The sequence below is a fragment of the Simochromis diagramma genome, unplaced genomic scaffold (assembly GCF_900408965.1).
Source record: "Simochromis diagramma unplaced genomic scaffold, fSimDia1.1 OVJJ01000343.1, whole genome shotgun sequence".
In the NCBI taxonomy this organism is placed as follows: domain Eukaryota; kingdom Metazoa; phylum Chordata; class Actinopteri; order Cichliformes; family Cichlidae; genus Simochromis; species Simochromis diagramma.
The window spans coordinates 9,614,297-9,684,520 of record NW_024386831.1 but is presented as its reverse complement, the minus strand read 5'-3'; the positions used below and the strand labels follow the sequence as shown (position 1 = coordinate 9,684,520).

Here is a 70,224-nt window from a genome sequence, read left to right as displayed (position 1 = left end):
AGACAAGGGGATGAGAGGCCCAGTGTTTGCCTTTAATGTACGTAATGGAATTGCCTCTGGAAAACGAGTGGCAGCGCACATTACCATTAACATGTACTGGTGGCCTGATTGTGTTTTTGGCAACGGGCCCACACAGTCCAACAGAACTCTCTCAAACGGCTCACCCAGGGCTGGAATCGGGTGAAGAGGCGCTGGCGCAATTGGTTTATTTGGCTTTGCCACTATGTATGTATGACATGAGCGACAATATTTCACCACATCTGATTTTAGTCCAGGCCAAAAGAAGTTACGTAGTATACGGTGATACGTCTTTTTGACCCCAAGATGTCCAGCTAAGCTGGCATCATGCACGAGACTGAGAATCTGGAGTCTATATTCCTTTGGCACCAGAACCTGATTTACCCTATGTAAATCAGTTGAGTCAGGAGACCAAGATCGCAACAGCACACCGTTCTCAAGGAAATATTTCACTGGAGCCTTAGATCCCTCTCTGTCCACAACGGAGGTAAAACAAGGCACCAGTGAATGATCACCCTGCTGTGCTTTGATCAACATTTCTCTGGTCATATTCAAGCTCTGATTAATGTCCTTAGGAATCATTTCAGGAACGTCACATGTGGAGACTTTTACAGAATCAATGGGTGACACGAAAGAGTCGTCTTCATCAAGCGTAACCATAAACGCCCCCGACAAATCCACAATTTCACCCATTTTACGAGCCTGAGCACGAGTAATTGCGCACGCAGGAAACACCTCTGAAGCAGTGGAGTCTGAGTCAGCAGCAAGGGCGGGAACATCAACAACTTCTGGCGGGGGAAAAACATGCCCACCAGCTAGATCATTACCAAGAATGAAGGAAACTCCTTCGATTGGTAATCGCTGGCACACGGCGACTTTAACGTAGCCCGACACTAACGGCGAATGCAGGTGTACCATATGCAGAGGGGCTTTGGTGACACTCATTTTTATTCCCCATACTAGTATGTCGGAACCACAGGATGTTGTTTCAGACAAAGGCAGCACAGACTCTAGTAAGAATGAGTGGTACGCACCTGTATCGCTAAGAATCGTGACTGCCACTTTATCATTTTCTTCACCGGTCCCGGGTTCAAATCCTGGACGAGCCCCCAATTATGTTATGGCCCGTCTAGGCGCGGCCAGACCACAACATAAAGGTGATCCATCCCCGTCCAACCCCAAGCAGCACGTCACACACTTAATATTTTGTGACAGTGATTTATTTACAATAAGTGCAGTTAAACAAAGGAAGGGAGCATATCATAACTTCAGGGTGAACCCAAGCCAAAACAACAAACAAAAGGTAACCTATCTCAGGAATAAACACAACTTACCTACTCAAAAGAACTAAACCAAACGACAATCACTTTCCTCCCTGCCTAACAAAAAACAGGAGAAGACTGATCAAACAAAAAGGCGGTCCACCCCTACATGCTCTTACATTAACATAATGACACAGTGACGGTCTGCCGGTTGGGTTGGGCCGAGGATGAATGAAGTGGCAGTCCCCGGCGGTCTCTTCTTATCCGCTGCCTCCCGGTTCTCAGCCAATCGGTGCGAGCCATCCACCCTGGATGCACCAATCCCGGAGGAGCACCTGGACACTCAAATTCACATATGATTACGATCACAGTCGTAACAGCCACTAAAGCAGAAGGATGGCATCTCCATAAAACCTCTCTTGACATGTGTAGATAACATTAAAGCTTGGTTGGCTTTAACCCTTTAAGACCTACCATAGAACCAAGTCCGCCAGAGCTTATATTATATTTTTACATGTTGTAGAGCCATTTTTGGGAGCATTTAAAGTTGCTATACATCAATACAACCATTATAACCCAGATTTTAATAATATGTATGCATTAAGTGCATAGTAATTACATAAATTGCAAAAAAGTGCAATAAACTACAAAAAAATTTAAAATCGTTTTTGTTTTTTTAACATATATTTCTAGTTAGAGAAATTTAAGAGGCTTATCCCTCAAAACTGTAAATACAAAATAGTTTCCCCCACACAGGAAATTTATTTTGAGTGTCTTCATAGTTTTATTTTTAAAATACACCAATTTTTATATACTGCAGGAAAATGAAAATAAATAGTATAGTGCAAATTTGCAAAAAAGCAGCATATGCATCAAAATAAACTATTTCCAGCAGTGCAATATGAGTCCTAAGCATCCCAGAAACGACACAGAAAGTCATAAAGTCAAAGATAACTTTTAAAAACACAAGTATAGGCTCATGAGGCCCTGATGGTAAAAAAAAAAAACAAAAAACATTTTCTGCGAAAACGACGTCACTTTCCGGTTTTGGGCAGGTAATGGCGGACATGCGAAAGTTCGCGCTGACGTCTATTCCAACATAGGAAGTGTTATGAACAGCTGATCGGATCGGCAAAGCGTGTTTCTGGAATATTATGTTTGTGTTGCTGCAAGCGCTTTTTATGCAGTTTTTGCAAAGCTATATGTGGAAGGAAACCGTGACCTAGGACAAGCTGATGGCATAAGATGTAAGTACAGCTCCTCCGGTTTCATATGCAAAAAAATTTTGCGCTAGCTTATGTGGTTGCAGTGCTACCAGGATTTAAAAATAGTTACGCAAAACAGAGCGTGCCCGCTCCGATCGGTTTTAAAGGGTTAAACTTCTTAAATTCTAATGATAAGAAAACAGAGATGTTGGCGTTTTGAACTAGTGGTCCTTGTGAGTCCTCCTCTGTTGGTTTGGGACCCCTGGAAGTTTATCTTAAACCTTTTATTACTGACCTTGGTTTTAAGTTGGACAGTGATTTTAAATTGGACAGCCAAGTTAGAGCAGTGGTGAAGTCCAGTTTTTATCATTTAAGGTGACTGACAAGAGTGAAATCTTTTCTTTCTCTGCGGCACTTTGAAGGGTTTTACTTTTATTTCCTCAGTTAGTTATTATTACTCTCTTGCTCTCTAAACTAAACTGAAATATAAAACTCACAATAGAACGTAAGTGAAACTAAACTAAATTAAAAACAAACGAAGAAAATGAAAATGCAAAACTAGAGTAACTCTGCAGTTACCCCCACCCACTGTCGTAGAAGCTGACTAGTGTGAGTGGCAGAGGTGTGGACTCGAGTCACATGACTTGGACTCGAGTCAGACTCGAGTCATTAATTTTATGACTTTAGACTTGACTTGAAAAATGTTCTAAGACTTGTGACTTGACTTGGACTTTTACACCAATGACCTGGGACTTGAATTGGACTTGAACCAGTTTACTTGAAAAGACTTGATATTTTACCCCAAATATAAAATTTAACATGCATATTATATAGAGATTGAAAATGTGACGTCATTCACGGGTAGAACCGCAAAGGATTCTGGGAACTCGTGGCAAGAGGTACTAGCGCACGCAGGCTTTCAATTGAAATCAGTTATAGCGATAAAAAGAAACACAAAAATGCCAAGAAGCTGTTGTATTATTAACTGCAATAGCCGGTCGCATGACAGCCACGGGAAGCCGACGGGTAAAGAGATCGGTTGTTATCGGATTACGTCGTTGAAGAGAAATTGTTCGAGCCAAGTTTCCGAAGTAACAAAGAGGCGACGGGTGGCCTGGATTGCAGCCATTCAAAGATCAAATATAACGTCCCAGAACACTCCAGCTCACAGGTTAGTCTGCTCCAAGCATTTCCACAAAGGTCAGTCTGCTGTTGTAGTTAATGCGTCATTTTCATAACATAATTGGTGATATAGGTTACAAGCAAGTCTGGCGCTGAACAGAAATTGTCGCGCTATGCTCCTTTGTTTATTGTGCATAAATAGTGAATTGTCCTGACACAATATTGCGTTTCGCTTCTGTTATTACCATGGTACATTGACAAAAACATATACTTTTATTCACAGGGTAAAACAGTTGTTTTGTATCACTAATTGCCCAGTACGATTACAGCATACAATATTATTGTCCCTGCTACATTTCTGTGATGCTACCAGAAATTATTTCCACTGCTAATTAATTACCGTTGAGCTCAAAGGTCCTATTAATAAACGGTTAACGAATGTGTATTTATGAAGACGATTTGTGAGACTGGTAAACTTATGATACGTACGATGGTCTTTACTTTCTACACGGTGCATTTCAAGGTCCTGTACCCATCCGGCGGTAAACTGTACCTGGGCTTGTTGCAGTGACCGGAAGTTACTAAACTTCACGAGTGTATGCACTCACTCCAAGAACCGTATAATTATAAATATGCATATAAATATGCTAGGATGAGATAGCTGACTTCATCTAACTAGCAAATGTTTTCCAGGCTACGTTGGTGATGCAGTTTTTTTCTAATGTGTATGATATTTTTGTCATGCGATTTTAAAGCCAGTCCTACAAGCGCATCCAAGAATAACATGCGGCTTATCTCAGAACTGTTGGTGAAAATTATTCTTGGAGCTAGGTTTAATTGAGCTGCATTTTAAAGAGGTGCAATTTCACAATTTGTGTATATTTTCTAAGTTCACTATTTTGTCATGTGTTGAGAAAAACACAGATTTAAAAATTACATGGTCTAATATTTACATTTAGCATATAACTGCAACATGCTTTTTTTCGTTTTTTTTTAAAGACTCGAAAGGACTTGAAATTCAAAATTTCAGACTTGTGACTTTACTTGGACTTTTACACCAGTGACTTGAGACTCGACTCTGACTTGCCTGACATTACTTGAGACTTGCAAAACAATGACTTGGTCCCACCTCTGGTGAGTGGGCATCAAGGGGCAATGGAGGCTGACTGTAGGTGAGCAGCCTGAAGTTTAGAGTGTCGTGGAGAGTTACCAAAACAAAAACACCGTCCCACTTTTAACCCCTGACTTTGACAGACGTCGTCTCTTTTTATGCAACAACCTCTGGTGATTAATGTAAGAAACAAGATTACCTTTCATGTGTTTCTGTTTAAGCTCAAATTGGTTTGATGGTTGGAGGTTTTCTCAGTGTTCATCAGTCACCTCTTGACCCAGGTGTTATCATATGGTTTATCTGTTTTTAATTGGAAATTGGGGATTCAGTGTTCTCTCATCACAAACCTGTTTCTCTTGCGCATGAGTTTAAAGCTCGCGCTCCACCCCACCGCTGCTCTCTTCTGCTCCACTTTTATAAAGAAAATCTTTTACCGACCCTGGAGATTACTTATTGGGCCCACCCCAAATGAGCTGCTTTTGCACTTCCAGGAAACCTGTACTCAGACCCTAAACACTGTGAACCCATTAAAAACCAGTCGCCCAAAACGTGTTCCACAGCCCTGGTTAAATGAATCCACCCCGAGCAGTCAGACGTCCAGTGTGGGGAGAGCAGAGTGAAAGTGGAAGAAAGACAAATTGCAGGTTTCTTTTGACATGTTAAAAAGAATGTTGGAAATTTGATCAGAATACAGTGAAAATGAGAGAAAACAGAAGATTATTTTTCTCAGATCATTGTGTTAAATTGTCATAATTCCCCGTGTTCTCTTTAAGACTATCAGCTCTACTCTAAACAACCCTGAAAGCCTCTGCTGACACATGTAATCAGTTACTTTCTTTCTTTGTAAACAAGGTCGAGGTCTGTCAGGTCAGCAATAGTACTTCCTACAGATGACCCATTAGTGTTTATTCCATGACTGTAAACATGTTTCCATTTGTCACTTCAGTCTTTACTATGAAATACAGGAAATGACATCATGGCTCAAAATCTTTGTTGTTAAACCAATTCTTTATTTAAACTTTTTTTTTTTTTTGCTTTATTTAACAAAATACATTCAATAAAAACTTGAACAACAGGAAACTGATTTTTCATCCAACTACTCCAGAGAATTCCCAGAAGTTAGGAACAGAGCAGCTGTGACATCTGTCTATGTTGTTATGCTCAGCGTCTTTTAGTTTACATTTTGACTGCACAATTGTGAGCTCTTTGTTATGCACAATCACGTAGCACAACATTATATACCACATTATATACATTATATACCAGGTAGTCCAACTTCAGTAACCCCTCAAACGAGACTGCTGTTTAGTTTTCTGTCTTCATTTATGTTGGTAGTGGTAGCAGAGCTGTACGTTTTAATTAGTTTCAAAAATCTCTCAGTCAGAACATGGTATGAAATGTTTAGGTGGAAACTAGCGAGCTAACGTCCTGTTAACTTGTAACTCCGTTAAATTGAACAACTTCTGTTTTCATGGATGCTTGGATGTTAAACTTAATTGTTACACCTGGTAAAGCAGCAACGCTGATGATTTTATTAAAGATGAAAGAATTAGACCGTTTTTAACTCTCAGTGTTCGTTTGACTTTGGACCTGAAGGGAACAGAGTTTTGGACCCAGATTACTCCGCGAAGCTTCTCACCACAGCAGCCGTAATGCTCTGACAATCCATCAAAACATTTTCTAACAGATTTCTGACACACCAAACTCGGTTCGAGGTCAGTAAGCACAACCAGAATTCATACATAAAGCACACTCTTGATTTTTGAGAAAATTAAAGGATTTAAAGTGTGCCTTATAGTGTAGAAAATACGTTATACAGAAGAAAAGAATATATCGCGATTGTTATGGCCCGTCTAGGCGGGCCAGACCACAACATAAAGGGTGATCCATCCCCGTCCAACCCCAAGCAGCACGTCACACACTTAATATTTTGTGACAGTGATTTATTTACAATAAGTGCAGTTAAACAAAGGAAGGGAGCATATCATAACTTCAGGGTGAACCCAAGACCAAAACAACAAACAAAAGGTAACCTATCTCAGGAATAAACACAACTTACCTACTCAAAAGAACTAAACCAAACGACAATCACTTTCCTCCCTGCCTAACAAAAAACAGGAGAAGACTGATCAAACAAAAAGGCGGTCCACCCCTACATGCTCTTACATTAACATAATGACACAGTGACGGTCTGCCGGTTGGGTTGGGCGAGGATGAATGAAGTGGCAGTCCCCGGCGGTCTCTTCTTATCCGCTGCCTCCCGTTTCTCAGCCAATCGGTGCGAGCATCCACCCTGGATGCACCAATCCCGGAGGAGCACCTGGACACTCAAATTCACACATGATTACGATCACAGTCGTAACACCCCCTTTTCCCAAGAATTAACATTACCCCCAAAATGTTTAATTCAAGGAGAAAGTGCTCTAGAAGAGTATCAGCCAACACATTCTCTTTCCCTTTCTTGTAACTGATCTCCAAGTTAAATCTTGCAATAACAAGGACCAGCGCATAAGTCTTTGATTGGAGTTGCGCGTTTGGGAAAGAAACACCAGTGGGTTGTGATCGGTAAACACCTGCACAGGCAGCACACTTGACCCGACATAGACCCCAAAATGCTGTAACGCAAGGAGTAAGGCAAGAGCCTCTTTTTCAATGGTGCTATAATGGGTCTGGTGTCTGTTAAACTTTTTCGAAAAGTAGCAGACGGGATGATCTACGCCATGACCATCTTCCTGTAACAGAACAGCACCTGCGCCACACGAGCTGGCATCAACTTCTAGTTTAAAGGGCGCTCAAAATTCGGCGCAGCTAGCACTGGTGCACTGCACAAACAATGCTTTGGCAGATTCGAATGCCACCTGACATGCTGGAGACCAAATAAAGGCTTTAAGGGGCTAACAAGATCAGTTAGGGGACTAACCACATCAGAAAAGTTTCTGCAAAACCCTCGATAAAAACCGGCCATTTCTAAAAAACGACGCAGAGCTCTTTTTGTCTGCGGGACAGGAAAATCAACAATAGCCTGTACTTTTGCAGCAACAGGCGCACTTGCCCCTGTCCGACCTGTTTCCCCAAATAAGTAATGGTGGCTTTACCAAACTCACACTTAGAGAGGTTTAATGCGAGAGAAGATTCACAAAAACGTCTGAACACCTCAGAGAGCGTTTCCAGATGTTCTGACCATGTTGGAGAGTATGCCTCACAGTTTCTCACTCCAAACAATACCTTCTGCATCAGACGTTGAAATGTTGCAGGTGCGTTTCGCAACCCGAAGGGCATTACAGTGTATTGGAAGAAATGATCTGGAGTTACAAACGCGGAGACTTCAGAAGCTCTGGGGGTTAACGGGACTTGCCAATACCCTTTTAACAGGTCTAATTTAGTGACGTATGTAGCTGAGCCGACACGATCAATGCAGTCCTCCATTCTGGGGAGAGGAAAAGAATCAGGTTTTGTGACTGCATTAACCTTTCTGAAATTGGTACAGAAACGTGGGGTGTCATCTGGTTTAGGCACCAAAATACAGGGTGAACTCCACGCACTGTTACTGGGCTCAGCTAACCCATGTTTAACCAGGTATTCGACTTCCTGTTGCATTAAAATCCGCTTGGTTGGATTTTACTCTATAAGCATGTTGTTTTATTGGCTTATCAACTTCCACAACGATATCATGAAACAGCACAGACGTCTGCCGAGGATGGTCAGAGAAAAGCAGCAAATTAGCTTCAATCAGATCAAGGATATCTTTGCGGGCTGGAATCTGACAGATGCGACAGAAAGGATTCTAAGTTCTAAGAACCGGCAGACCGTCACTGTGTCATTATGTTAATGTAAGAGCATGCAGGGGGTGGACCGCCTTTTGTTTGTTTTCTCCTGTTTTTTGTTCGGGCCTCCACGTGCACCTTTGGCGAGCAAGCGGTTTTAATCAAACCCACGCCTGCGGGGAATTTAGTGCCCTCACTTCTTTTCTTTTTAATACTGGACACGCAGCAATCAAATGTCCTGAGTCGTGACAATAAAAACATTCTCGACCGTTTGATTTAGCAATAAACGGTGATACGTTTTTACGCACTGCTCTTGGTGACTTTTTTCGTTCAGAGAAATTTTTCTGAAACGAATTCTGTGCACAGAACACACTTTTGTGCGTTAAAACAAACTCGTCAGCCAGGAGTGCCGCGTTAGTGAGAGACGACACCTTTCGTTTAAATAAGTCACGATGCGTTCCGGCAAACACTTTTTAAACTCCTCCAGCAAAATAAGAGTTTTCAACTCTTCCACGGTTTTAACTTTACATGAACAGCACCATTTCTCAAACAACACATTCTTTTCTCGCGCACACTCAACAAAAGTCTGGTTAGCAGTTTTATTAAGATTCCTAAATTTCTGCCGATATGCTTCAGGGACAAGTTCATACGCCTGCAGCACAGTTTTCTTAAGAATTTCATAATCTAAACTCTGCTCAATAGGCAGGCTTGAACACACTTCTTGGGCTTTTCCCACAAGCTTACATTGGAGTAAGAGGGACCAAAACTCTTTCGGCCACTTCAAAGCAGCGGCTATGCGCTCAAATGCACTAACACCCAGACTTGACTAGGTCACAGGCTGACAGGAAACTGCATGTTTTTGCAGAGTATGAGCAGCAGACAGAGTGAAACTAAGTTCAGACAAGGGGTGACAGGTTGCCCTGGCAACAGACCTCAGAAAGGGGAAGTTATTGTAAGCTGCACAGGAAGTTTTAGTGCACAGGCATATTAATAAATCAGACACAGAAAAGAGGAACTGAGTAGAAGGAGTTTGTTTGTAATGAAACTGTGTGTGTCACGTGTGACGTGTGTGACGTCTGAAGTACCAAAATAACACCATATAAGACCCATGTTGAGCTTGTAATGTTAGAGATCCTGCAACTGCCTTTGGGGTGTGCAGGGCTCTCTCTTCCGGAAGATGATTGAATAAATATGTAACAGGGCGGTCCTTAGCGGCTGGAAACACAGTGAGATGGACTGAGGCAAGTGTAGTGGAACAAAGTATTTATTTGCTATACAGCTCTCCTTACAACAATTAACTTGTCAAGCTTCTTCACAGCACAAAAAACCCTCCTCTAATGACAACTGGCAGCCTTAAATATGTTCAGCTGTCACAGACTTAACCATTATTCCACTCTCAGGTAAATTCTTAAATCCCAACCTTCCACCACAGTATACAATATATCAATAAGAATAAATAAATACATAAATACATTTTCACATTTACATATTAATAAATATTTCACACTTAATGTTACACCAAACCCAATATTATAAAAACCCAGAAACCCAAGCACAACAAGATTCACCACACTCTCTTTACCAATGGTCTCTCCCGGAACCTTTAAATGGTGTCTGGACCCCCAGGGAAACATTTGCCCAAACACCTTGAAGAGGACACAGGCAAGAAAGGTGAGTAATCATTAACTTACAAACACTTATTTGCACCACTTTTGTTCCTAGATTTCACACACACATTTGCATTAGTTTCCCTTACTGGTCAGCCTTAATCACAATCTCAATCACCATTCTTCTCTCCTGACAGACAACCACCACATTCCTTGACGAGGAGCAGCTGTGCGGGATCTGAAATAAGACTACTAACTGATTTTAAAATTCCCAATAAATAGTCAATAAATATTTAAACTTCTTGTGTGCAAATCCATGCTTAAAGTGCAATGCTCATAAAGTGCTTGATAAGGTGCTTTTAATAAAGTGAAAGGTGTGCTCCAAAGTGCTATACATATAATATAAATAAATGCAGTAAGGGAGTCCTCTTCCTTACAAAATATATATATAAAATGTCATGGGGATCAAAGAATTGGGTTTAATATTTGGTGTTTCCGCCCGGTTCCCTTTGCAACAGAGAACAAATGTGGCTGAAGGTTGGATCTGATATGAGGCGAACAGAAGACTGGTCTAAAAAGATTTAAAGGTACGCACAAACCTGTTCAAAGAAAAAGCAAATTTGTGCACATTGGATGAATTCTAAATTATCTGTTCGCTGAGTTGACGATCTTAACTATTAAATTGGCTCAGTAGTGGTAAAACTAAATTCTTGAGAATGAGAAGCTTTGAAGTAATGATAATGAAACTTGGAGAATGACAGTACTGACTTAAAGGTAATATGGTATTTCATGGTAAAAGAGAAAAGAGACCAATGTATGTTTAAAGTAACAAAGGATAAATAGGTAATTGGTCATTTTATGGGTTTAATAAGTGTCAAGTTCAGCGGTGGAAACTGCCTCCCGTTTAGAGACGTCTAAAAGGGGCCTCGGGAGTGAGGATTATTCCAGGTAGCACCTGCCAAGACTTGGGACCTTGTTTAAAAATAGCTAATGATCAAAGGATCATTTTTTATGCACTTATTTGGTCAGTAGAAAAGCTGATTTTGGACGTGGAGGTCCGAGAAATAAACCTTGGGTTGGGCAAGGTTTTCTTAAGTGACTTAGAATAGAAAACTGTTGATTTAATGTTGATGAATATTACGGGACCCGCTGTGGTCTGTGATAAATGTCTTGGGCAAAGGTATGACAGAGAAGACTTTTGAATATTGTGGACAAAGTTTGAAGAAGTGAGGTTAAATTTTCTCCGTATGTTCATGCGCTGTGAAGAATTAAATCACTGTTATAATCCCAAAGTTAATGCCCTGGTGGGGAACAATTGCATGCAGAGAAGAACATTACTTGGAAAAGGACTGTTATTGTGACATTTTTGTCTAAATTCGAAGAGAATTGTCCCATATGTGTTTATTTCTCTTTTCTGTTAAGGTTACACACGCACTTACAGGGTGTTGTCTACTTCCTCTTTCTGATTCCAAACAGCATGTTTGATGAAAATAGTCTATCACAAGCATGTTTTGGGTGATTCTAAGTGTGTGAACGTTGTGGGTACTGCATCTGAGTGATTCTGTGGGATTTGTACAAAATAATAAATAAGTAATAATAACACTACTGGGGTAAGAATCGTGGGTTCATAGCAGAGTGCGTGAAAAGAGGAAGTCTGAGAGAAGAGTGTGTGTGTGTGTGTGTGTGTGTGTGTGTGTGTGTGTCTGGCAGGAAGTGAACAACTTTGCATGCCCATAAAAGGAACTGGCTGATGTGTGTGAAAATGATATTAAATAAGTGTTTTAGTGTGTTAATACAGGTGCCCATGGACTTACTCAACCTCAAAACATGAGTACAGCGGCAAAATGATAGATTAACAGAATTGGGACGACAAACAGGCCAGCCTTCGGCTTAAAATTTTTACATCTTGACCTCTCATTCTGTCCTTATCCGGAGAAGAAGCTTAAGAGACAGTCAATCTCCTGATGAAGACAGAAGACAGACAGAACACCGTGGACTTGAAGAATTAACAGCAGGCAAAAGACAGTGCAACTGACCTATAACACTGAAGACTCCAGCAGCAGCATGTAAGAAAACATTTGATGGAACATGAACTCTGAATTACATGCTGGGAAGAACAGTGGGATAAATAATTGCGTGAAAGCACTGGACAGCACTGGAAACTGAGTTTCATATTTGCCATGCTGGGAGTAAACCTGAAATAAAGAAAAGACTGAAAAGATCAAGAGAGAAGCAATGGAGAGAAGAAACGCCTGATTTGGGCCTGTGTTGATCTGCGAGGCCACACAGGAAACTGTGAGAAGAGGGACAAGGACCAGTGAGAGGTCAAGCCCGGACGAGTTCGAGTGAGAGCGTATGGGGAATTGGATTGAAAATTGAGTCCAGAGCATCATAACAGAAAGGTAAATTTAAAAAAAAAAAAAAAAAGGAGAGAGAAAGAAATACATAAGCTACTAATTACATGAATGAATAGAAAACACACATACACAAATTGTTACATGTGAAATTATTTTTGGAGAGAATCAGAAGTGAGATAGTTTGAATCCAGAGCTCAGTGCAAAGATGCATGAATTAAACCTGATTATAAAAAACACATCGAGGCAATGAAGATCAGCTTACACTCAATATGAATACAAATACATAGACACAACAAAGACACGCTTACACTTGTGAATGTGAATACATGACATAAATTGGTGTTTCTGCCCGGAGAGAGAGATGTATGTTGTTTAAGCAGTGATGATAATAATGAAAATGTCTTAGTTTTGTCACTTTTAGGTGCAAAGCAGACCTGGATCAATTTTCCACATGCAGCAGTCGGAAGAAAGTTATAGGTTAACATCACTGGAAACATTCAGGCCAAGTTTCTGGTTGAATTGTTTACAGCGCCATGTGATGAAACAGCTTTTTTTTTGTCACTAGCAGGTTGCCCTGCAGCGAGATGGAACCCCCCCCCCTGACCTTACACACATAACACAGACATCACACAGGGTTACAAGTCGGAGATTGGTAGCGTTACAGAAAAACACTGAAATGTACACAACAACGAGAAAGTACAAGAGGAAAAAAAGAGACCTCCACTCATGCTGTGCTTCCATGGTAGACAGCACGAGAACAGGAAACAAAAAAAACTCCTCTGCACAAAAAGCACATAAATGTCCACAGCACAACATTATGGAAGACATGACAAGCCACAGGGATGGGTAAGGGATGAGGAGTAACCCCAGGCAACACAGCAGCCATCCTACGACGGCGCCGTCATCTATTCGACAGCACGGGCCAGGACCCGCCTCGTGTTCCCAGGGGGCAACAAGCATCGAAGGCGTTGGAAAGGGAGGGGGGATGAGTGAGTGCTTATCAGTGTAAGTGTATGTGTGTGCGTGTCCATAATTCAGCTGAGACAGTGTCCTTCGGCCTATCAGGCTAAGTAAACAGTCCTCCAGCCAATCCAGGTGTCCTTGCATGGGACGGGAAGAATAGCCGTAACACAGTTGTTATCAGGGAGTGATTGTTCGGCTCCAGCCTTGGGCCTGCAGCTGGCGCCGTTATGGGGGTCCGCAATCTCGATGTTGATTTTGTAAATTTCCATGCGAGCAGCCCAGGAGAATTTTCAGGCTGCCCTAACACTCCGACACTGGCCTCTCGATCTCCCGTTGGAGAGCCGCGAGCCTCCCCATGATGGTATCAAACTTCTGTTCCATGGTGTTGTCATTCTTTTGATTCTGAGACCTCACAGCTGCAGTGATCCGTTCCGCGATGTCTTCCAACTGTCGCTCAAGGGTCCCATTTTGAGCAGGCCTCTCTCTGATGTATCCCCCCATACGCTCAACGTATGGGGGGATACATACAAGCGTCTCCAAGGTGTTGACCATATTATGTTCGTTGTGAGAGGTCGCGCCTGTGTCACTAAACCTGACAAGCGAGCTCTCACTCCTGGCTGAAGACAAGGAATGCAGTTCCAAAGAGCAATAACATGGCAGTTAAAGAGAGACAGTGGAGAATGCAGGACAAAGCGGAAAGAGAACTGCCTGGGTTTGGACTGTTGAAGTGAGAGAGGACAACGGAGTGAGAGGAGTAGGTGAGAACACAGAGGAATGCTGTTATTTAATGTGGGAAATCAAAATTTGGGTTAGCAAACCTGGAAAAAAGAAAACTGACTGCTTAAGTGGGAAAATTGTGAAGGAGTCTGAAACACTGCAAAAAGAAACATATACAAAATCACACACGAACAGAAAATGTATTAACCTTACTAACACTTCCAAAAACAAGAGAGCTGAAGATTAGACAGCATCTTGAGCATGTGAGTCTGTTTATCATGTTGTCCAAGTCGCTTAGTGTGATGAAAAAGTGATACAAAGACCATCGGACTAATAGCAAAGTAGTTAAAAAATGATCCGATTATAGCAGAGAAATGTGTAGGAAAGGCAGCTTTGAGAACATGCCCTGGTGGATCTGCAGCTCCACTGCACAGACATCGATTTAACCTGACTAATAACACACACACATGCAATGAAAATCAGCTTACTATCTTTCATCAGTGTTAAAATAGTGTGAATTTAACACACTTAAACCCTGAACTTGAGGAATAACTCAGGGAAGTTCCATGACAATAGAGTGATTTTTGTGAAAAGGAAAAAGTGATTAAAGCTTAAAGTAGTTTTTAGAATAGTGAATTAGAAGTGTTCTTGTACAGATTGATCAAAACAAGTGATTACTGTAGAAAGAAAATAAAAATAATTCAATAATGTGGTAATGTTTAAATATGCATTTCTCTTGTCACGGCAACTTCTTGAGATATGACTCAGTATGCAAATTAGTTGAATGACTGGGGACAGGAAAAGAAAAGAAGAACTTGGGTTTCCTGTCTGACTGTATGAGTGAAGCTTGCACTGAAAGAGACACTGTGACTGGGTGAGAACAAAGGCTTGGTAACATACAGGATAATTAAATAAAGTGGTCAGTGCAGTAGTCTAAGTGCAGTAGTCCAGATTTGGAAAAGAAATTTAGAATTTAGTGATGATAGATTGTTATAACGTCTTTAGAGAGTGCTTAATGAGAATATCAATGGTGTGCAAAACTGTGTGGCTTTTAACAAGATTTTCTGTGTATTTAGCAGGTGAAATTATGTCAGTTGACCTCAGACTGTCAGTCGCTGAAGAACCTGAGGCAAAACTTTTCTGTGATTAAGATTTTTGGGGTTGTTGTTTTAGTGATGGGTTGATTCTGACAGTTAGGTTTGGGCTGTTTTCTTATTTTAATAGAGGGAGTTTTATTAATCATGGACGTGGGTAGAACTGGGCCCTTTAAAATTGTAACAGTACACTTAAGAGAAAACCTGTCAGGTGATTTTGTTTTGTGCTTTGATGAGCTACTAATCAGCTCTCTTTTTCTCATTTTTGTGCTAAGCAGGCCTGCAGGAGTGAATTAACAGCGCTGTAAAAATTTTTCGGGAGAACAAACATAAGGTGAGCTTTTCCAGATTACAATGGGCTGAGGAAAAGGCTACCTGTGGGGACCTGATCAGGTTGTAAGTCCCCGTCTAAAAGGATTGCAGCGAGTCAATCCAGTCCAAGAGCATAAAGAACTCTTTTCCTAAAAAACAAAACAACATAAAACAAATGAATGAGCTCATGTTGCTGAGGGTGGAGAATGTGATTATTTGCGCGGGAGTCTCCACTATTAGCAATATCTGGTGTGAATGCGTATGAGCGAATGTGTGTGACTGGACTGTGATGGACTGACGATGTGGACTAAAGGTTGGACTGACTGGACACTGAGATAAAAACTGGACCAAGGGTAGGATGAATAAATGCTGACAAACAATTCACCACGCTGGCAAGAGAAGGGGGATGCTTTGCTTTGCTTTGTTTTGCTTTTGCCATGAGCAGGAGGAGCGGAAGACTTAATTCTGGAGCTGCTAATTTTAGGTTGTTGATGTTTGCTTGAAGAAAATTCTGTTTTGTTGACTGGGTTTAGATTATATCACATTATATTGTTGGGAGAATGTCAAATGCTAAAGGGGAGGAAATTTTTGATATTACTCATGTTACCATTAACCAAAGCAGGCCACTGTAGAAGACAATTAAATTTTATAGAGGAAAATAGTCAGAACAAAGCAAAATTTACGATATACATAGGGGAATGGTAGACTTCTTACATTAAAACAAAAACAAAAACAGTTATGGAATAACAAACACTGGTCCAAGAGACTGAGGTTTTCTTCGTTTAAAACAGTAAATTATTAAAAGAGCACAATCGGTAAGGGTATGTGATACTAGCTGGTACTGGAGGAAAACAGGAGCAAAGTAAAGAGAGAAAACATATTTTGGTTAGCTCTGATAAAGTCAAAATTAAAAGAAGTACCATTACATTCAGAGGAGCAACATGAAATTAAAATGTGAAATTTTGTATGAAGAACATGACTGATAACTGCTCTGTCTTAAGTTTTGTTTCTTATGGCACAGATTGGATCATAAGTGGGGAAAACTGAGTTTCAAAGGTAAAGTTCATGTTAATACACAGGTTTTGTTTCTAGGCAGTTCCGAGGATGCAGGCTCTGGGTGGAGCCAGGAGTTAAAAAGGTTTAACATGATAATTAAACTGATTTTATTACTTAACACAGGTTTGCAAGTGGACTTGCAACGCGATATCATAGCGTGGCTCAAGCACGTTCATCATAGTTTAAACCCCTTGTTTTGCAAAATGGAATATGACCTCCCGTCTGCAGCTAAACACCCCAGTAGCTTTTGTAATAGCTTTAGCCCGGTCGGACTGGGCAGCAAAGGGCTGCTTAAATGCCGAAAACGCCTCTGCTCCTCCACCTGGACCGCTAGCACTGACCATAACTACCGCTTGACAGACTGACCACGCGCACCATACACATACTTTTTTTTTCTTTTTCGAATCTTCGGATCACGTGCGTGCCGAACCGTGGAGTGGGATTGGTTCGGATTTCGGATCAACCGTGATCCGTTGCACCTCTAATATCTGAGGTGCTTCTGCGCTACCACAGGGACACGACTTCATCAAACCTCTTTAGCAGTTTTTAAAGGCTCTGACTTTTTAAATAAAGGCTGAAATATCTCCATCATTGAATCCTGTTATTGCACAAAACAAACATGTATAACTTAAGACATCTAGCAGTAACATATGGTCAACTTATGCTATGCAGGTAGTGCTGCTTCTCTGTGAGGATGCGTCTGTGTGCGTTTGGTCTTCTTACATTTGAGGTAGTAGTGACACAAACATTTGAAAAATTATGGCTTTAAGTGAGCAGAAAGGATGTTATGTGTAGTTTTATACATTTGTACGCAGAGAAAGTTTAATGAAAGAGAAAATTATCAGATTCGTGAAGATGAACTTAATAAATTGTGTGTAACTGATCAGTGTTTATTTGGGTTTGGATGTATACATTTGTAAAAGAAGTTTTGCATGTGCTCAAATTGCTTTGCATTTATGTGTGGATTTAAGCATGTTTGAGAGTCCTCTAAAGTTAAACACACATCACTGCAGTCATTTGTCTTAGTTTACACTCATACGTATTTGTAACACTGTTGAGACAAATTTTGCTATAAAAAAAATTCCAGGTTTAGTGTTTCTAAGGTCTTTGTGCTCTCCAACATCTCGTTTAAAGATATGAGGAAATGATTAGTTGCACAAATCATGAGAGAATCTGTTTGGTTTCTTGACATGATGGTGCAGCTTTGGAGCTGAACAACATTTGAGAAGTCAAAACAAACAGAAAATGTGACAGCAAAAATTTCCCTTCACGTTTGAAAAACAACCCAAACAAAGCTGCTCAACATGACTGAAATATCAAAGGAACACATGAAGTCAGATCTGTGTGAGAGGCAGAAACTCACATGCATAAGAAAACATCTGAATGTTTCCTGGCTGATAATCACATTAAAAGTCTCTGCTTAGCCACCAGCTCTCACCTGCTGACAGAGGCAGAACACCTGAAAAACCAGAACTTCAGGATCAGAATTCGAAAAGTGAAACTGAAAGAACTTTAAAATCTGTTTCTTTTAAACAAGAATCAAACTGAGCTCATCCAGCCGTTCTCAACAGCACAGTAGAGATTCTGTCCAACACTGGTGAGTACAGACGATCAAGATCACACTGTTTTAAAATCCAGATGTTCAGTCTCATCTCTTTATGACTTAGAATACTTCTGCATCAACACAGGATTACGGACTAGGAGTAAAAACAAACAAATATAAAGACAGTAAATGAAAGTAAATTTTTGTTTCACAGCAGTTTCACTGCGGAAAATCTGTTTCTCCTCAAAGGAACCATAAACTGAGCTCATCCAGCCTTTCTGAGCAGCACAGCAGAGCTTCTGTCCAACACTGGTGAGTACAGACGATCACAATCACACTGTTTTAAATTTAAACTCTCTCTGTGTCAGGAAAAATAACTGTAACACTGCTGCAGCTGGTGTGTTTCACATTTTTTCTAAATGATGACATAAGAGCTGATTTAATATCAGCACTGATCAGATTACATTTGTTGTACAGAGAAAAATAAGTTTACATTTAAAACCTTTCATCTCTAATGTCAGGGTCTGAAGAGCTCACTGCTTTGTGCCTGACACACCTGCAGGGAGAGGCGGAGATTCAGCTGAGTCTATCAGGTTTTCCTCAACAACACAACAAACAGCAGTGAGTGCAGCTGATCACGTTCATGTTTCAATGCTCTGTTCATGTCATGCTGACTCTTTTTGTTAGAGCCATCGTCTCCAAGCTTCTTCTTGTACATCGTCACCACAGCCATTTTCATCCTTTTGGCAAAATGCTCCACCATCTGTCCTTCCTCGTTTCTCTCATTAACACCATACCTGCCCAACACCTGATAACCTCTGCCTCCTTCACCTACATGTCAATTAAAGTCTGCTCTAAACACCACTCTCCTCCCCACTGAGGACACTCTCTGCCACTTTATCCAAGTTACTCCAGAATGTCTCTAACTGACATCGAACCTGCGTGGCACTCACGCTGACAACATTCAATGGATTGGATTTATATAGCGCTTTTTCAAGGCACCCAAAGCGCTTTACAATGCCACTATTCATTCACTCTCGCATTCACACACTGGTCCACACTTCAACATCACCCATTTGATTTCTTGTTTCAAACTAATGATCCTGTCTAACACAGATGGCTGGTATTGTCCTCATATGGATCTAAGAGTAAAAAAACCCTGTGAAACTGAGTGTTGGTCGTGTTTAACATGACCATCCACCACCGGAAGAGGAGACATGAGACAGAAGGAAGTAAAAGCAGAACAAGTCCACTTTAAATATGAGTAAAACTGAATTGTGCATAAAATAATTTCATTTTCTTTCTTTCAGACATGTCTGCTGCCAGCTGTCTTCAATCTGAAGATCGGTTTCTGTGCTCCATCTGTCTGGATCTCTTCACTGATCCAGTCTCCACACCATGTGGACACAACTTCTGCAAAAACTGCATCAGTCAACACTGGGATATCAGTGAGAGGTGTCAGTGTCCTGTGTGTAAAAAGGTGTTTGAGATCAGACATGAGCTGGGGGAAATCTCTGAGCTGATGAAGAGAAGCTCTGAGGTGGAGCAGCTCTCACTCTCTAAAGATCACCTCCACCTCATTCAAAGCTTCTCATGCCTACAAGTTGCTCCAACCAGCAATGACTGGACAGAGGTCATTATCTATCCACTATCATATGAGCTGTTTGAGGCTGAGCTGAAGAGGGTCCAGCAGTATGCAGTGGATATGACTCTTGATCCTGATACAGCACATCCGAAACTCATCCTGTCTGATGATGGAAAACAGGTACACTGTGGTGATAGAAGGAAGCAACATCCAGACAACCCAGAGACATTTTTTAAAGGTGTTTGTGTTTTAGCAAGGCAGAGTCTCTCTTCAGGCAGATTATACTTTGAAATTCAGGTTAAAGAAAAGACCAAATGGTTTTTAGGGGTGGTCAGAGAGTCAATCAACAGGAAGGAAGACCCCAATCCGAGTCCTGCGAATGGTTACTGGACAGTAATTTTAGGTAAAAATAGTTTTATAGCTCTTGACAACCTTCCAGTCCATCTTCCTCTTCACCGTCCTGAGAAGGTGGGAGTGTTTGTGGATTATGAGGAGGGTCTGGTCTCCTTTTATGACGTAGATCACGCAGCTCTTATCTACTCCTTTACTGGCTGCTCCTTTACCGAGAAACTCTACCCATTCTTCTGTCCCGGTAATAATGATGATGGTAACAACTCTGCGCCACTGATCATCTGTCCTGTCAATCAGCCAGTCTGATCTTTTTACATGAGGAAATTGGATCAATTATAGGTTAAGCTCATTATTTTAACTAACACAAAGAAGAAGTCCTATAAACAGAACTTGGCAAACTGCACCTTCTGAAGATTATGAGATTCACTCAGAAGCTGCAGAAGTTCAACGTTAGTTGATTTCTATTTATTTTTTAATCTGTTTACAAGTTGAAGAAAATGATCCATTTGAGGAAATCCAGTGTGAGTAAATAGAAACTCTCCTTTTCTTTTTCTTTTTTCAATGTTTAAAGGTACACGTATGAGTACAAATGTTAACATTGTATTATTTTAATTGACCTGGTGTTATATCAATATCAAAGTCAGGATGGAGACACTGTTCCTCTGTTCTACTACAACACACTTGTTCATAATCACATAAATATAAATCTGAACTTTTATCGTCTCCTTTGATGATCATCAGCTGCTGAACTTTAGTCATCTTACCTCTGAAGTAACAGGAGTATGAGCTGCTGTTTTGAATCAATAATATTATTTTAACTATCATACACGTTATAAATGCATTTGTACCATCATTTTTATGTTTAGTTTCAAGACTGCGATACTTGATCAGCACACAATGACACCCACGGCCCACGAACACCTTCAACTCGTCCTTTTTCCTTCTCAACCCTGTCCTTCGTTCATGATGCTAATGTAAAGTTGTGGTACTGGTACTTAAACATTTAGCTAGCTAAGTCTTAAATCATTACTCTTTCTCTCTGGTGTTCAGCCTAAATGTAAATGTTAATGCAGCAGTTGGAGTAAAAATCCAGCAGAGGGCGCTCTGAGCCAGGGCAGCACTGTCACTGCTGCTGTGCATTATTTAAACCATTAAACTCATGCGTGTATTTGATTAATGATTATTCAGGTCATCAGAGCCGTTACTGTGTTTCACTCTGAATAAGATGATGCCCTCTAAATTAAAAGCATAATAAAGTTTAAAATGCAGAGGGAAGCCCGACCTGCTCTCTGTTTTCAGACATTAGTTTTGTTTTAGTGGAGAATAATGAAATAGTTGCTGTAGTTCTTTTCTGCTGTTGCTGTTAGCGCTCTCATTTCTCACTGAGGCCCTGACTGTTAAATACACTGAATGAAATAGCACCTCAGTAAATACTGTGTGTATAATAAGTGGTGAAACGCAGTACTGTCTGAGAGTCGATGCTGAGTTTGTCTCAAAGCTGTTTCAGCTAATTTTAAATGCTGTCATCGATGTTCTGACACCCCGAAAGATGAAAACCAAACCAATAACTCTGTTAATCTCTTATTGTGTAAAACTTAATTAATAAAATATTTCCACATGATCTAATTCAGTTTCTCTTGTTTTTTTTGTTTTTTTTCTCAAATCTCTTTATTTGGTTTTCCAGTGTTCTTTATCATAAAGGCAATTAAGATTCAAATATAAATGATTACATATATACAATAGAAATTAAACAAAGTAAAAAAAAAATAAAAAGGCAACAACAAACAACATTGGACAGAGGATGCTATTTATCGAACTAACAATGAGGCTCAGTGACCATTTATATCTGTACAGTATTGAAGAAATCTATAAAAGGTTGCCAGGTTGAATGGAATTCCTCCAACCTCCCCTTTAGTAGGAGTTTAATTCTTTCCAGCTGCAAGTGTCTCAATACATCTTGTATTAACGCTGATGTGGTAGGAGGCACCTTTTGTTTCCAATTTAGTAGAATCAAACGGCGTGCCAGCAGCGTCACAAAACGTATCACATTATTTTGGGTGGCTGATAGATCTACAACAACCGGCTTCACTCTAAATAAAGCACAGATTGGGTCTGGCTTAAGTGTTTTTTTTAGAATTTTAGACAAGATATGAAAGACATTATTCCAATATGTTGTTATACAGGGACAATTCCAAAAAATATGCGCCAGTGAAGCAGGTTGCTGTTTACATCTTTCGCACGACGAGTTTACATTGGGGAACATTTTTGACAGTTTCAACTTTGATAAATGGAGTCTATGTAACACTTTAAACTGTAAGAGTCCATGACGAATGCAAACAGAGGAAGAGTGTACATTTTCCTGGGCTTTTGTCCATTGATTGTCTGTAATTCTCGTACCAAGGTCACACTGCCAGGCCTCTTTCAGGTAGTCCAGTGCGACAGTTCCCTCCAGTTGTGACAAGGCGTTGTGAATTTTTGTTATTAGTCCTTTCTTGAGTGGATCAAACTGAAATAAGTTATCTAAGGCAGAGTCTGGGGGCCGACCTGGAAAAGACGGAAAAAGCTTCCTTACAAAGCTTCTGATCTGTAAGTATTTGAAAAAGTCATTACTGTGCAAGTCAAATTTTTCTTGCAGTTGCCGGAATGTGGGAAAAACCTTGTTGATGAATAAATCCTTTATTGAGTGCAGCCCCTTGTGGTTCCATTGGAGAAATGAAATGTTTGAAAGTGATGGTGTGAATGATGCGTTGTTCATGAGTGGAGTTAGTATGGAAGCTTCCTTCCACCCGAAATGTTTCCTTATCTGTGTCCAGATTTTAATTGTATGAGAGACTACAGGATTTTTAAAGTCATGTTTAGGGATAGGGAGAGCTGAATAGATCATAGCTTCTAATGAGGAGGGGTAGCAGCTTTCATTCTCCATCGTTGTCCAGTCGGCCCCCTTAGTCCGCAACCAAAACGACATGGAACGAACATTACATGACCAATAATACAGACGGAAGCATGGTAACCCCATCCCTCCCTGACATGTCGGTCTCTGTAGGTAGCTTTTCTTGATCCTTGGATTCTTTCTGTTCCATATGAAATAGGATATTAAGGAGTCTAATTTATTAAAAAAGGCTTTATTAATCACAATAGGGATACACTGAAATAAAAATAAGAATTTGGGAAGAATATTCATTCTAACAATGTTTATCCTCCCTGCTAGTGAAATTGGTAGATTAATCCATTTGTCTATGTTATTTTTGGTTTCACCATATAGTTTAGAGAGATTGTGTTTAAATAAACCATAATAATCCTGAGTGATATTTATTCCAAGATATTGGAACTGATTAGAAACCCGAAATGGCAAGGTATTGAAACAACTTGGGTTACCTATTGCTTTAGAGTTGACTGGGAATAGCACACTTTTAGATAAATTCAATTTGTATCCTGACACTTCTCCAAAATTCTGCAAAATTTCCATGATGACTGGGACTGAGTTTGCAGGGTTAGAAATATACAGTAGTAAATCATCTGCATAAAGCGAGACTTTATGTTCTGCTTTTCCCCTTCTGATCCCTGTATATTCGTCTGTTGAGCGCAGTAGAAGAGCTAAAGGTTCAATAGCCAACGCGAAAAGCAGAGGTGAAAGAGGACAGCCTTGTCTTGTTGAACGATTCAGATCGAAATAGTCGGAGTGGACATTATTTGTTTGTACCGACACTTTTGGTTGGATGTATAGTAATTTAACCAGAGAAATAAATTTAGGGCCAAATCCGAACCTCGACAGGGTCGAGAAGAGATAATCCCACTCGACCCTGTCGAAGGCCTTCTCCGCGTCCAAAGAAAGCAAAATTTCAGGATTAGGATTATGCTTGTCTTGCGTATAGATAATGTTTAAAAGTCTTCTAATATTAAAAAACAGCTGCCTGTCTTTAATGAATCCTGTTTGGTCCCGAGATATAATTGTTGGCAGAACAGTTTCCAGGCGTGTTGCCAAAATCTTTGCAAGTATCTTATTATCTACATTAATTAAGCTGATCGGTCTATATGAAGCCGGGTCTAAAGGATCTTTTTCTTTTTATAGATCAAAGAGATGCTTGCCTGATATAAAGTCGGCGGTAGAGCTTTTTTGTCCAGCGCCTCATTATATACTTCTAGTAACAGGGGTGAGATATGGTCTTTAAAGGCCTTGTAAAATTCCGAAGTATAACCGTCTGGACCTGGAGCTTTAGAGTTCTGTAAATTATCTATTGCTTGCTGTATCTCTTGTATAGTTATGGATTTTTCGAGTTGTTCTACTTTGTCTGGGTTGATCACAGGTACACTAAACTTGTTAAAGAACATCTCAAATAGTGCGGGGTTCTTTTTTGATTCTGAGGCGTATAAGTCTACATAGAAACTTCTGAATATACTATTTATCTCCTTTGGGTCCCTCGTTGTTTGTCCCGTAATGGTGCGAATTTCTGTGATCAACCTTGTTGCTGCTTGTCTCTTGATTTGTTGTGCTAGAACTTTACCCATCCTTTCCCCCTGTTCATAATATTTATATTTTGCCCTGGTTAGAAGCTTGACTGTTCTTGCGGTATACATCAATTCTAAATCAGCTTGCAGGGACAGTTTCTTCTTGTGCAAGACTGTTGAGGGCCGCGCTGTGTGTTGTCTATCTACTTCCTGTATCTTGTCTTTTATACGTCTCTCTTCTTCTCTTCGTTGTTTATTCATTAGACTCTTCCGCGAAATTAACTGCCCCCGAATGTACGCTTTTAGTGCTTCCCACAAGGTAGACTTGGTAATATCTGGAGTGTTGTTAATTGACAGGTAGAAATCAATTTGGTTCTTAATGTCTTCTATCCCCTGTTTATTTGATAATAAACTATTATCAAATCTCCATATCTTTGTTGTGTGATTGAACCCGAGGGCTAGTTGCAAAAGGAGAGGGCTGTGATCCGACAACATTATTGTACCATATTCACAGTGCTTTACTGATGCTAGAAATTTAGAATCGATTAAAAAAAAAGTCTATCCTGGTATATGTCTGGTGGACCGGAGAATAGAATGAATATTGTCGCACATTAGAATTCTGAACTCTCCACGGATCAATTATTCCATAATTTCCCATAAATTCCTGGATGGCCTTTGCCGATTTAGATATTTTGGCAGGTTTACTCGATGATCTATCAAGGCTAGTATTTAACACAAAGTTAAAATCACCTCCTATGATTAATTGATGAGTATCGATATCCGGAAGCTTTGATATTATTGACCGTATAAATTGCTCATCATCCACATTCGGAGCGTAAATATTTACTAACATAACTAAATGACCATAAAGTTTGCCAGTTACAATAACATACCTACCCTGAGTGTCTGGTAGTATTTTTGCTGCTGTAAATGGTACTGATTTTTTGATCAGTATGGCTGTGCCTCTGCTTCCAGCATTAAACGTAGAGTGAAATATTTGTTCTATCCATTTGCATCGTAATCTGTTGTGATCTTGTACTTTTAGATGCGTTTCTTGCAAAAAGATTATATCCGCGTTTACTTTTTTTAAGTGAGCTAAAATGTTTCCTCGTTTCACTGGTCCCCTGAGTCCCCTACAGTTCCATGTTACAAAGTTGACAAGATTTTGTGGTGCTCTCTCAGTAGAGGTACCAATAGTTATTAACTGTTACTGAGTGGTTGATGGATCTTACTCTGAGCTTTCTAAAAGTGATCCTCTGAAATTCACAACTTTCTTGAACCAAACTAAAGAACAACCTCATGAACTCAAACCGGAACCCTTTCTTCATTTGCAAAGAAAAGAAAAGAAAAGAAAAACAATTTTTGTCCAGCTTTTTACAGGCTGTAGACATCAGACTCACCACTAAACTCCTTAAGATTGTCTATTATTATATGCTATTCCCTCCTGGGTCATGTTTGTAAAGATGTGGCTAAGCGGTAGATGTGGCTGGGCTCTGGATGTGGGTACTGACAAACTTCTCTGCTTCGCGCGGATCTGTGAATGAGTGCTTAGCGTTGTTCACCGTTATAGTCAGCTTCGCGGGGTAGTACAGACTGTATGGGACGCCAGCATTCCGCAGTTTCCCTTTCACGGGGTTGAATGACGCTCGAAGTTTGCTGACCTCAGGATTCATGTCCGGGAAGATGTGTACAGGTGATCCTTTGTAGAAGAGGCGGCCTTTTTCCCTGGACAATCGTAAAATCTTCTCTCTGTCGGTGTAGTAGTGCAGGCGGACTATCGTGGCTCTTGGGCGCTCCCCTGTCCGTGGTTTCGGGGCGAGGGTTCTGTGGGCTCGGTCTATCATGATAAGCGAATCATCATTTTCTTTCCCGAGCACTTCTGAGAAAAATTCTGCCATGAAACGGCTGGAGTTTCCCCCCTCTGCGTCCTCATTAATGCCCACCACACGCAGATTGTTTCTGCGGCTTCTATTTTCTAAATCCAGGCATTTGTCGTGTAGCTTGTTGTAATCTTTCTTTAGGGTTTCGTGATCTTTCTCCAAGGCTGTTAACCTGTCTGTAGTGTCGCAGAGGGCCCGCTCCATGTCCTTCTGTATACTTGTTGTTTCTGCATGAGTTTCGTGCAGTGCCTCTATTTTCTGTGATAGCTCATGTCGAAGCTTATTGGTGTCTGCTTTAGCTTCTTCCCTTAGCGAGGAAATGTCCTCACGTAAGTTTTCATGCATATTATCTATCTGCGTCTTAATATCGTTCATCATACCGTCTCGGTAGGCTTGCAATTCGCTCCGAAGGATCCTCACGGAGATTGGCGAGTTCTCGTCCGCCATGTCGTGTTGTGGCTCTTCGCCGCCAGATGTAGCAGAAGCTGACGACAAAGTTTTTTGCGTGTATTTCCGATTACTCTTCATGACTCGCTTTGGTCAGGAGGAGTTTGTACAGTTGAATCTTGGTCCAAATCAAAGTCAATATGTGTCCCAGGAGGTTTGGATAATCAAAAATCTTAGCGGAGCTGCCTTTCGCTGCTACTTACTCCATCGGCCGGAAGCGGAAGCCAGAAATCTAGCTTTTGAACATATTCCAACCCCCCAAAAAAGACAAATTATGGAATTTTCTGCAACTGAATATTTCATTAATTTTGGTTGGTCTTCCTTTGAGTTTGGCCTCATTGGCTCAGTGGGCATTATAACCTACAACTCTTGCACCAATTTTGAACATAACAATGAAGCTGAAAAAATGTAGTTGTTCACCAGCATCGCAATTCCATTACTTTTTATCATGGCTTACCTTGGTGTGGTTTGCAAAGTGCTTCAGAAAGATGAGGAAATCTGTTTCTCACACCCATCCTGATTTATTTCCACTACCAGTACTTCCAACTGGCCCATCTCTGACACAGTGGTCTGCATAATGTATGTGTGGGAACACAAACAGTGGAGGAATTGTGTTGCCAATGGCATTAACCGCATATACAAATGCGACCAGTGAACCTCTCTCTGCTGATGTCGTTGCCCTAACTTGTTTAATATAAGTTAAAGTAATAGTGTGGTAAGTTGTAACATCTGCATTATTGTTACAACTAACCCAGACTCCTATAGCCATGAACTAGCTAACATTACAGCCAACGGCTAAAACATTAGCACTAAAGACCTACACAGAATATATCCCCATAGACATACAAATAACGTAATTTAAGTTTGATGAGTTTAACTTCAAAGCAGATAATGCTATTACAAATTGAAATAAAGTAGAAAAACTTACTTTTTGGCATACAAATTACTTTTTTTCATGTTAAATTGTCTGTGTTTGACAAAATGTGCTGATTTTTCACATGTGATAGCAGAACTGAATTGGGCATGCACAGGATGAGTCACATCATTTGAAACTTAGCCCTGATTGGAGAAATTGGAAGTGTTACAACTGACCCACGTTACAACTATCCCCGGTCTCCCCTAAGCACATTTACCATTATGTCCATGTTGTAGCACATAGAAATGTTTAGTTAATACTTGCGGACATACATCTTATGCCTTTGTGTAACTGTGGCTTCGCTTTTGTTGCTGACCAGGTCATTTTAACATCATTTTGACATATTTTTGTGTCACTGTTGAGCTGATGTGATTAGATCCCAAATCCACAACCCAAGCCCGACACACAAGCGCAGTGTTCGTGTTAAAGTTGTTGTGTGCCTTATGGGGATACTGCTTACATATTGTTATGTCTATATCAAGCTTTTAACCTTATACATTTTTTTCAACATTCGTAAGCTTAGAGATTATTTGTAAAGAGGATCAAAAGCTATTGTGAAATGAAAACCTCCAAGCCTTGCAATGGAAAAATGCTTCTTACCTTACTTGTCAAGGGCGTAGAGGGTTAAACTGGGAAATTGGTCTAAATGAATTTATTACAAATAAATTGAAATGAGGAAAAAATCGTTGTATTAACACCCATGCATTTAATACAGTATTTTGTTTGCGAGCATAACACTCAGCCCAGTAAAGTGTGGAAACATGAGATGCACCAAATGACACAGGCCTACTGTAAATAGAAATATATGACATCAACAGATTTTCTTTTCTTTATGTTTACAGACTATAACATGATTGTGGATAGTTACTCTCCCACAGAGCAGAGATTCCGTAGAAAAGTCTCTTGGTGAACAAAGCTATTGTTTTTTCTTAAACAAAAGCTTTTTACATGATTGCCTTATCTTGGGCAAATTAAATCCATAGAGAAATGGAGTCAGCATTGGTTGACAGATGAAAAGATAAATAGATAAAATTATATGGATTTGTACACGAGCAACTATAACGCTGGAATCAATAGACTGAAAAACTGAGCCAACAAACAGGTTTGACACAGAGACGATCTGAGGGACGCAAGTAGTCACGGCTTTCTGCTTGTTTTCTGTGGATGTTTTTCGACAAACTGCCAAAATCTTCACATAAGACACTGAGATGAGAGTGAATGGTATGAAAATGCTCACAAAGAGAAAGAATATATCAGATAAAAAGCTATGGACTGAAACGAAACATGAAAGTCTAAGTATTAATCTGTGGTTACAATACACATTTTCAATAATAGTTCCACAAAACTTCAAATTGAAGATAAATGAGAATGATAGTATTACACTAAGGAATGAATATATCCACATGAAGAGAATCATGAAAAACACTCTCTCTGTGTTCATAATGACATTGTAGCGTAATGGATGACAGATTGAAATATATCTGTCATAGGCCATGGCTGCTAAACTCCAAAACTCAGCAGGTGCACTTGTGTACAAACAACACATCTGCAGAAAACACCACGGCAGGGTCACTTCATGGCTGTCTGAAAACATCTGTGAGAGCAAAAGCGGATACAGCGATGTGCTGACGTTTATCTCGTTCACACATAAGTTACAAAGCAGTATATACATTGGTTCATGGAGCCTTTTGTCTACACGTATGACCACAATAAGGACTGTGTTGGCTACACATATAGAGAGGTACCAGAACAATATTATTACAAAATACAGGTACTTTAACTCCCCAACATTTTCATAAGCAGCCAGCACAAATGACACAATCTCACTGGAGTTTTCCATTTTCTACACAATATCCCACAGTGAAGAAGACAATTTAATAATAATGTTATGGATTATCCTTTATTGATAATATTTTTATCAATAGTCTTTTAATATATAAGAACGAAAACCAGCTGAGCAAATTCTCTGTTATACTGTTTAAATAATGTATTACAAATAATTGTTACATCATTATGCCACATTTCTTCTTAGAATGTGTGTCACTTGTAATAGAATGTGCACATTAGCAATCAACAAACAATTTTACAATATCCCATGGTAAAATTTATAGTTCAGTAATAATGTTAAGAATGATCCTTGTAGAGTATTTCAGGTTTCCTTTAATTCTATTCTTTAAAAACTGTTTTACAGATGGATGTTACCTCATTATCACATATTTTTTTCTCAGCCACCTGTTAATAAATGAGCACATTAGTGATCAAAGAACAAACAGCAAACAGTTTTATACAACTTTAAAACCTAATTTTTCATCAGATGTAAACACATAACATTATACTCAACTGCTTCCCTCCAAGCTAAATGATACAAAAGCATGTGTTAATACTTATAGCTGCTGCAAAAAGGAGGAGAAATGAAGTGGGGTGGGGCTGAACTTGAGGATTAGGTTAGAGTTAATGAAATTCTTTTCTTTGACAAACATTTCTGACAGTTTTGTTTAAGTATTCTGCATCGAAAAATAATAAAAATCAAGATACACATTTCATCAGGTACCACAACTTTTCAGAACTGTAGAGTAAGATAACCTTTGTGAAATTCAAATTTCCCCACAAAACGTTTGTTAAAGGTTTCAGAACTGAATTTAAATTTATTTGGGTAAAACATCAAACATAGTAATAAAACATTAAACGTAGTAATTTGAATTTCAGATTGATTTTATGAAGAATTCATTTTTGGCAGGATCAATTTCAACAGTTTTTTTTAGACCCTTTCTTTTTTCTTTTTGTACACCCACTTATGAGGTGGGAGTGTATGTTTCATATTGTTTTATGTTCTTCAAAAAGAAAACGGCATATTGTTCAATTTGTCTTTTGTAAAAATGGATGCAGAAAAAAAACAATTTTTCAACAGCTTTGTCATTGTTCGTGGGAGCAGCTGAGGGGTATTGTATTTGTCATTAGGATGGCTCCTTGCAAAAAATAAAAATAAAAAAATTTAGTTTTACTTACTCCCCTGTGATTGGTTTGATTGTTTTCACCTGTGTCTCATTCCTCTGGCTGTCTTCACTTTCTTGAACCCTATGTGTATAAATAGTCAATATAATGGACTATTTATACACATAGTCCATTTAATGGATTAGTTATACACTTCCAATTAAATTATGTCATACTGTCTGTCTACCTTCTCAATGTATTCCTAGTTTTGCCTGGATTCCTGTAAAGGATTTGTTTGTTTTTACTTTGGAATTTATATTTGATCTAATTCGTGATTTCTTTCTGGGGGCATTCTGCTTTTGAGTTCTCATGGCTACACATGGCCGTTGCAGTCATGGGTAAACTACTGAGAAAAGAATCAGTAAAATCAATAATGATATTGAAAATGTTTGATTAAAAGCAAAAAAAAACCCCAAACTCTTAATGGCCTTAAAAAACAAAAAAGGATGGTTCCCTGGGTATTCTCCTGGGTGGAGCTGCCTGCGTGGCACCTGAGCCCCATCTGCTGTCAGTTACAGGAGGACTATATAAGCCAGTGCTGCCTGCTACTCATTGCCAGTTCATTCTTCCACCTACTGTGGTAACTAGGCCTCATCTACGCTCCACTCTTCCCTCGCCCTTTATTTGTGTTTAACTGTACAGGTCTCCACCATTGTTGGTCAAGTTACTTGAAAAAAGTAATCAGTAACTAATTACTGATTACTTCCCCCAAAAAATAATCCTGTTACTTTACTGATTACTTATTTTCAAAAGTAATTAATTACTTAGTTACTTAGTTACTTTTTAAAAACACAATTTACAACCTGAATAGGTGATAAAGCGATAGATCTTTCAGCCCAATTCTACTTTTTCTGCATAATCCATCATACAAAATGTAATCAAATGGAAAAGTCTCTTTTTAAAACTTGTTTTATTAATTTTAATCTTTTAACTTTATGCATCAAGCAAAAATTTAATTATATGCAACATTCTCTGACTGGAAGAAATTTGTTTAACATTTAAACCTATTTTCTGCACATTCCAGCACATAAAATAAAATATTTTTTTGTGTTTACACTCAGTCTTTCAAATAGATGCAAGTAAAACACAGCAGAAAATAAATAAAATCAAAGACTAGCGGTCCTGTTGCTCTATTTTCACCCGTAAAGCAGGAATGGGGTAGGCGGAGGTTTGCCCGGTCAGTTGAAGAATCCGCGAGTTTCTCTGTGAATTTCACATTACGTCGTAGCGCACTCGGAGCCTGCTTGGAAGTTTAGGGATTTTTTTCCGCTGTAAAAAGAAGTTTTCTTCCCACGCACAGCGGACGCTAATGTTTTTGTCTCTTTTTATGGAACGAGGTGAGGCGCATGCTGCAGGCTGTTAACCCGAGGAAGGCGGCGGGTCCTGATGGTGTGCCAGGTCGAATATTGAGGGATTGTGCAGAACAGCTGGCTGGGATCTTCACCAGGATCTTCAACAAATCCCTCGCACAGGCGACTGTCCCACTCTGCCTGAAGTCCTCCACCATAGTCCCCTTGCCTAAGAAGCCCCACATCACCGGCCTGAATGACTACAGACCGGTGGCACTCACCCCAGTGGTAATGAAATGCTTTGAGAAGCTGGTCCGCAGACACATCACAGCAGCCCTGCCCCGCAGCCTGGATCCACACCAGTTTGCCTACAGAGCAAACCGGTCCACGGAAGACGCTGTAGCCACAGCACTCCATGCTGCATTAACTCACCTGGAAGAGCATGGTAGCTATGTGCGGATGCTCTTCGTGGATTACTGCTCAGCTTTTAACACCATCCTTCCACACAAACTGGTGGCCAAGCTACAAGACCTGGGGCTTCCATACAGCACCTGCATGTGGATCAACAGCTTCCTCTCGGGCCGTAGACAGAGAGTCAGAGTTGGCCATCACACATCCTCAGCCCTGAGTCTCAGCACTGGCTCACCCCAGGGCTGTGTGCTCAGTCCACTGCTCTACTCTCTCTACACACACGACTGCACTCCTCGCCACCACAGCAACATCTTTGTGAAATTTGCAGATGACACCACAGTGGTGGGGCTCATTTCCAAGGGAGACGAGTCTACGTACAGAGACGAGGTGGAGCAGCTGACGTCATGGTGTAAGGCCAATAACCTCCTCCTCAACACTTCAAAAACCAAAGAACTCATAATAGATTTCAGAAGGAAAAAGGCAGAGATCCAACCACTATTCATAAATGGGGACTGTGTAGAAAGGGTGGCAAGCTTCCGCTTCCTGGGAGTCAATATAGAGGAGAACCTTTCCTGGAGTGTGAACACCTCCGAGCTGCTGAAAAAGGCCCAACAGAGACTGTACTTCCTGAGAATTCTCAGGAGGAATAACATCACACAGAAACTGCTGGTGTCCTTCTACAGAGCCACCATTGAGAGTGTTCTAACTTACTGCATATGTATTTGGTACACTAGCTGCACAGGGGCTCAGAGGAAAGCACTCCAAGGGATCATTAACACCGCCCAAAAGATCACTGGCTGCCCTCTCCCCACACTGGAAGTTCTACACAATGCCCACTGTTTTAAAAAGGCCCAAAACATCATAAAAGACACCTCACATCCTGGCCACTCCCTGTTCGAACTGTTGCCCTCAGGCAGACGGTACAGGGCAATCAGAGCAAGGACTAATAGACTCAAACACAGCTGTTATCCAACTGCAATAACACATCTGAATACTACAAAAAAATGTCCATCACGCCACTCTTGTGTTAATCTATGCATGGCCTGAAGCATGTGTGTGGGAATGTATGTGAATGTTTTATTGTTACATCTTATTAGTATTTTAAGTATTCTATCTATTTTATTTATTGAATTTTATTGTTTTATTTATATTTTGATATTGCTAGGGATGATGCAATGATCGGGGACCATTCTTCATTTCGTTGTTCTCGTGACAATGACAATAAAGTTTCTGATTCTGATTCTGAATCAAACTCAAAGTAAGGTCAGTACTTCCACGCTTTAAACGCTGCACGCTCATACTCTCTCCTGCACTCGATATATTATCCATTGTTGATCTGCACACAGCTGTTGTCACGAACGTTGCACTTGCTTACGTCACTGTCATGAGACATTCTTGCAAAAAAATCACGGTTTTAGTATCGCAGTGAGGCAGCGTTCCTACGGGAAAGTAATCTAATTACCATTTTTGCAATAGTAATCCCTTACTTTACTTGGACTCACCACCTGTTGTATGCTCTCCAGCGCTGGCTTCCTTGTTCCACCTCGGTAATCTGCTCACTAGGGAAATCGTCAACCTGTCGCTTTGCCTGCCTCCTGCCAGCCAAGACGCTCTTGGCAACTCAGAGAACCGTTTCTCCTCTCACACTTTCTCTCTGGATTCTCCCACAGAAACCCTACCTGAAGCTTCCCAGTCTGTCCTGCATGTAAGCCAACAGCACCTACTCACCTGCTCCTTTACCTGTCAGTAATTGCTTCTCCTTTTGTTGCAAAGCTCCCATGGTTCCGATCGCGACCTCTATGGACAGCCGTCCCCGTAAGCTGCCTCTGTTTCCACAGGCTCCTGCCAGACACCCTCTCTTCTTTTATGATTAGGCTTAAATCTGTCCTTTTTGATAAGGCTTAAATAAAGGGCTGAATCAGTTTACCTTGAAACCTCTCACTGCAATAGAGCTAGGCTCCTGGGGGCTTCCCATGACACACTGGGCTTTTTTTTTTTTACTCTCTGTTTATACACCACTTAATCATTAATTATTATTCATCTTTGGTGCTCTTCCATTGTGTGTCTTTTGTTCTGTCTCCCTTTACTCACTTCCAACTGGTCATGGCAGATGGCTACCCTTTCTCGAGCCTGGTTCTGCCAGAGGTTTCTTTCTGTTAAAAGGGAGTTTTTCCACCCTTATCACCATTCTTGCTAATTGTTGTCATCTTGTTATTGGGTTTTCTTTGTATTATTGTAGGGTCTTTGTCTTACAATATAGTGCCCCTTTGAGGTGGCTGTAGTGGTGATTTTGTGCTATATAAATAAAGATATAAAAATAAGTAAATAGAAAAACTGAACTGAAAATGTGAGTTTGTCAGAGCATAATATGGGCTGTATAGGCCCAGCTCGCTTTCCTCAGGGCTGCGTTTTTTTTTTTCCTCCACTGCCTTTCATTTACTGTGAGCCCCATCCGCTCTGTGCATTTGCATTTGTTTCTAATGATTGTAGAAACAAATACATAAATAAATTTAAAGGCTGCACATGATACATTTGTCCTAAGTCTGCTTCCGGATGGTAAACAGAATCATGGACCTGAAAGGCATGATTTTTGAAAGTGGTGTGGCACACATTTGAATATAAACACCAGTGAGATCAAGGTGATGACTGTTGATTTTAAGAAGGGGGCTGTAACACACGCTTGTGCTTTATTACCAAGCCGAGTGTTTTAGTGGACAGTTCTTCATTCTCACTGTTGCCTTTACAGGCTGTTGTTACCAATTGGCACACTCAGCGTTTTTGTTTGTGTTTTGTTACACACTACTGTTCTCTCTCAGCTCCTCTTCCCCTCTAGATCCCAGTGTGCTGCTCAAATAGCAGAGATATGATCTGATAATAATCTCCAGCTCCACTGGCCAGCCTCCTGTGGCACTGCCTCTGAACCCGCTGCACCACCATGAACAAAACCCCAAGACAAGTAAACTCATTCACTTGGGATAGTGTCTCATACATAATGGAGACCAGGTACGTCACCTATTCCCACCTGTGAACCACAGTCTAAGAGGCTCTCATGCATTCCTTCCAGTTTATGCTGGGCAGAGTACCACTAACACTGGAGCTGGAAGTCAACAAAAACAACATCATCATCTGCAATAAGAAGAGATGAAATCCTGAGTGGAAGCCTTCTACCATTTGACTGGCACTAGAAATACTGTTCAAAATTCTGAAAAAAAATGCCACAAAAATTCAGCAAAAAAAATGTTGGCTATGCCAACTCCAAACTACACTGATCAAACATCATTGAGAGGAAAAGAGCTGGTACAGTATTTTAGGACCAGAAAGAAACTGACATTGTTTGTCCTGAATATAAGGTTAAACTAACAGACGGCCTCTTATCACCAGTATTCTGGCAAAGACCTTTTCAGTGATGCCAAGTGTGATTCCTCCTAGAGTTGGACCACACCCTGCGGTCTACCTATATAGTATATCTATATCCACAATGTTTCCAAAAATATTTGCTTGTCTGCCTTCACACATATATGAACTTGAGTGACATCCCATTCTTACTAAATTGGGTTTAATATTATGTCAGCCCACCTTCTGCAGCTATAACAGCTTCAACGGAGGCTTTCCACAGGGCTTAGGAGCAGATTTATGGGAATTTTTAACCCTTCTTCCAAAAGCACATTTCTGAGGTAAAACACTGATGTTGGACAAGAAGACCTGGCTCGCAATGTCTGGTCTAATTCATCCCAAAGGTATTCTATCGACTTGAGTTCAGCTGACTGAAGTCCGCATGAACTTTGGAGGTCTGTAGCAACTGACTCATGATGATTCAATGATCCCATTGTGGGGTTTTACATGGTCTATTACATTGTGAGTTCCCTTTTTTTCCAACTGTTTCTGCTTTGTTATGATATCCTTAACAGCTAATTTTAGAATATTTAGTAGCGACAAAATGTCACAACTGGACCTTTTGCACATCCTATCAAGGTACTATGCTGGAATTCAGCTCCCAAGAGTGACCCATTCTTTCACAAATGTTTCTAGAAGCAGTCTGCATGCCTTTGTGCTTGATTTTATACACCTGCGGCCATGGAAGTGATTGGACCACATGAATCCAAAGATTTGGAATTATATATATATGTGTGTGTGTGTGTGTGTGTGTGTGTGTGTGTGTGTGTGTAGAAAGACAGGTAGATAGATGCATAGATAGCTGTTTTCAAAAATACATATACATCTTCATAAATTCATTTATGTATCCTCATATTTAAATTATTTCTAATTATTTCCATATAAACATGTATTAAAATCTCTTAAAAAATATATAACTTTAAGGACAGTATGATAACCAGAAATATGGTTTGCTGCCTCTTGGTAATGGGATAGAGGGTTAAGCTGTGAAATGAGCTCACTGGTTTGATTTATACAATCCATTAATCCATCAATACCTTTAATGTCATGCATTGTTTTGTCAGTGCAGAATAATACTCTTAGCATTCCGCTGAAAGCTGATCATCCTACACCCTAAAAACTAAAACTGACATTTACTTAAAATTTTTGAGGCAACACTTTTACACTTAAAAATCTGTTCAATATACTTGATCAATTGAATAACTAAAGCTTAAACATATTAAGTCGAAATGAGTAATTGTAGTTGTTACACAAACATGAAAAAATTGAGTAAAGAACACTGACATGCTTGGTCAATGTAACTGAAATATAGATGGTCGGTTAATTCAAAATTTTGTTCCATTTACTTAATATTGTAAACTGAACGTAATCAAAATTGCACTTAATATTAAATATGGTAAATGGCCTGTATTTGTATAGCCCTTTACTTAGTCCCTATGGACCCCAAAGCGCTTTACACTACTTTTAGTCATCCTGAATGTGTGTGTGAATCATTCAGTCATTCAAACACTGGTGATGGCAAGCTACATTGCAGCCACAGCCACCCTGGGGCGCACTGACAGAGGCTGCCGAACACTGGTGCCACCAGGCCCTCTGACCACCACCAGTAGGCAGTAGACGACCGAGACTGTTTTGAGCCACTGGTAGTCTAAGTCTAAAAACCAAACAAACTAATATGTAGTTGTGTGTTTCATAATACATGTATGAAAAATGACCACATGTTAAACATTTTTCCAAATGAAAGTTTAATTTTCATAAACATGGCAATAACTCGAAATAAACAAGCACTAAAAAGACAAGAGCCTTTCCCCTTTTAGCTCAAAGCCTTACATGCTTGAAGGATAAATGGCAAACCAGGACAGCAAACACAAAAGCTCAGAGTATTTAAAAAAACAAAATGAACAGAACAAAAGGCTCATGGTACTCAATTACTCTACGTTATTGTGTTTTACTTAAACTTTTCAGTTGTAGTTGCTGACAATAAATAATATTGATTTGAATAATTAATGATTTTAGCACAGGATACTGATGAGTATAGATACCTATTTGTCAAATATTTTGATTCAATTTTAAACAAAAATATTAAGTTCATGCAAAGAAGGTATTCTGTGAACCGCATACTGAATGTTTTGTCTGAGATAAATGTAAATGAATACCTTAATTTAACACAAACACATACGTTAACATTTTAGACATTTATTTCAACTTATCAAACTCAAATAATTACTAAAAGGATATTCATAGATTTCATCAGGCTCATCTAACTTATATTTATAGTGATATTTACTAAGCCTCTGAATTACTTTTTAGAGTGTAGGAGTAACAAAGAAAATAGATGTTGAAATGCTGCTATTGCAAAACAAATTTTAAAAATGCAATAATTACAATATAAACTGCGTAAATGACATGATATGATGTGAGCAGATTTTATTTTCTTTACATTTTAAATTTATCAGATGATTGCTGAATATTACTTTCCCACAGAGCAGAGATGCTCTAAAACAGCGGTCCCCAACCTTCTTTGCGCCACGGACCGGTTTATGCCCGCCAATATTTTCACGGACCGGCCTTTAAGGTGTCGCGGATAAATACAACTAAATAAAACTAGTACCGGTACCAAAAAAAAGAAGATTTATTCATAACACACGTGAAAAGACCCAGGAAAACCGAGTTAACGATAAAAACGATAACAAAATAACGCTGAAAACCGATAAAAACCCTGAAAACCATACATTTCACACCTGAGCCTCAACTCTCGCGGCCCGGTACCAAATGACTCATGGACCGGTACCGGTCCGTGGCCCGGGGGTTGGGGACCGCTGCTCTAAAAGAGCCTTTTTGGTGAACAAAGTGATTTATTTCTTTTTAAAAACAAACCTTTTACATGATTGCCTTATCTTTGGCAAATTAAATCCATACAAAAACGGGGTCAGCATCGGCTGACAAATGAAAAGATATATAGATAAAATGATATTGACTTCATGTGGTAACTGAGCAACAATAACGCTGGAATCAATAGACTGAAAGATGCATCCGACAAACAGGTTTGACACTGAGACGAGCTGAGGGGTGCAAGTAGTCACGGCTTTCTGCTTGTTTTCTCTGGATGTTTTTCGACAAATTGCCAAAATCTTCACATAAGAGACTGAAATAAGATTGAATGGTATGAAAATACTCACAAAGACAAAGAATATGTCAGATATAAAGCTGTGGAATGAAAGTGAACATGAACGTCGAATTAGTAATTGGTGGTCACAATACACATTTTCAATATTATTTCCACAAAACTTCAAACTGAAGACGAATGAGAATGATAGTATTACACTCAGGAATGAATATATCCACACAAGCAGAATCAATAAAAACACCCTCTTTGTGTTCATAATGACATTATAGCGTAATGGATGACAGATTGAGATATATCTGTCATAAGACATGGCTGCTAAACTACAAAACTCAGCAGGTGCACTTGTGTACATAAAACACATCTGTAGAAAACACCACGGCACAGTCACTTCATGGCTGTCTGAAAACATCTGTGAGAGCAAAAGCGGATACAGTGATGTGCTGATGTTTATCTCGTTCACACATAAATTACAAAGCAGTATATACATTGGCTCATGTAGCTGTCTGTCCACACGTATGACCAAAATAAGGACTGTGTTGGCCACACATATAGAGAGGTACCAGAACAATATTATTACAAAATACAGGTATTTTAACTCCCCAACATTTCCATAAGCAGACAACACAAATGACACAATCTCACTGGAGTTTTCCATTTTCTGCATATCATATATTAAGCAAGATAGATCTGTATTAATCTTATGTATAATCCTTTTAGAAATGAAAAAAAGAGTACCTGAGCAAATTTTATGATCTTTGCTTTAGGGTCTGTTTTACAAATACATGTTACCACATCATGACATATTCCTTTTCAGCAGCTGTTCCACCTGTGTTGAAATGTGCACATTAAAAATCAAAAACACCAAACAGTTTAAAACTTAAATGTATAGATTCATCAGCTTTCAATAACACATAACATTATACTGCTGCTTCCCTCCCAGCTAAAAGCCTCTGTTAACATTTATATCTGCGGCACACAGGAGAAGAAATGAAGTGGGTGGGGCTGAATTCGATAGTCATGGTTAGAGAGGTCATTATTTCCTTTGAAAACATCAAGGGCTGCTGCTCTTCTGACGTCACTTTGCTCTGCGCATGATGCAACCTTTGGGCAAACCTTGGACTTTTGGGCGGTGCTGTCAATTTTGTTGGCTCTCTGTCATAGAGTATCACTTCCTGTTCCTGTTACAATACACAGTGGTGTTTTTTGTGTAGCCAATTTAATTAAAAACTAATAGATAGCCTGTAATTTCATGGTGTAATATTACGTGCTTCATCGAAAGCACATGCTCTGTTATTTTCACAGTATTCATTTACTGTGGCTTTAGGGATTTGCTAGCTTAGCATAGTTTGTAGCCAACTTGCTAGCAGTATGGCCTCCTCACCTGTCCCTCCTGCACCTTTCTGCTCATTTGTCTCAGATGTTTTGTTACTCCTCAGCCTCCTTTAGTATTAACAATATTTGTAATAAACATAGCCTGTTTGCGGCCCCTCAGGCCAGGATCACGGGCTTCACACTCTCGAAAAACCCATAGCTAGCCAGACAGTGCAGATGAAGGTAGTGTAGCCAACGTAAAATTATAATTCACTACAGTAGTAATGACACCTGGTTACAGCAGTTGGATATCACCTAAATTAATATTGAATCGATGTGTAACTTTGCAAAACAATGTTGGATTCCAGCATTTTCTGCCCCCCCAATCGGAGCAGGAGCAACATGTTTAGTTGTATGTTCTCCTTAAATTGCTGGCTACCTGAGTGATGTCCAAACAATGACTGTCAGCAGCTAACCAGAGTTGGGACAAGGAAGCAGAGTTGACATCAAGTGGATGACATCAAGCTGTGTGCCAAAAGTGAACGAGACATCGATTCACTGATCCACACCACCATGATATACAGCAATGACATCGGAATTCCATAGAGGACAATATTTTAAAACATCTATTTATACTCATATGTGTTTAATATAATATTTTGTTTGCAAGTGTAACAGGTGTATTAAAAAATAATTTATATTTCACCAAAGATCCATCCTGCAGTGTTATCTTGCTTTGTATACAGTGGGGCAAAAAAGTATTTAGTCAGCCACCGATTGTGCAAGTTCCCCCACTTAAAATGATGACAGAGGTCAGTAATTTGCACCAGAGGTACACTTCAACTGTGAGAGACAGAATGTGAAAAAAAAATCCATGAATCCACATGGTAGGATTTGTAAAGAATTTATTCGTAAATTAGGGTGGAAAATAAGTATTTGGTCACCTCAAACAAGGAACATCTCTGGCTCTCACAGACCTGTAACGTCTTCTGTAAGAAGCTTTTCTGTCCCCCACTCGTTACCTGTATGAATGGCACCTGTTTGAACTCATCATCTGTATAAAAGACACCTGTCCACAGCCTCAAACAGTCAGACTCCAAACTCCGCCATGGCCAAGACCAAAGAGCTTTCGAAGGACACCAGGAAAAGTATTGTAGACCTGCACCAGACTGGGAAGAGTGAATCTACAATAGGCAAGCAGCTTGGTGTGAAAAAATCAACTGTGGGAGCAATCATCAGAAAATGGAAGACATACAAGACCACTGATAATCTCCCTCGATCTGGGGCTCCACGCAAGCTCTCATCCCGTGGGGTCAAAATGATCATGAGAACGGTGAGCAAAGATCCCAGAACCACACGGGGGGACCTGGTGAATGACCTGCAGAGAGCTGGGACCAAAGTAACAAAGGTCACCATCAGTAACACACTACAACGGCAGGGAATCAAATCCCGCAGTGCCAGACGTGTTCTGCTGCTGAAGCCAGTGCATGTCCAGGCCCGGCTGAAGTTTGCCAGAGAGCACATGGATGATACAGCAGAGGATTGGGAGAATGTCATGTGGTCAGATGAAACCAAAGTAGAACTTTTTGGTATAAATTCAACTCGTCGTGTTTGGAGGAAGAAGAATACTGAGTTGCATCCCAAGAACACCATACCTACTGTGAAGCATGGGGGTGGAAACATCATGCTATGGGGCTGTTTTTCTGCCAAGGGAACAGGACGACTGATCCGTGTTAAGGACAGAATGAATGGGGCCATGTATCGTGAGATTTTGAGCCAAAACCTCCTTCCATCAGTGAGAACTTTGAAGATGAAACGAGGCTGGGTCTTCCAACATGACAATGATCCAAAACACACTGCCCGGGCAACAAAGGAGTGGCTCCGTAAGAAGCATTTGAAAGTCCTGGAGTGGCCTAGCCAGTCTCCAGACCTCAACCCCATAGAAAATCTGTGGCGGGAGTTGAAAGTCCGTGTTGCTCAGCGACAGCCCCAAAACATCACCGCTCTCGAGAAGATCTGCATGGAGGAATGGGCCAAAATACCAGCTACTGTGTGTGCAAACCTGGTAAAGACCTATAGTAAACGTTTGACCTCTGTTATTGCCAACAAAGGTTATGTTACAAAGTATTGAGTTGTATTTTTGTTATTGACCAAATACTTATTTTCCACCCTAATTTACGAATAAATTCTTTACAAATCCTACCATGTGGATTCATGGATTTTTTTTTTTTCACATTCTGTCTCTCACAGTTGAAGTGTACCTCTGGTGCAAATTACTGACCTCTGTCATCATTTTAGGTGGGGGAACTTGCACAATCGGTGGCTGACTAAATACTTTTTTGCCCCACTGTATGTGTTGTATTGGTTATGTATATGTGTTTATTTATATATGTTTATTTTATGTATTTATATTTTGGGAGCTTTTATTTTGTTTGTGTGACCTTTGACTTCCCACGAAGTCACTTCCTGTAGCTGCGCGCTATTTTCCTCAGTCGCCTAGAGGCCCCACTGAGGAGAGGTGAGTGTACGCTAGTGTTCTCAGTTACAGAGCGAATAAACACAGTTAAAGTAACTAAAAGTAATTCAAACACTGCTCGTTCCCTTTGTGCATTTTGTCTCATAGTTCTGTTTGATGTTTTAGTGTGAATTATTGTTTCTCTGTCGAGTACAGCACTTTATTGTAACATGCTAGTTAGCATGTCTCAGATGAGAGCATAGGAGCATGCACGTGGCTTCTCATGTGGGATCCGCTATCCTTCTCTCTCCTTGAAGGTGTTTCATGCAGAAGTCCAGTAAAGTGAAGTTGCTGTACTGTTTGTTTTTATTTTAAACAGTTCTGGGAGAATAAATCCACCCAGCTGGCAAAGTGAGAGCTGACTCCTCTGGTCATTCGCACAACACAACGCAGAGAACTAACGGCAATAAGAGTTTAAGGCCAGACCGGCTACACAAGAATAATAACATTTGCTTTCACTGAAAAAATAGATAATCTCACTAGAAAAGAGGATATTACATGTTAAAAGTTGATAAAAAAAAATCAAAATGAAACAATAGATCATGTTAATGCAAATACATGAAGTCAGCAGGCTTTATTTTCTTCATGCCATGTCCACAAACAATAAGATAATTGCTGAATGTTATTCTACCACACAGGAAAGATATTGAACAAGGAGATGTATTTTCTGGTAAACAGAAGTCCTTTACATGATTACCTTTTCTAAATTTTCTAAATAAATTCTCATTTTAACAAACCCATTGTATGAATACCCATAAATGTTTTGTTTGCAAGAATAGTACCATTAACATTTCACCAAAGGAGTTAAGAGGAAATTTGAGTCTGTAAAGAGCTTTTGCTGTATGTATCAATAAATGAATAAAATATGTCTATGAGATGATTGCTAAATATCACTCTCCCACAGAGTAGAGGTTCTCTAAAACAGTCTCTTGCTAAATAAAGGGATTTATTTTCTTTTAAAAAGTAGCCTTTTAAATGAGTGCCTTATCTTTGGCAAATTAAATCCATACAGGAACGGGGTGAGCATTGGTTGACAAATGAGGATATACATAGGTAAAATTATACGGACCTCGTCCGGTACCCGAGCTATTAAAAACCTAAAGTCAATAGAGTGAAAAATGCAGCCAACAAACAGGTTGGACACAGAGACAATCTGAGGAGTGCAAGTAGTCACAGCTTTCTGCTTGTTTTCTGTGGATGTTTTTCGACAAACTGCCAAAATCTTAAAGTAAGAGACTGAAATGAGAGTGAATGGGATGAAAATACTCACAATGGCAAAGAATATCTCAGATATATAGCTCTGGGTTGAAACTGAACATGAAAGTCTTATCATTAATTGGTGGTCACAATAAACATTGTCAACAATATTTCTACAAAACTTCAAACTAAAGATGAAAGAAAATGAGAGTATAAAACTAACAAGCGAAAAAATCCACACAAGCAGAATCAATAAAAACACTCTCTTTGTATTCATAATGACATTATAGCATAATGGATGACAAATTGAGATATATCTGTCATATGCCATGGCTGCTAAACCCCAAAACTCAGCAGGTGCACTTATGTACATAAAACACATCTGCAGAAAACACCACGGCACGGTCACCTCATGGCTGTCTGAAAACATCTGTGAGAGCAAAAGAGGATACAGTGATGTGCTGCTGTTTATTTCATTCACACATAAACTGCAAAGCAGTATATACATTGGCTCATGTAGCCTTCTGTCCACTTGTATGACCACAATAACAACTGTGTTGGCAACACATATAGAGAGGTACCAGAACAACATTATGACAAAATACATATATTTTAAAGCTCCAATATTTGCATAAGCAGCCAGCACAAATGACACAACTTCAATCTCACTTGAATTTCCCATTTTCTGCTGAACATAAGATAGTGAACAAGATATATCTGTAAAAAATGATCAATAGTACTTTTAGATATTAGAGTACGAGATCCCAGTGGCTGAGCAAAGTTTCTATTATATCAATTAAATACTGATTTGAAAATAAATGTTGTGTCAGTATAACATATTCCTTGTCAGCAGATGTGATACCTGTGATAAAATGTGCACTCAAAGCAATCAAAGAACAATTTTATACTTTACAAAGTTCAAGATTCTAGGCTAGAGATTCATTTGAACTGAAGAACACGTGACATTGTACTCATTATACTCCCTCCAGCTGAATGAGGAAAAAGCTAACATTTATAGACTAAATGGAATGGGTGGGTCTGAACTTCAGGACCAAGGTCAGGGAGAATGGCATTCTTTCATTTGTCCAACATTTATGATGTTCTTTTAGTTTAAAAAAATTCTTATAAAATTCTAACATCAAAACATGGTTTTCATTAGTTACTACAAGTGTTCAAAACTGCAGAGAAGATAACTTAAATAACTTGTGTGAATGTTAAAGGAAATTCAAAATTTTCTCTACAATCCCATCTCATCAGCTGAACAGTCTACCACCACAACTACGTTTGGTTGAATGATTCTCTTTAAACAAGTCTTCTGTTGATTTTTTTTTTTAAAATCTTAAAACTTTCATTTACATTTAACCTTTTGTATTATCTATATATACTATTTTGGTGCCTAATGCTTTGTTTATTTTAGCCTTTGTGTATAGTACTGTGTGACTGCTTGTCTATGAAAAGGGCTTATTAAATAAACCGTAGTTAACACTTAGGAGCTGTCTTGCATACTGGAAAGTACACCTCTCTTTCTCCTTTCTCCTGCTTTCGGCATATTCAAATTTGCTCTACACTCTATAGCCTGAACAGACTCTTTTTTTTTAACTCCTTCCATAGAAGTTAAAGGCCTGGCTTCTACATGGGGAAGCAGGGGTTGAGAAGTGTTGTGGTGTGATGAATGTGCAGCTGGCAGCTTGTGAGCTGCAGCTGTGGTAAATAAAATGGCTCAAAATAAGGATCTCTGGACCTGCCGTGTCTCTACCACACCACAGTGGTGTCGAAACCCAGGACGCGGCACAGTGTGTCCATGCCAGAGCCAGGAAAGGGGGAAGCTGGCTGAGCTGGTGGCCGAACTGGTGGCCACCCAGCGCGAGCATTGGGAAGAGCTGCGGGACCAGACCGAGCGTCACCTGGAGAGAATGGTGAACCTGACAATGCTGCTCCAAGCCTGGTCAACAACGCTGCCGCCACCCCCACTAGTGTATCCTGACTGTGGGGAAGTGACGGAGGAGCCGCGTGGGGCAACTCGGCAGCCGGAGGAGGGGGGACAGCTGGGTGAGGTGCTGCTCCAGTCGGGAACGGTGGAGGAGCTGCTCCAGCCAAAGGTAGATGAGGTGTGAGAGGGTCCTTGCCTGCTGGAGGTGGAGGAGCTGCTCCAGCAGGAGATTAAGGAGGTGCACAAGGGTTCGCTGGAGCCGGGAGCGGTGGAGGAACTGTGTGGGGAGACGAAGGTCCCCGTGCAAGTGGAGCCTGCTCAATATGGGTCTGAGGTCAAGGCGCGAGCTGTTCTGGAGCGACGGCTGACGGCCCAGCCGCCTTTGAGCAGGGGCTGCAGGGTTGTACCGGCTCGCCAGGTGGCCGGCCTCCAGACCAGCATCACCGCCGGCGCTGGAGGCATGGCCGGCCTCCAGACCAGCATCGCCACCACCACTGGAGGTGTGGTCCTGTCGCTGGGTTGGAAGCTGGTTGGGGGGACGCACCTGCATGGCATCCGCAATCATGGTTGCTGTGTTTAAAAACAAGGGGAAGCAGGGGTTGAGAAGTGTTGTGGTGTGATGAATGTGCACCCGGCAGTTTGGTAGCTGCAGCCACAGTAAATAAAATGGCTCAAAATAATGATCTCTGAACCCGCCGTGTGGTCTCTATCACACCACAGTGTGTTTACTATGATGCTACCTTCAGAGGCGCAGACTGCCTGCCATCAGCAATACTGGATCCTCTTATCCATCCATCCATCCATCCATTTTTTTCCGCTTATCTGGGGCCGGGTTGGGCAGCAGCCCAAGCAGAGAAGCCCAGACCTCCCTCTCCCCAGCCACCTCCTCCAGCTTATCTGGGGGGAACACCAAGGCGTTGCCAGGCCAGCTGAGAGATATAATCTCTACAGCGTGTCCTGGGTCTGTCCCGGGGCCTCCTCCCGGTGGGACATGCCCGGAAAACCTCGCCTGGGAGGCGCCCAGGAGGCATCATTGTCAGATGCCTGAACCACCTCAACTGGCTCCTTTCGATGTGGAGGAGCAGCGGCTCTACGCTGAACCCCTCCCAGATGGCCGAACTTCTCACCCTATCTCTAAGGGAGAGGCCAGCCACCCTTCGGTGGAAGCCCATTTCTGCTGTTTGTATTCGCGATCTTGTTCTTTCGGTCACTACCCACAGCTTGTGACCATAGATGAGGGTAGGGGCGTAGATCGACCGGTAAATTGAGAGCTTCGCTTTTACACTCAGGTCTCTCTTCACCACAACAGACCGGTACCGTGTCTGCATCGCTGCAGCTTCCGCACCAATCGTCTGTCGATCTCTCGCTCCCTTCTCCCATCACTTGTGAACAACTCCAAACTACACTGATCAAATATCATTGAGAGGAAAAGAGCTGGTACAGTATTTTAGGAACAGAAAGAAAATGACATTGTTTGTCCTGAATATAAGGTTAAACTAACAGACGGCCTCTTATCACCAGTATTCTGGCAAAGACCTTTTCAGTGATGCCAAGTGTGATTCCTCCTAGAGTTGGACCACACCCTGCGGTCTACCTATATAGTATATCTATGTCCACAATGTTTCCAAAAATATTTGCTTGTCTGCCTTCACACATATATGAACTTGAGTGACATCCCATTCTTACTATATTGGGTTTAATATTATGTCAGCCCACCTTCTGCAGCTATAACAGCTTCAACAGAGGCTTTCCACAGGGCTTAGGAGCAGGTTTATGGGAATTTTTAACCCTTCTTCCAAAAGCACATTTCTGAGGTAAAACACTGATGTTGGACAAGAAGACCTGGCTCGCAATGTCTGGTCTAATTCATCCCAAAGGTATTCTATCGACTTGAGTTCAGTTGACTGAAGTCCGCATGAACTTTGGAGGTCTGTAGCAACTGACTCATGATGATTCAATGATCCCACTGTGTGGTTTTACATGGTCTATTACATTGTGAGTTCCCTTTATTTCCAACTGTTTCTGCTTTGTTATGATATCGTTAACAGCTAATTCAGAATATTTAGTAGCGACAAAATGTCACAACTGGACCTTTTGCACATCCTATCAAGGTACTATGCTGGAATTCAGCTCCCAAGAGTGACCCATTCTTTCACAAATGTTTCTAGAAGCAGTCTGCATGCCTTTGTGCTTGATTTTATACACCTGCGGCCATGGAAGTGATTGGACCACATGAATCCAAAGATTTGGAATTATATATATGTGTGTGTGTGTGTGTGTGTGTGTGTGTGTGTGTGTGTGTGTGTGTGTGTGTGTGTGTGTGTGTGTAGAAAGACAGGTAGGTAGATACATAGATAGCTGTTTTCAAAAATACATATACATCTTCATAAATTCATTTATGTATCCTCATATTTAAATTATTTCTAATTATTTCCATATAAACATGTATTAAAATCTCTTAAAAAATATATAACTTTAAGGACAGTATGATAACCAGAAATATGGTTTGCTGCCTCTTGGTAATGGGATAGAGGGTTAAGCTGTGAAATGAGCTCACTGGTTTGATTTATACAATCCATTAATCCATCAATACCTTTAGTGTCATGCATTGTTTTGTCAGTGCAGAATAATACTCTTAGCATTCCGCTGAAAGCTGATCATCCTACACCCTAAAAACTAAAACTGACATTTACTTAAAATTTTTGAGGCAACACTTTTACACTTAAAAATCTGTTCAATATACTTGATCAATTGAATAACTAAAGCTTAAACATATTAAGTCGAAATGAGTAATTGTAGGTGTTACACAAACATGAAAAAATTGAGTAAAGAACACTGACATGCTTGGTCAATGTAACTGAAATATAGATGGTCAGTTAATTCAAAATTTTGTTCCATTTACTTAATATTGTAAACTGAATGTAATCAAAATTGTACTTAATATTAAATATGGTAAATGGCCTGTATTTGTATAGCCCTTTACTTAGTCCCATATGGACCCCAAAGCGCTTTACACTACTTTTAGTCATCCTGAATGTGTGTGTGAATCATTCAGTCATTCAAACACTGGTGATGGCAAGCTACATTGCAGCCACAGCCACCCTGGGGCTCACTGACAGAGGCTGCCGAACACTGGTGCCACCAGGCCCTCTGACCACCACCAGTAGGCAGTAGGTGACCGAGACTGTTTTGAGCCACTGGTAGTCTAAGTCTAAAAACCAAACAAACTAATATGTAGTTGTGTGTTTCATAATACATGTATGAAAAATGACCACATGTTAAACATTTTTCCAAATGAAAGTTTAATTTTCATAAACATGGCAATAACTCGAAATAAACAAGCACTAAAAAGACAAGAGCCTTTCCCCTTTTAGCTCAAAGCCTTACATGCTTGAAGGATAAATGGCAAACCAGGACAGCAAACACAAAAGCTCAGAGTATTTAAAAAACAAAATGAACAGAACAATGTAAAAGGCTCATGGTACTCAATTACTCTACGTTATTGTGTTTTACTTAAACTTTTCAGTTGTAGTTGCTGACAATAAATAATATTGATTTGAATAATTAATGATTTTAGTACAGGATACTGATGAGTATAGATACCTATTTGTCAAATATTTTGAATTTTAATTTTAAACAAAAATATTAAGTTCATGCAAAGAAGGTATTCTGTGAACTGCATACTGAATGTTTTGTCTGAGATAAATGTAAATGAATACCTTAATTTAACACAAACACATACGTTAACATTTTAGACATTTATTTCAACTTATCAAACTCAAATAATTACTAAAAGGATATTCATAGATTTCATCAGGCTCATCTAACTTATATTTATAGTGATATTTACTAAGCCTCTGAATTACTTTTTAGAGTGTAGGAGTAACAAAGAAAATAGATGTTGAAATGCTTGCCATTGCAAAACAAATTTTAAAAATGCAATAATTACAATATAAACTGCATAAATGACATGATATGATGTGAGCAGATTTTATTTTCTTTACATTTTAAATCTATCAGATGATTGGTGAATATTACTTTCCCACAGAGCAGAGATGCTCTAAAAGAGCCTTTTTGGTGAACAAAGTGATTTATTTCTTTTTAAAAACAAACCTTTTACATGATTGCCTTATCTTTGGCAAATTAAATCCATACAAAAACGGGGTCAGCATCGGCTGACAAATGAAAAGATATATAGATAAAATGATATTGACTTCATGTGGTAACTGAGCAACAATAACGCTGGAATCAATTGACTGAAAGATGCATCCGACAAACAGGTTTGACACAGAGATGATCTGAGGGGTGCAAGTAGTCACAGCTTTCTGCTTGTTTTCTGTGGATGTTTTTCAAGAAATTTAAGGAGTGATGTCCAAAAAATGACTTTTAGCAGCTAACCAGAGTTGGGACAAGGAAGCAGAGTTGACATCAAGTGGATGACATCAAGCTGTGTGCCAAAAGTGAACGAGACATCGATTCACTGATCCACACCACCATGATATACAGCAATGACATCGGAATTCCATAGAGGACAATATTTTAAAACATCTATTTATACTCATATGTGTTTAATATAATATTTTGTTTACAATAATAATAACATTTGCTTTCACTGAAAAAAGATAATCTCACTAGAAAAGAGGATATTACATGTTAAAAGTTGATAAAAAAAAAATCAAAATGAAACAATAGATCGTGTTAATGCAAATATATGAAGTCAGCAGGCTTTATTTTCTTCATGCCATGTCCACAAACTATAAGATAATTGCTGAATGTTATTCTACCACACAGGAAAGATATTGAACAAGGAGATGTATTTTCTGGTAAACAGAAGTCCTTTACATGATTACCTTTTCTAAATTTTCTAAATAAATTCTCATTTTAACAAACCCATTGTATGAATACCCATAAATGTTTTGTTTGCAAGAATAGTGCCATTAACATTTCACTAAAGGAGTTAAGAGGAAATTTGAGTTTGTAAAGAGCTTTTGCTGTATGTATCAATAAATGAATAAAATATGTCTATGAGATGATTGCTAAATATCACTCTCCCACAGAGTAGAGGTGCTCTAAAACAGTCTCTTGCTAAAAAAAAGTGATTTATTTTCTTTTAAAAAGTAGCCTTTTAAATGAGTGCCTTATCTTTGGCAAATTAAATCCATACAGGAACGGGGTGAGCATTGGTTGACAAATGAGGAGATACATAGGTAAAATTATACGGACCTCGTCAGGTACCCGAGCTATTAAAAACCTAAAGTCAATAGATTGAAAAATGCAGCCAACAAACAGGTTGGACACAGAGACAATCTGAGGAGTGCAAGTAGTCACAGCTTTCTGCTTGTTTTCTATTGATGTTTTTCGACAAACTGCCAAAATCTTCACATAAGAGACTGAAATGAGAGTGAATGGGATGAAAATACTCACAATGGCAAAGAATAACTCAGATATATAGCTCTGGGTTGTAACTGAACATGAAAGTCTTATCATTAATTGGTGGTCACAATAAACATTGTCAACAATATTTCTGCAAAACTTCAAACTAAAGATGAAAGAAAATGAGAATATAAAAGTAAGCGAAAAAATCCACACAAACAGAATCAATAAAAACACTCTCTTTGTGTTCATAATGACATTATAGCGTAATGGATGACAAATTGAGATATATCTGTCATATGCCATGGCTGCTAAACCCCAAAATTCAGCAGGTGCACTTGTGTACATAAAACACATCTGCAGAAAACACCACGGCACGGTCACTTCATGGCTGTCTGAAAACATCTGTGAGAGCAAAAGAGGATACAGTGATGTGCTGGCATTTATTTCATTCACACATAAATTGCTGAGCAGTATATACATTGGCTCATGGAGCCTTCTGTCCACATGTATGACCACAATAAGAACTGTGTTGGCAACACATATAGAGACATACCAAAACAATATTATGATAAAATACAGGTATTTTAAATCCCCAACATTTCTATAAGCAGACAGCACAAATGACACAATCTCACTAGAGTTTTCCATTTTCTGCTTCATATGAGACAGAGAACAAAATCAATAATGTTATCAGTGGTTCTTTAAGATATAGATATGGGTATCAGATGCCAAAGAGAAGTCTCTATTATATTGTTTAAATGCTATTTTACAAATAATTGTTACACCATTTAGACATCTTCATTCTCAGCAGGTGTGGCACCTGTGACAAAATGTTTACATAATCAGTGAAATAATAAACAATAAACTGTTCTATACAAGGTTCAAGATTTGAGCTGAGAAATTAATTTGAACTGAAGAACAAATGACATTATAACATAACATTATAGTCATTACCCTCCCCCCCAGCTCAAAGAGACAAAAGCCTAACATTTATAGCAACAGCAAAGAGGAGAAGAAATGAAGTGGGTGGGTCAAGGTTGGAGGCAATGGCAGACGTTCCTTTGTTTTTTTCTTTGTCTGTTTCTGACTTTTGTTTTAAGTATGATATTATATTTTTTTATAAATCAGCAAAGCTGTTCAGAACTGTAGGGAAAGTCTAATGTCCCTACATGTTTCTCTAAATGTTTGTTATGTGTTTCAAATTGGAATTTGAATCTACAGACATTTAGTTCTGGAGTGGTAAAAATGAAACATAAATGAATTTCATGTTCATAGAAAAAATTAAAAGCAACATTTCTGAAGTTCCATAGTTCGAACACAGTGCAAAATGTAAATAAAAAGAGAATACAATCATTTGCAAATCTCATAAACCCATATTTTACTCACAACATAGCCTTTTAGGAAATAAAATCATTTTTAATGTGACCGGCGCAATAAGTTGAGGCAAGTCCATTTTTACCATCGTGTAGCATCCTTTTTTCTTTTAACAACAGTCTGTAAACATCTGGGCTGATGAGACTAATTGCTGGATTTTTGGGAGAGGAATGTTGTCCCATCCTTGTCTGATTTAAGATTGAAGCTGCTATACATTCCTGATCTTCCCCGATGATATGATAAAATGAGATTTTTATTTTTCGGTTGCAGTTGCCCACAACCGAGATGACAGACCTTGCCGACCGTACATACAATACACAAACTTCACATTAGGGAGACAGGTCAGGCTAGGTAAGCAAGGGAAAAAAACATTGAAATGTGTAACACAAAAGGATAATCCAGAAATGCACAGATATCACCACACCATAACACAATAAAACACAGACAAGCAACATGCGAGAATATTCCAGTGTGTACAGCTGGATCTGGGACCGCTGCAATCTTCGATTGCGCCTCCAGCTGATCCGCTGTCCACATCGTATGGGAGGTAAGCACAGGAGGAGACGTTGGATTCGGGGGAGGGAGGGTTATAATCAGAGCTGGACTGGGACAAAAAATTGGCCCGGGCATTTTGACTAGAGACCGGCGCACCAGGTATTATAGGAAAAACCATAAAGCCTTTGAATGAAAACAAAAACTGTTGTTACAGTGATGTACACTGTCTTGTTGGTATATATGTATCAATCTAATAAACTTAAACCTACACCATCCTCCCTATTCTGGTATTCTAAACAGTACTTAGCCAAAACCCAAAGACTGCTTGGTCGAGTTAACCTCCTGAACTATTTACAACATATGGTGGAAACCTGAAATTAAGACAGAGAAGCCTGTTCTCTGCACAGGTAAGAAAGAATAAAACTTAATTGACTTTTTGATGGCATTTTACACACAGTACTGGTACAGAATCTAGAAAATGTGGGTAAATACTGGTATCATATACAATACTTAGCTACTTCTGAAGAAATTATGACATTTTAAATGAGAATAAGAAAGAAAAGTATTTCTTTGTGCCCCCTTTTCCCGGTTAATGCCCTACCTGGCCCCCTGGCATAACTATGCTAGACCCCCCCTGCACAGTTACCAGCTGTCAGCTCATTAAAAAAAAGAGCTTGGTGTTATTTGTCTCTCAGAAACAGTTCATATCTTCCCTTCAACTCATTCATGTCACCTAAAAGGTAAACCTGTTTCTCCATCACCTGTTCAGCTCTGATGATTCAGTAAGGACATCTCCTGGTTTCGTCTTCATGTTTCCCTCTCACCACATATCCAAACCGATATCATGACCAGCAGCTTTTACAGCTGTGGCTCCAGCAAACATCAGCTGATACTAGAAAGTAATATTAAATAAATTCTAACAACACCTCATCAAGTTAAACATGCTGCTGTTGTTTAGCGCGACATCCGCTGGTTTCTTCTTTCTGGCGCAAAGTGGGCGATAAACAAACAAGACAGAAAAGCCGATCAGCTGATCATTGATCAGTTTCATGATTGAAATAACAACAGGTGAGAGAGGGGGAGAGAATGAGAGAAGAAGAAACAGCTGTGCAGCATAAAGACACAGAATAACTCCAGCTTTGTGTCTTTTTCATTGTAGCTGAAGTACGGGACAAACTGTGTTCCTTTTCACCTCAATACGAAACGCGTAATATTTTCTCTGGATACGAGACGATTCCGTTTTTTTATGGGATGGTTGGAAACTCTAATAACTAACCTTATAGATAAAATAAAGTTCACTATCAGTAACATCAAAGCACCCACCCAGCTGTATAGAAACTCTGTCGTGCTAGCTAGTACGCATTACGAGTTATTGTAACTGACTGTAAAAAGTCAGTATAACGAAAATAAACTACACCAAAACTTGGTTTATATCTGACCCAGATAGACTGCAGGTCATAACTTCTTACCTGAAGTTCAGTTCACCTGACACTCGGACTGGCGGCCACCTCAGGTCTCTCCTCCTCCTGCCACCTCGGCTCTCTCCTCCTCCTGCCTCACCTTTCCGTCATCTCGCCTCCAACACTTGCTAATGTTACTGAATCTGTGGAAGCTCCGCAATAGCCACCACCAAACAATTGAGTTATTTTTACACATCTTCCAGCTTCTGGCCAATTCACCACCTTTCAGTGTTTATACCGTTACGAAAAAAAAAACCATCGGCCCATAAAAACGGAAAATCACCATCGGCCCACTGGGCAAATGCCCAGTATGCCCAATGGCCAGTCCAACTATGGTTATAGTGAGGGCGGGAGGAGAGAAAGCGTCACCAGGCCCGGTTAAGCAAAGGTAAACAGTCTCCAGTGGACCCAGGTGGCCTTGAAGGAGGGACAAAGAGTTCTGACAACAATCCTGTTATCATGGAGAAGTTTGTTGGTCCACTCAGCTTCGACCTTGGCAGGCCTTCAGCTTGCGCCAGTGGGATAGCCACATGAGTGAAGATGGTGAATGTTTGTGTTTAGTGCGAACAACTGCATCCAATTTTTACAGTTGGTCTAATGTCCATCACTGGTCACCAATTCCCGTTGTTCTTTTCCAAGATGGATTTTTTTTTTTTTGGATTGGATTTTTTTTATATAGCGCTTTTCAAGGCACCCAAAGCGCTTTACAATGCCACTATTCATTCACTCTCACATTCACACACTGGTGGAGGTAAGCTACGGTTGTAGCCACAGCTGCCCTGGGGCAGACTGACAGAAGCGAGGCTGCCATATCGCGCCATCGGCCCCTCTGGCCTACACCAGTAGGCAAGTAGGGTAAAGTGTCTTGCCCAAGGACACAACGACCAGGACAGAGAGCCCGGGGATCGAACCGGCGACCTTCCGGTTACAGATACACTTCCCAACCCCCTGAGCCACGGTCGCCCCATGTTATCCATATTGCAGAGCCATGAGCTTCTCCACAATCTTATCCATATTGCATTCAAAACATAGTCTGAGTACTCACAGCCCTGCCAATCGTCTATCATGTCGGCCAGCCTTATGGGATTTTGAACAGCTGTAGCCGCTACTTGTTCTTCAATAAGCCAGGTCCGAGCCAGCTCCAATCAGCTAGAACTCTGTTATCGTGGTTCCGAATTGGTAGATATTATTCAATGTCTTCCATTGAAAGTGTTGCCAGATGCACGACACAACCGACCATCGAGTAGTCAGTAGACAGTCGGGCTCTCCAAAGCCCAGGAAGGTGTCAATTCCGTTATGGGACCAGTTGATCAAATCCATAATTCTTTATGTTTTAGAGAACAAGACTGAGAAACTCTTTGAGGGTTAGAGTTAGACGAGACTAGACAAAGACACAGAAGCAGCAGCAGGGAAGATAAGGGAGGGAGAGGGTGAAAGATGCGTCCGCCTCCTCCAAGAGCCAAAGAGACATTTCATTGTTCTAAAATCTTTATAAAGCTTTATCATTAATAATGTTAAGTAAGGTGATCCAAACTGACTGGGCCTCTCTGGAGGAGCGCTGCCATTGTTTCCTGGTTAGCTGGATGAAGGCAAGTAACTGCCAGCTCTGGGATGCATTAATGACCAGTACATGACATGTAATGTCTGCACTGCGCTAGGTGGCCTCACTCTGTTCTGTCTTTGAGTTGCTGTTCAACTGGATGCCGCTGGAGTGGTGGTCCTAAATAAAGAAAACTGGGAGGAAGGTCCAACCCAAAGAACAAATTTTGAGACCAAAGGTACACATGTTGGATAGTTTATCATAAGAGAATTTGCGCCAGTCCTGGGAACGTCAGCACTCCATGTTATCATGTTGTCACAATCTGCCATGGCAAATCATGACGAGAGAAGAGGAGGACCCAAATGCAGATGACCTGACAAAGAATGAATGACAAAAGACCACATAAATACACACAAGGGTGACAAGGGAAGTGGAAATACACAGGGAACACAGCTAATACAAATGAACATGACATTGCAGGACTCACGGGCAAGACACAGCAGCAGGGATAAACAGGGAGACAAATGGGGAGATGAGATGAAACACAAGAAGAGCAACATGGAAACACAAAAGGGAGACTGAGCACAGAAACACTATGTCAGCGGATTGGTCTGTGACCCAGCATTTTGAGTTTATTGTTATATTTGTGATTTCTTAGGTATATTGAAAGGATTTTAAGTTCTTGTAGTATTATCAGGTTGCCTTGAGTTTAGTTTAGGTTATTCTATGTCAGTGGTTAAACTTTTTTTTGCTAGGTCCCCCTTTGCACCTCCCCCAGCACAAACACATCCTCCAACCACACACAACCATATTTTGTTTTCAAACTCCACTGCAGTTTATTTTACACCTCAATCATTTAGTAAACAATTAAACAAATAAAAGTAAAATTCCTCGTCAAGTCGTCTTTCGGTTCAGGGCATGTTCATGTTTCTGGTTCATGTTTATACTTCATAGCTTCACTCGTGTTCCTGCTCCACATCATCTTCATAGTTGTCATAGTCAATTGTAGTTTTCTCCAGTTTAGGTCTTAGTTTAGTTTTGCCCTTGTTACTTCTCGTCTTTATTTTGTTTCGTGTGTAACAAAAGGCCGAGCACCCCGACACCTGTAAGATAGAGGGGCTAAGCTAAGACAGTTTTAACCGAGAAAATGCTTGTTTTACTCCCTTCATGCAGCTCAAAGTTACTTGCTGTTCTGTACTCTAGGATGAAGAGAGGACCTGAACTGTCAGCTGATCACCACCTGGTAGTGATTAGGATAAAGTGACAGAGAGGATGCTGGAAAGACCTGGTGGACCTAAACATAGTGAGGTTGCGCTGGGAACACCTGGCAGAAGCACCAGCCTGTGACATCTTTGACTCCCACCTGCAGCAGAACTTCAACAGTTTTCCAAGGAAAGCTGAGGACATTGACTCAGAGTGGACCATATTCTACACATGCAATGTTCAAGTAGCTGCACAAAATTGTGGCTGCAAGGTAGTTTCTGCCTGTAGTGGTGGTAATCTCCAAACCAGATAGTGTATACTGAATTGAGTCTGTTAGACTTCTGAGGCAGCAGAATGTTTCTGGCAAACCAAGCAGTGTCCAGTTCTAACAAAAGTTCTAAATCAAAAATGTAGGAGTGGAAGGAGTTTTGTGAGACCATGGAAGAAGACTTTTGGTCCAACTGGGCTCAATGTAATATTCCACACCTCCATTGTTGAGGCTGCAGCTTCCATCTGTGGCTGTAAGGTGGTTGCTGGTTGGTGTCTGTTGTGCTATAAACAGCTCATGCTATTGTGTCAGCTCGACACAATCTCACATTTCCTAATAAAAATGGCAAAGGAAGGAATTACCTTCATTATCCCCTACCAGTATAAATTCACAGAACAGGTAACACCTTAAATGAAGCATATATGACAAGATATATTTTTTGACATACTTTTCTTTTGGGACAATGCTATTGTCCAGTTCAGTACTTTCTGTGTGAGAGCCACTCGTGGAGATTAAAAAAGGAAGTGTTTGCTGAACAGTCGGCCCACTGTTTGTTTGCTGTCTGCAGGTTGGAATGGTAATGGTAATGGTAAATGGACTGGTTCTTATATAGCGCTTTTCCACTCTTCTGAGCACTCAAAGCGCTTTACACAACTTGTGCATTCACCCATTCACACCCATTCGCACAAGCACAACTGACATTCACACTCCGATGAATGCATCAAAGAGCAATTTCGGGTTAGCATCTTGCCCAAGGATATTTGGCATGCAGACTAGGGGAAGCCGGGAATCGAACCACCAACCTTCCGATCAGTAGATGACCTGCTCTACCACCTGAGCTACAGCCAGGCTACAGCTACAGGTTGGTCAAGTCCTGTCTGGACAGCCAGAATTGAGTGACACAGTGGAGCGATTTACCCTCATAGAGTGTGTTACTATCTTAGTATCTTAAATTAAAGTAAGTGGCACCCGACCAGCACTATTCTCTGTCTGAGTAGAGGACTGTTTTCTTCTCCTGAGTGAACTTAAATTTTGCAAAAATTGCACCCAGTAGGCCCTACGTCTTATTCCATGGCCTCCCACACCTGAGTTTTTGCTTTAGCTGATATTATAACTGCACTATGCTTGTCCTACCTGAACTAATCTAAACATATACTGAAATTTAGTGCCCACTATCTCATTCAGGGATTACCATTATTACGGGCAGCAAGCACTTTGGAACTACAGTCACGTGTAGCTGCCGCATTATTGTAGGTGTGGAACTGGCACTAGGCAAAGAAAACCAATTCTTTGATTTTCTTGTTACAATAATAATAATAGTAATAATAATAACTGGGGTTTGTTTGTTTGTGTGTTTATGCATGAGTTAATCTGCATTTGTGATTGTAGGCCTGTGTTCCTGCGTTCTATGTGGAACTTCATGAAAAGGGGTTGGATATTCCATCTCTGTTGTTTGGCCTTTGGAGTAACATTGCATCCAGTGAAAAGATCTTGTGTGCATTTGCTGTACGTTGGTATATGGTATCATGAGCATGATCTGTCTCCATATATATTCCCTCTCTCACTGTTCTGGGGTGATGATGTTAAGGACAGTGTAAGAACCAAAATTTGGTTTCCTGCTTAAGAGCAATACAATACTATAGAGGGTTACACGGTGACATGAGCCTGTTAGTTTTAAATAAATTCAAAAAAAGACACAATTTTAGACTTTTTAATAAATTGCTGTGTTTAGAATTCAGAAAAATTACATGTTGCCAAGTAGTTCTTTGCAAAGAACTTAAAAAAATTAATTGCATGGTTATTTTGTGAATATAAGTAAATCTGCTGAACAAAGACATTTATTTTCTCTTTAAGAGAAACCTTTGATATGATTGCCTTATCTTTGGTAACTTAAATCCATACATAAATGGGGTGAGCATTGGTTGAAAAATGAGGACATACATAGGCAAAATTATATGAACTTCATCTAATACCTGAGAAACTACAAACCTGAAGTCAATAAAGTAAAATATATACCCGACAAACAGGTTTGACACAGAGATGATCTGAGGGGTGCAAGTAGTCACAGCTTTCTGCTTGTTTTCTTTCGATGTTTTTCGACAAACTCTCAAAATCTTCATGTAAGAGACTAAAATGAGACTGAAGGGTATGAAAACACTCACAGTTGCGAAGGATATATCAGAAATAAAGCTTTGGATTGAAACTGAACACGAAAGTCTAATTATTAATTGGTGGTCACAATACGTGTTGTGAATAATATTTTCACAAAACTTCAAACTGAAGATGAATGAAAATGAGAAAATAAAACTAAGAAATGAATACAGCCACACAAGCAGAATCAACAAAAACACTCTCTCTGTGTTCATAATAACATTATAGCGTAATGGATGACAGATTGAGATATATCTGTCATAGGCCATGGCTGCTAAACTACAAAGCTCAACAGAAGCACTTGTGTACAAACAACACATCTGCAGAAAACACCACGGCACAGTCACCTCGTGGCTGTCTGAAAGCATCTGTGAGAGCAAAAGAGGATACAGTGATGTGCTGGCATTTATTTCGTTCACACATAAATTACAAAGCAGTATGTACATTGGCTCATGCAGTCTTCTGTCCACACGTATGACCAAAATAAGGACTGTGTTGGCCACACATATAGAGACATACCAGACCAGTATTATTACAAAATACAGGTATTTTAACTCTCCAACATTTTCAAAAGCAGACAGCACAAATGACACAATCTCACTTGAGTTTTCCATTTTCTCCATAATATCCCACAGTGACAAAGATAGGTCAGCAATAATATATATTACATTTGTTAGACAGCAATACAATGACCAGGTATAAATTGCTGAGAAACGTTTCTACTATGATGTTCAAATGCTGTTTTACACACACATGTTACCTGATTATGTCACGTTCCTTCTCAGCAGCTGTTGCACCTGTTGTACAATGTCCACATTAGCAATCAAAAACAAACAGCAAGTAGTTTTATACTTTGAAAGATTTAAGATTTGATTACACAGATTCTTACATATTAAGAACTCATAACAATAAACTCAGCTGCTTCCCTCCAGGTTGAACAAGACAAAAATAAGCTTCTGCTAATATTTATAGCTGCAACACAGAGGAGGATGAGGTTGCTGAGGTTCAATTCTCGACCTCACCGATCCTTTAATAATGCAGCTGGAGAAGAAGAGTCAGATGAGGCTGAAGTATCCTTTCATCAAAGCTTTATTACCAATGCGCATTGGGAGATCACACTACATGCAGCCACAGCAGTGGATCTGAGCAGCAACTCCTCAGTCTGTTCATTATAAAGGCTCTGGGCGCTTCCTTAAGGGACTGCCCCTATAGTTATCTAGTAGTAACACAAGCATCTTGCAACCTTTAACTTACATGCTCAGTCACAGGGGCTACAGGTGAGCCCACCCTCATGCTCGCTACAGTCAGCAAAACAAGTCATAAAAAGAATACATGTTGTTTCCTTATCAACCACACCCAAGGACACACCCCCAAACATTCACATAGAAGGGTACACTCCCCAACTGTTCCTCCGTAGTTTCCTGCTTTTCTGTTCTTCTTTACAACCTACTCCTTATCTCTGCACATCATAAGGGAACTGAAACATGCCACCTGCTCTAATACTTTCTCACAATCCCCCTTTTGATCTCTGCTAAGAGATCACACTATTCAGCTGGTGTTTCCCTTCCAAGTCGTCTTGGTCCACTGCAAACAAAGGCTATTTCACCCCCGCTTTTTTCCTATGGTTGGGATACGAACTAAAAGCTGATTTCCCCCAAAGTAGTAATAGAGCCAACAAAACCATATCATTTAAGTTGAGATCCTGACACCACCAAAGTGGAACCTTTCTCCACTTGAATCCCTTCTAAATGACCCTTCTAGGAATGCATGTCTACTTTGTAAGGCGACTGAGGTCTTTCAACATTTGTCAGACAATGCTCAGGATTCTTTGCGAGTCTGTTGTGGCCAGTGCCACCCTTTATGCTATTGCATAGGGCACATCTGCACCAGGGCAAACATCCGCCTGCTATACAGGTGAAAATAGAGCAACAGGACCGCTGAGTCTTTGATTTTATTTATTTTCTGCTGTGTTTCACTTGCATTTATTTGAAAAACTGAGTGTAAGCAAAAAAAAAATCATTTTATTTTATGTGCTGGAATGTGCAGAAAATAGGGTTAAATATTAAACAAATTTCCTCCAGTCAGAGAATGTTGCATATAATTTAATTTTTGCTTGATGCATAAAGTTAAAAGATTAAAATTAATAAAACAAGTTTTAAAAAGAGACTTTTCCATTTGATTACATTTTGTATGATTGATTATGCAGAAAAAGTAGAATTGGGCTGAAAGATCTATCGCTTTATCACCTATTCAGGTTGTAAATTGTGTTTTTAAAAAGTAACTAAGTAATTAATTACTTTTGAAAATAAGTAATCAGTAAAGTAACAAGATTACTTTTTGGGGGAAGTAATCAGTAACTATAGTTACTGATTACTTTTTTCAAGTAACTTGACCAACACTGGTGACAAGAGCCTGATAGTTTATTTTAAATAAATTCATTTAAAGACACATATTTAAAGTATTTAATATGTTTCTTTGTTTAGAGTTCAGAGAATATTACATGTTGCAAAGTAGCTTTTGCCAAATTATTTTAAAAAGAAAGAGTTGCATGGGTCTTTTGGAATTTCAAATATATCTCTGAACCATAATATGATTGCTGAATGTTATAAGCATAGCATAGCATCTTTATTTATAAAGATTATTATTATTTATAATGCACACTAGGCACACTCAGGTGGAGCTGGTCTTCCGACCTGAGGGATCGGGAAGGTATGTATGGATGAAGAAGCTCAGAGAGGTACAGAGGGGCAGCATTGGACAAACATTTAAAAACAAATAAAAGCAGCTTAAAATGGATCCTAAAATGCACGGGCAGCCAATTAAGTGAATATAAAACTGGGGTGATATGCTCGTGTCTACGAGTTCCAGTTAAAAGGCATGCAGCAGCATTCTGAACTAGCTGCAGTCGAAAAACAGAAGATCGACTCACCCCAAAATAAAGAGAATCATAGTAATCCACCTGAACAGTTACAAAAGCATGGATTACTGTTTCAAATTGCTGTCTCGCAAGAAAGTGCTTAATTTTGGCCAGCTGTCTGAGATGAAAGAAACTAGACCTTACAACCGACCCGAACTGGCTTTCAAGCTTAAGCTCAGGATCCATTTTAAAACCCAGATTAACAATCTCTGGTTTACAGAATGATTTCAGGGATTGCAAATCAACACACGGAACAGCAGTGGAGGCAGGTTTAAACACCATTACTTCAGTTTTAGAATTGTCAAAGCAAAGAAAGTTTAGCCTGTATCTAGCCCAGGTTTCTTAAGAAGTGGTTGCACAATTGCATCTTTGAAATTCTTTGGAACCACACCTGAGGTAAGGCTGCTATTTAAAATGGTTAAAATAGTTGGACCTATGGTAGAAAAAACTTCTTTCAGAAAACGGGGAGGGGTAGCATCATAAGGTGAGCCTACAGGCTTTAAATGATCCCCCACCTCCTGTAGCTGAGCAAGAGTAACCGACTCAAACTGTTGAAAGACAGCTGAGCAAATTGGAAGATCAGAGGGGTCAGATGTGGGCAAAATAATCCACGCCCTAGCCGAGGCTACCTTGTTCATAAAGAAGTGCAGAAACTTTTCACACATTTCATGTGAAGGCTCAAAACTAAGAGCAGAGGGAGGGCTTAAAATAGTCTCAGTTAACTTAAACAATATATGTGGTTTCTGATAATTCACCATAATAATGTTTGCAAAGTATTTCCGCTTTGCTTCTTTTAGTTTAAGCTGATATAAGGCCCAGCGCTCTCTTAAATTTTGTGAAGGGACCTGTAAGTTATCTTTTTTTCCATCTCCGCTCAGCCCTACGACATTCACGCTTCGCAGCACGAGTTTCATCATTCAACCAGGGTTCAAACTTAGTCTTAGGATGCCTAATTTTTAGAGGGGCAACAATATCCAAGGCAGTCTGACAACTGGTATGAAACCGTAGTTCCTCTACGTATTGGAGTGTCTCAGGAATGGAGAACTGATTATAGTAGGTGGAGAACCGAGCTGCAGTGGAAGAATTTAACAAACGAGTTGTCTTAGCAGGGACATGCCTCCTGAATTCATTTCTAGATAAAGAGATGTCAAACAGAACCGGCATATGATCAGAGAAAACAGGGTCAGAGACTTTCAGATTAAAAACAGGCAATCACTGCGCTAAAACCAGATCGAGACTGTGACCACAATGTTGCGTGGGTGCAGACACACATCGAACTAAATTAAAAGAATCAGTAAGATTAAAAAATTCTTTAATCATGGGCTTTTCTGGACAGCACACATGAATATTAAAATCCCCGACAATAAGAAAGGAGTCATATTTTATCGTGACTTCAGTTAGAAATGCAGCAAATTCCTTTATTCTCCTACAGAGCAAAGATGCTCTAGGATAGTCTCATTCTGAACAAAGATATTTATTTTCTCTCAAACAGAAACCTTTGATATGATTGCCTTATCTTTGGCAACTTAAATCCATACATAAATGGGGTGAGCATAGGTTGAAAAATGAGGAGATACATAGGCAAAATTATACGAACTTCATCTGGTACCTGAGAAACTAAAAACTTGAAGTCAATAAAGTAAAAAATACACCCGACAAACAGATTTGACACAGAGATGATCTGAGGGGTGCAAGTAGTCACAGCTTTCTGCTTGTTTTCTTTCGATGTTTTTCGACAAACTCTCAAAATCTTCATGTAAGTGACTGAAATGAGACTGAAGGGTATGAAAACACTCAATAAGAGAAAGGATATATCAGAAATAAAGCTTTGGATTGGAACAGAACATGAAAGTCGAATTATTAATTGGTGGTCACAATACGCATTGTGAATAATATTTCCACAAAACTTCAAACTGAAGATGAATGAAAATGAGAAAATAAAACTAAGAAATGAATACACCCACACAAGCAGAATAAACAAAAACACTCTCTCTGTGTTCATAATGATATTATAGCGTAATGGATGACAGATTGAGATATATCTGTCATAGGCCATGGCTGCTAAACTGCAAAATTCAGCAGGTGCACTTGTGTACAAACAACACATCTGCAGAAAACACCACGGCACAGTCACCTCGTGGCTGTCTGAAAACATCTGTGAGAGCAAAAGAGGATACAGTGATGTGCTGGCATTTATTTCGTTCACACATAAATTACACAGCAGTATATACATTGGCTCATGCAGTCTTCTGTCCACACGTATGACCACAATAAGGACTGTGTTTGCCACACATATAGAGAGGTACCAGACGAGTATTATGATGAAATAAAGGTATTTCAACTCTCCAATATTTCCATAAGCAGCCAGCACAAATGACACAATCTCACTTGAGTTTTCCATTTTCTCCATAATATGTTACAGTGGATAAGATAGATCAGTAATAATGATATATTATATTCATTAGAAAGAAATACCAGACATCAATATAGCTGAGCAACGTTTCTATGATACCGTTCAAATGCTGTTTTACACACACATGTTACCTGATTAAGGCACGATCCTTCTCAGCAGCTTTTGCACCTGTTGTACAATGTCCACATTAGCAATCAAAAACAAACAGCAAGTAGTTTTATACTTTAAAAGATTTAAGATTCAATTACACAGATTCTTACATATTAAGAACACATAACATTAAAATCAGCTGCTTCCCTCCAGGTTGAACAAGACAAAAATAAGCTTCTGCTAATATTTATAGCTGCAACACAGAGGAGGAGGAGGAGGGACAAACGGTGGCATTCTTTTCTATTGACAGTCGTGTCTGACTTTTTTGTTTGTTTTAAATAAGATACACTGTAACATTATTACATCAACACATCAGATATTACAAGTCTTTAGTATTGTAGAGGAACAAGATAATTTTTTTTTAGTCTTAAGAGAAATTAAAATTTCTCCATCAATATTTTTAAATGCAAATAGAAATTGTACATGTCTACAAATTATGCACAGGTTTTTGTAAACAACAAAGTTATATGGTACTATTTACCTAAAAATGCAGCCAAGGCCTCAGGCGTTTTTTATATAACCATTTAAAGCTACTTACAGAACAATCAGGTGTTCTGCATCAAATAGGAAGGCACACAAACGATTTGTGCCACTCCAAAATATAGTTTCTTTACATTGTAGGACGACAACAGAGGCCTAAACCCTGCAGGTCTGACAGCAGGAGGTGTATCATTCCTGTTTTCCATGTGGAGACAGATTTTACACTGGAATCTGCCTTCGGTACCTTTTTTGGAGCAACTATGACATTCATCTTTTTTTTTTTTTCACTCGCAAGCAGAGAGTGTTTGCTAGCGGTATCTGTAGAAAATGCTGTTTTTACCGTTTCTTCCCGCTGTTAACACCACTGTTTTATTCAGAAAAAACACATGGCGTGTATTTTTGATCATAACTCTGTTTTTACGTGGCCTATCAACGCAGTTTAAAAACTGGTGTATAGCTTGAAATCCGCACTTTCGACCCAAGTTGAAATGGAGACTCTGGGTCGCTGCATCTTGTTGCTGTGTCGTCGTAAATTTGCCACCTGATTTTGACGCACTGGCGTGTCCGTCGACCCCAGAGGGTAAAGTAGTCCAAAACTTAACTTAAGCTTACACATTCAAATCCAGTTGTCATTTATGTTGTACTATGACCAAATGAACTCAACTGTCAAATATACAAGCCAACAAAACCATATCATTTAAGTTGAGATCCTGACACCACCAAAGTTGAAGCATCCTGCATTTGAATCTGCCAAGAAATTCTATCCATAAAAACAATGAACATAAACAATAAAAATGTAGAGGCCTGGTGAAGTCCCACCAGGAACAAGTCACACATCTTGCGATCAGTGTTGTTGTGGCTAGTGCTAAGTGCATCAAATGGCTAGTAGCAATGGGACTGACACCTCATGTCCACCTCTGGTTTGTGTATTTCTGTAACAACAGGCAACAGCTACCTTGAAACTACAAATGTGTGCAGCTGCCTGAACAATGGAGGTGAGAAACATAGTCAATTCAGATTTGATCTTCCCAGCCTCTTCCAGGAGGAAAAATGAGACTACCTTCCTTCCTTGCTAGTTTTGGGAATTGAAGATCTCACAGGTTGGGCCCTTTGCCAGACACTCCCAGTGCACCCTCACTATACATCTGTGCCCCTCTGCACTCCAGTCATCTTTTGAACATCTTTGATTTTAGTTTAGTCAAAATGCTGGACAATTCCGGTGCTATCAAATACATTGATTTGTGCCAACCCAGGTGTATAATTTTGTAGGATTTAATTGGAAAAAGAAAATCCAGAGATAAGGCGATTGTGGATTTGTACCTTGCCAAGGTTATTTTTTGCCTTAGTCGGGAAGAGCAAAACATGACTATCATCAAAGTACATTTATGCTTAGAGTGGATATTTGATCAAAGTTTCAATTTACTTTGTCATTTTTGATTAAGGTGTTGCCCTGTGCTTCTGTTTTATGACATTGTCAAAAAAATTATGAGAAATGTTCAAATTGTAATAATGCAAAGGTGAGCCGAAATGTTGTCAACATGTATTCAAAAAACATTTTAACCGAAGGTATCAGTATTCCCTTTCGTTAATCAGTACTTGGGACTAGAGCAGGGCGATATGACCAAAAATATTTATCACGATATACATTTGAAAATTTGCGATAACGATATAACTGACGATATAATTGACACTAGACAAAATACTTTACAACTCCACAACTTTATTAGTGCAAAAAAAAACCCATCAATGTATTTTCACTTAAACAAGCAGCTGTTTTTTATGTGAGTTAAAGTTATATAAAAATGTAACAGTGCGATTGCAAATCCCTTGCTGACAGTTTAACCAAAAGGCATTTCCAGTGGAAATTGGCTCCTTACTCCGCGAGGCGCCTGCCTAATATAGCCGTAATGCTCCGACAATCCATCAAGCGGTGCGGCTTCGTAGCTTAGCAAAGTCGTACTAAAACATTTGACAGATTTTCGAGCGCCAGTTCCACACCACTGAAGTTGCAGCATTTTTACAAACCAATTCTGGTTCATCTGTTTCATTTAACGTTCCACTTTCGCTCTTCTCATTCTGCGTTGCCGCCATGTGCGTATGTAAATATAGGCACTGCGGATGCGTGTTTTACCCATATTCTATCACGATATTTCATTTTCCTATCGTTCCCCAAAATTACACCGGTATTACCGTGAACGGTATGATATAGCCCAGCCCTACTTGGGACATTTCATTGTTCTAAAATCTTTATAAAGCTTTATCATTAATAATGTTAAGTATGGCGATCCTAGACTGGCTGGGCCTCTCTGGAGGTACACTGCCGTTTGTTCCTGGTTAGCTGGATGAAGGCAAGTATAACTGTCAGCTCTGGGATGCTACAGCTAGGTGGCTGGAGCTTGGTCTGATGAGAGAGGAGGATCGGTTGCTGGATGCCATTGTGCTGGAGCATTTTTTGGCAGGACTTGCTGGTGAGACAGCAGAGTGTTTATGCTACCATCAACCCAACAATCATATGACCCCCTATGAGCAAACACTTTGGCGACAGTGGGAAGGAAAACTCCCTTTTAACAGGAAGAAACCTCCGGCAGAACCAGGCTCAGGGAGGGGCGGGGCCATCTGCTGCAACTGGTTGGGGTGAGAGAAGGAAGACAGGATGAAAGACATGCTGTGGAAGAGAGACAGAGGTTAATAACAGATATGATTCAATGCAGAGAGGTCTGTTAACACATACTTAGTGAGAAAGGTGACTGGAAAGGAAAAACTCAATGCATCATGGGAATCCCCCAGCAACCTACGTCTATTGCAGCATAACTAAGGGAGGATTCAGGGTCACCTGGTCCAGCCCTAACTATATGCTTTAGCAAAAAGGAAAGTTTTAAGCCTAATCTTGAAAGTAGAGATAGTGTCTGTCTCCCGAATCCAAACTGGAAGCTGGTTCCACAGAAGAGGGGCATGAAAACTGAAGGCTCTCCCTCCCATTCTACTTTTAAATACTCTAGGAACAACAAGTAAGCCAGCAGTGTGAGAGCGAAGTGCTCTAATAGGGTGATATGGTACTACAAGGTCATTAAGATAAGATGGGGCCTGATTGTTTAAGACCTTGTATGTGAGGAGCAGGATTTTGAATTCAATTCTGGATTTAACCAATGGAGCCAATGAAGGGAAGCCAAAACAGGAGAAATATGCTCTCTCTTTCTAGTCCCAGGATGTTGTTTTTAGGACATCCTGATAATAATGAATTACAGTGGTCAAGCCTGGAAGTAATAAATGCATGAACTAGTTTTTCAGTGTCACTCTGAGACAGGATATTTCTAACTTTAGAGATGTTGTGCAAATGGAAGAAAGCAGTCTTGCATATTTGTTTAATATGTGCATTGAAGGACATGTCTTTGTCAAAAATGACTCCAAGATTCCTCACAGCATTACTGGAGGCCAAGGCAATGCCATCCAGAGTAAGAATCTGGTTAGATACCATATTTCTAAGATTTTCAGGGCCGAGTAAAATAACCTCAGTTTTATCTGAATTAAGAAGCAGAAAGATCCTCGACCTCGCTGTCTGCTATGGAACTGGCAGGTCACAGACGTCTCCGAAAACGTCGGAGCGCGTTTGGAAATATATGATATCTTGATAAATTGAGCAGGTATTTGAAGTTTACACAGCTACATTCTCGCTTGAAAAGAACTTAAAAGTTTATTTTGTGACCCAGAAAGAGTAATATTTAAAAGTTTTTAGCCCCGCTCGTCCGCCATTGCCGCGTTTGAGTTTTGGACGAAATGCATTCTGAGATATTTAGCTGTACCAAGTCCACACAAGTCACCACCGATGCATGCTCGATAAAACAGGTGGAGCGAGAACACATCTGGGACTTTTTCGCGTTCTCGGCTTGATGCGTACTTTGAATTGGAACAGTACTTGGTCTCCGACTGATGACGTATCACGAGTACACGAGAACGCAAGTACGCACAAGTACGCATATTGAGAAAGGCCCATTGTTCGCGCTACAGTTTTATCAGTGAGGTCAGGGCGAGCAGGAGAGGAGGAGGGGTTGCTGTCTTATTTAATGAATCATTTCAATGTAAGCAGCTATCTCCTGGAAGTTTTCAGTCTTTTGAATATGTGGCTTTACAGCTGAAGGCCCCATCCAAAGTTGTGTTTCTTAATGTTTACAGGCCTCCCAAATACTGCACAGACTTTTTTAATGACCTCAGTGAACTGCTGTCTGTGATCTGTGTTGATTTTGACTGTGTAATTATTGCTGGGGATTTTAACATTCATGTGGACAACCCTCAGGACAAAGGGACTAAAGACCTGAGTAACACTCTGGGCAACTTTGGGCTGACTCAGCATGTAACAGAGGCCACACATAATAGAGGACACACTCTTGACCTACTGATCTCCAAAGGCCTGAGCATTTCAAAGGTTACTGTGTCTGATGTGGGCCTGTCTGATCATTACTGTGTTTTCTTTGAAAGTAAA

General features: G+C 39.9%; 7 protein-coding genes and 1 long non-coding RNA gene across 10 annotated transcripts; 2 read left to right on the top strand and 6 right to left on the bottom strand.

Moving 5' to 3' along the window:
* Positions 1-10,487: 10,487 nt before the first annotated feature.
* Positions 10,488-12,498, top strand: LOC120731321. The gene is made up of 2 exons (XR_005695325.1): positions 10,488-10,676; positions 11,875-12,498. It is a non-coding gene; the product is annotated as an uncharacterized LOC120731321 (long non-coding RNA).
* A 1,438-nt stretch (positions 12,499-13,936) lies between these two features.
* Positions 13,937-21,262, top strand: LOC120731290 (E3 ubiquitin-protein ligase TRIM21-like). 3 transcript variants are annotated; one of them, XM_040028267.1, is made up of 5 exons: positions 13,937-18,185; positions 18,381-18,443; positions 18,653-18,752; positions 19,248-19,363; positions 19,442-21,262. In XM_040028267.1, exons 4-5 carry the CDS (start codon positions 19,321-19,323, stop codon positions 20,371-20,373), a joined length of 975 nt encoding a protein of 324 aa, XP_039884201.1. In that variant the 5' UTR covers positions 13,937-18,185; positions 18,381-18,443; positions 18,653-18,752; positions 19,248-19,320; the 3' UTR covers positions 20,374-21,262. The 3 variants fall into 3 exon arrangements, with proteins under 3 accessions (XP_039884201.1, XP_039884202.1, XP_039884203.1); XM_040028268.1 differs by having other exon boundaries at positions 18,346-18,443; XM_040028269.1 differs by lacking the exon at positions 19,248-19,363.
* A 7,365-nt stretch (positions 21,263-28,627) lies between these two features.
* On the bottom strand, positions 28,628-29,596 carry LOC120731313 (olfactory receptor 10A6-like). The gene has a single exon (XM_040028291.1). It carries the CDS (start codon positions 29,594-29,596, stop codon positions 28,673-28,675), a length of 924 nt encoding a protein of 307 aa, XP_039884225.1. The 3' UTR covers positions 28,628-28,672.
* Positions 29,597-38,695: 9,099 nt separating this feature from the next.
* Positions 38,696-39,622, bottom strand: LOC120731310 (putative gustatory receptor clone PTE01). The gene has a single exon (XM_040028287.1). It carries the CDS (start codon positions 39,620-39,622, stop codon positions 38,696-38,698), a length of 927 nt encoding a protein of 308 aa, XP_039884221.1.
* Positions 39,623-43,496: 3,874 nt separating this feature from the next.
* LOC120731308 (putative gustatory receptor clone PTE01) lies at positions 43,497-44,766 on the bottom strand. Its single transcript, XM_040028286.1, has one exon. The coding sequence runs from the start codon at positions 44,670-44,672 to the stop codon at positions 43,740-43,742; it is 933 nt and encodes a 310-aa protein (XP_039884220.1). The 5' UTR covers positions 44,673-44,766; the 3' UTR covers positions 43,497-43,739.
* Positions 44,767-51,020: 6,254 nt separating this feature from the next.
* On the bottom strand, positions 51,021-51,956 carry LOC120731306 (putative gustatory receptor clone PTE01). The gene has a single exon (XM_040028284.1). It carries the CDS (start codon positions 51,954-51,956, stop codon positions 51,021-51,023), a length of 936 nt encoding a protein of 311 aa, XP_039884218.1.
* Positions 51,957-59,474: 7,518 nt separating this feature from the next.
* LOC120731307 (olfactory receptor 11A1-like) lies at positions 59,475-60,431 on the bottom strand. Its single transcript, XM_040028285.1, has one exon. It carries the CDS (start codon positions 60,408-60,410, stop codon positions 59,475-59,477), a length of 936 nt encoding a protein of 311 aa, XP_039884219.1. The 5' UTR covers positions 60,411-60,431.
* A 3,640-nt stretch (positions 60,432-64,071) lies between these two features.
* LOC120731311 (olfactory receptor 4D1-like) lies at positions 64,072-65,105 on the bottom strand. Its single transcript, XM_040028288.1, has one exon. The coding sequence runs from the start codon at positions 65,103-65,105 to the stop codon at positions 64,179-64,181; it is 927 nt and encodes a 308-aa protein (XP_039884222.1). The 3' UTR covers positions 64,072-64,178.
* Between the last annotated feature and the right edge of the window lie 5,119 nt (positions 65,106-70,224).

What these genes read in the sequence shown, in the direction of transcription:
- LOC120731310 (XM_040028287.1), bottom strand. Translation starts at nt 39,622, where the DNA reads ATGGAAAACTCCAGTGAGATTGTGTCATTTGTGTTGTCTGCTTATGGA.
- LOC120731311 (XM_040028288.1), bottom strand. Translation starts at nt 65,105, where the DNA reads ATGGAAAACTCAAGTGAGATTGTGTCATTTGTGCTGGCTGCTTATGGA.
- LOC120731290 (XM_040028267.1), top strand. Translation starts at nt 19,321, where the DNA reads ATGACCATCCACCACCGGAAGAGGAGACATGAGACAGAAGGAA. An exon ending in GAGACATGAGACAGAAGGAA is followed by an intron (nt 19,364 to 19,441) that starts GTAAAAGCAGAA and finishes TCTTTCTTTCAG; the next exon opens with ACATGTCTGCTGCCAGCTGT.
- LOC120731307 (XM_040028285.1), bottom strand. Translation starts at nt 60,410, where the DNA reads ATGGAGAAAATGGAAAACTCAAGTGAGATTGTGTCATTTGTGCTGTCT.
- LOC120731313 (XM_040028291.1), bottom strand. Translation starts at nt 29,596, where the DNA reads ATGGAAAACTCCAGTGAGATTGTGTCATTTGTGCTGGCTGCTTATGAA.
- LOC120731306 (XM_040028284.1), bottom strand. Translation starts at nt 51,956, where the DNA reads ATGAAGCAGAAAATGGAAAACTCTAGTGAGATTGTGTCATTTGTGCTG.
- LOC120731308 (XM_040028286.1), bottom strand. Translation starts at nt 44,672, where the DNA reads ATGGGAAATTCAAGTGAGATTGAAGTTGTGTCATTTGTGCTGGCTGCT.